The sequence below is a fragment of the Solanum lycopersicum genome, chromosome 12 (assembly GCF_036512215.1).
Source record: "Solanum lycopersicum chromosome 12, SLM_r2.1".
Classification (NCBI taxonomy): Eukaryota; Viridiplantae; Streptophyta; class Magnoliopsida; order Solanales; family Solanaceae; genus Solanum; species Solanum lycopersicum.
This window is the reverse complement of record NC_090811.1, coordinates 55,165,618-55,237,706: the sequence shown is the minus strand read 5'-3', so window position 1 is coordinate 55,237,706 and position 72,089 is coordinate 55,165,618. Positions and strand designations below refer to the sequence as shown.

Below are 72,089 nucleotides of genomic sequence, written 5' to 3'. Positions count from 1 at the left end.
AACCTTTAGGTCGAGGGATTGAATCCTTGTGTTAGCATTCTTTTTTTCTTTTTTTTCAGTTTTTCTTTTTTAATTTCAGTTCCATTTTTCATTTTTATTTGTAAAACATACGAAAGTGTGGGTTTAAACCCAAAAAAATTTAAAGTGTCCGCCAATAAAATTATATACTGCTACTTTCTTGAATTTTTTTGTTAGCTTATATACACGTATATACTTTTATTTTTCGAACCCCTGAACGAAAATCCTTGATTTGCCACTGTCTTGAACTCCTGGTACTTATGCCACTGATAGGACTAAAATGGTAGTTGACTGTTGATTCTCACGTTGAAGTCATCTTTTGCCATCATATGAACGTTTAGCATTTTCCTTGGAGCAACACCTTTTTATAGATGTGTATCTTCTTTTTCTGGTTTACATCTTTTGCTTTTATTGCTCGGACTCTTCAAAATTGTTGATGGGTGCGTATCGGATTCTCCAAAAGCGGTTACTTTTGCAGAGTCCACATGAATGCGTCAATATTTTTGGAGAGTTCGAGCCACATAGTCTTTGTCAAACTTGCAGTTTTATCTGATCATTATTTACTAGGAAATTTCTGTAGGACATACCCTTTATATGTTGTAGCTTGTCATATAAGATTGGTCCACTTTAATAGTTAAAATTGTTGGGAAAGACAAGGCACTAACAAAGAATGCCTGACAGGATAACAGCGGAAGAATACCCAAGTCTATACTTTCCCTTTTCGATTTGAACCAAGAGAAAACGAACAACCACAAGAAATATGATAGTAAGGTAGCAAGTAATTCAACCAAACAAATATAACAAGACAATAATAAACCAATCACACAAGACACAAAGATTTACGTGGAAAACCCTTCGATGTGAAGAGTAAAAAACCACGGGACCAAAAGCTCCACTATAATCACCAAGAGTTACAATATTGTTCTCCAAAATTGGCCACAAAACAAAGTGCCAAACAACGAGCAACAACAAAATAAGATTGCACCAAATCTAGAGAATTAAAGGAGCAAAATCACCAATTTCGCAGCTATTGTTAACGACAGCAAAACTGAAGCTGCAGACCACCAAATCCAACTCCGTCAGTTCCTAATCAAACATTGAGATGAAGATAATATGCTGTCCAAAAATCAGCTCAATCGGACAAGAAACGAAGCGGGAATCGCAATTTGAAGTTGGTTGTTATGGCTGGATTTTTGACTGCGAATTTCTCTCTTTTTCTCTCTTTTGGCTGCTGAAAAACTCTCTAAAAAAATCTGAAAATAAGACCTAAAATAGGCTTATATTTGCCTCATAAGAATGGGCTTATGGACAAAAATGGGTTGGTCCAAATTGGGCTTTTATTTATCCACATAGGAAGGGAAAAAAGACCTATAACCCAACAATTCTCCCCCTCACGACTATGTGGAGGAAACCGCCATCCCGGCGACCATGCAACAATCTTCAAACTTCCCTCTTGGCAAAGCTTTAGTCATCATATCACAACCATTGTCATTTGTATGAATCTTTTCAAGCTCAAGCAACTTAGAATCCAACTCGAATCCAATGGTATCTCACATCAATGTGTTTAGACCGACCATGGAACGTAGAATTCTTGCCAAGATATATAGCACTTTGACTGTCACAATAAAGCACATACCTCTCCTGAGCACAACCAAGTTCCCCCAAGAATCTCTTCATCCAAAGAAATTCTTTACAAGCTTCAACGACAGCAATAAGCTCAGCTTCTGTAGTAGATAGAGCAACACATTTTTGCAACCTAGATTGCCAAGACACAACTCCCCCTGCAAAAGTAACCAAGTACCCTGAAGTAGACTTGAGAGTATCAACATCACCAGCCATGTCTGAATCAGTATAACCACAAAGAATAGGCTTCCCTGTACCAAAACACAAACTCAGACTAGAAGTGCCACAAAGATATCTCATAACCCACTTCACAGCATTCCAATGTTCTCTTCCCGGATTAGAAAGAAAACGACTAACAACTCCAACAGCGTGAGCAATATCCGGTCTTGTACAAACCATCGCATACATCAAAATACCAACAGCTGAAGCATAAGGAACTTTCTTCATATCTTCCTTCTCATCATCACTAGAAGGACACATTTTCGTGCTCAATTTGAAGTGCATAGCTAAAGGTGTACTGACAACCTTAGCTTTGTCCATGCTGAATCTGCGAAGTACTTTCTGAATGTACTTCTCTTGTGATAATACCAATTTCTTGGCCTTTCTATCACGGACAATCTGCATGCCAAGAATCTGCCTTGCTGGTCCTAAGTCTTTCATAGCAAAAGACTTACTCAACTCTTGCTTCAACTTCTGAATCCTCCAAGTATTATGACCAACAACAAGCATGTCATCAACATAAAGCAACTCAATAAGAAAGTCACCATCAAAGAACTTTTGCACAAAAACACAATGGTCTGAAGAAGTCTTCTTGAAGCCCTGCTGACTCATAAAAGAACCAAACTTCCTGTACGACTGCCTGGGAGCTTGTTTCAAACCATACAAGATCTTCTTCAATTTCCAAACATAATTCTCTTTACCCTTGACTTCAAAACCTTCCGGTTGCTCCATATAAATTTCTTCATCTAAGTCACCATGGAGGAAAGTAGTTTTAACATCCATTTGTTCAACCTCTAAATCTAGACTTGCAGCCAAGCCTAGAACCACACGAATGGATGACATCTTCACAACTGGAGAGAATATCTCATCAAAATCAACTCCCTTTTTCTGATTAAATCCCTTGACAACTAATCTAGCTTTGTATCGTGGAACTGGATTACCATCTTCATGTTTCACCAGAAAAACCCACCTGTTTTTCAAAGCTTTTCTGTCTTTAGGTAACTTAACCAAATCAAAGGTATGATTATCATGCAAAAATAAGATTTAATCTCATCTTCCATAGCATCAAACCACCTTTCTTTTTCTTCACTTTCCATGGCCTCATCAAGACTCTCAGGTTCTGCCCCGTCAGTCAAGAGTACATACTCATTGGGAGAATAACGAGATGAAGGAATTCTCTCTCTACTAGATCGTCTGAGAGAACTCTCTGGAGCATCTATAATTGGTTGTTGGACAACCACATCATCTTGCACTGGAGAATCAACAACATCATGCCGGTCATTCTGAACATGATCACCATCTTCATTATCAACTTGATTTTCATCATTATGAAGATTTTCTTCCGGTGCAATAGTCAAAGGAACTGGATCAACATCAACTAAGCTCTCACTAGTCTGAAAATCAGCCTTGTCAGCTTTGTCAAAATCTTCAATTGTTTGGTCTTCAAAGAACACAACATCACGGCTTCTAACAAGTTTCTTCTCAACAGGATCATAGAAACGATAGCCAAATTCATCTTGACCATAACCAATGAAGATACAGTGCCTAGTTTTAACATCCAACTTTGACCTTTCATCCTTAGGAACATGTACAAATGCTTTACACCCAAAGACTCTAAGATGATCATAAGAAACATTCTTACCAGTCCAAACTCTGTCAAGGACATCACCATCTAAAGCAACAACAGGAGATAAATTGATAACATAAGCAGCAGTATTAAGTGCTTCTGCCCAAAAGGAATCTGACAGCTTAGCATCTGAAAGCATACATCTAACCCTCTCAACTAGAGTTCTGTTCATCCTCTCTGCTAAACCATTTAACTGAGGAGTCTTTGGAGGAGTTTTCTGATGCCTAATACCCTGCTCTCTGCAATATCTATCAAAAGGACCAATATACTCACCACCATTATCTGAGCGGATGCATTTCAATGTCTTCCCTGTTTGTCTTTCAACCAAGGCCTGAAAACCCTTGAACACATCAAGTACTTGATACTTGGACTTCAAAGGAAATACCCAGAGTTTGCGAGAATGACCATCAATAAAAGTCACAAAGTAAAGTGCACCACTATGAGATCTTACCTTAAAAGGACCACACAAATCAGAATGTACAAACTCCAGCAAATTGAGCTTTCTTGAAGGCGGATGACTCTGAAAAGAAACTTTTTTCTTTTTACCGGCTAAGCAATGAACACATTTCTTCAACTTTGCTTGTTTCACTCCAGAAAGCAAATTTTTCTTAGCCAAACTATCAATCCCGTTCTCGCTCATATGACTCAGCCTTCTATGCCATAACTCTGATGAAGTATCATTCTCCACCAAATTTACTGAGTCTCTGGATATGGAGCCCTGAAATACATACAAGTTAGACAACTTGTCACCGCGGGCCACAACCATCAAACCTCTAGTAAGCTTCCACTGGCCAACACCAAATGTATTAACATAACCCTCATCATCAAGATATCCCACAGAAATCAAATTCAAGCGAACATCTGGAGCATGCTTGACATTATTAAGAACTAGTTTGGAACCATTGTTACTTTCCAAACAAACTGTCCCAATGCCAATAACTTCAACTTCATGATTATTGCCCATTTTCAATGTTCCAAAATTACCTGGAGTATTAGAAGAAAATAATTCCTTCTTTGGCGTGACATGAGAAGTAGCACCAGAATCCACAAACCAGCTAGACTCATCACGAACAAGATTAATGGCATTTTCATCACAAGAAACAAGAAGATCATTATTAGCAACAACAGCAACACAATTTTCATTATCGCCTTCTCTCTTTTGTTGTCTCATATCTCTCTTGTGCTTGTAACAATATTTCATGATATGCCCATTCTTGTGGCAATAGGCACATGTAGTATTCTTGTATTTAGACTTTGACTTGCTTCTACTTTTACCTCTATCATTTTGACCTCTGGACTTGGTTCTTCCCCTATCTTCAGTAACCAAAACATCGGAGTGTGAAGCTGAAGAAGATGAGGCTTGAGATCTTCTTCTCATTTCTTCATTCAAGACACCACTCTTAGTATATTCCATGGTTACAACAACACTGGAGCAGAATTAGTCAAAGAAATACGAAGAGTTTCCCAAGAGTCTGGCAGAGTATTAAGAAGCCAAAGTCCCTGTATCTCATCATCAAACTTTACACCCATTCCGGACAGCTGGTCAAGAACACCCTGAAAATCAATATGATCAGAAATAGGAGTGCCCTCTTTATACCTGATATTCATTAATTGTTTCAATAGGAACAACTTGCTGTTGCCAGTCTTCGAAACATAAAGTGTCTCGAGCTTGCCCCACAAACTTTTGGCATGTGTCTCATTCACAATATGATTTCTATCATTATCTTCAACCCATTTTCTAATATAGCCACAAACCTGCAGATGCTCAAATTCCCATTCTTCATCATTCAAAGACTGAGGCTTATTACAAGCAAACACAGGTAAATGCATCTTCTTGACAAATAGAAGATCTTTCATCTTGCCTTTCCAAATATGATAGTTACTACCAGTTAAACACACTTTTTTGCTCATATTTGCCTCCATCATTCAAAATGACAATCAAAAATAACCAATGCTCTGATACCACTTTGTTGGGAAAGACAAGGCACTAACAAAGAATGCCTGACAGGATAACAGCGGAAGAATACCCAAGTCTATACTTTCCCTTTTCGATTTGAACCAAGAGAAAACAAACAACCACAATCAATATGATAGTAATGCAGCAAGTAATTCAACCAAATAAATATAACAAGACAATAATAAACCAATCACACAAGACACCAAGATTTACGTGGAAAACCCTTCGATGTGAAGAGTAAAAAACCACGGGACCAAAAGCTCCACTATAATCACCAAGAGTTACAATATTGTTCTCCAAAATTATCCACAAAACAAAGTGCCAAACAACGAGCAACAACAAAATAAGATTGCACCATATCTAGAGAATTAAAGGAGTAAAATCACCAATTTCGCAGCTACTGTTCACGACAGCAAAACTGAAGCTGCAGACCACCAAATCCAACTCTGTCAGTTCCTAATCAATCATTGAGATGAAGATAATATGCTGTCCAAAAATCAGCTCAATCGGACAAGAAACGAAGCGGGAATCTTAATTTGAAGTTGGTTGTTATGGCTGGATTTTTGACTGCGAATTTCTCTCTTTTTCTCTCTTTTGGCTGCTGAAAAACTCTCTCTAAAAAAATCTGAAAATAAGACCTAAAATAGGCTTATATTTGCCTCATAAGAATGGACTTATGGACAAAAATAGTTTGGTCCAAATTGGGCTTTTATTTATCCAAATAGGAAGGGAAAAAAGACCTATAACCCAACAAAAATTGTATCTATTTAATTTGTTGTTGACTTGAATTGCCCATTTTAGTCCTACAATTCCCAATATATTCGTTGAAGATTGCCTGCAGGATCAGCTGAATTCGTGGAATGAAGAGATGGATTCTCTGAGTAAGTGTGTATACAACCTTCAATTAAAACTTGCAAACCTTGAAAACATGGAAGAAGAGGTTACATGGTAAAGGGAAGAGTTGGAAATGTCAAATGCTGAACGGTTATATTTGTTGCAGCGGTTGGAAAACAAAGAGTTAAAGATAGAGGGTTCCGCTATGTGCATAGAGACACTAGAGGATTCAGTAGCACCCGTAGGTCTAGACCACCAGTTCGAAATAGAGAGTGTGAAGCTTGATTTGATAGCCATGGAGCAGAATTATTTCAAAGCTATGAAATCCCAGGATGAAAAATGGCTCAAGATAGTAATTTGATGTACGAGCTTATTTTATGACCTCCAACTTCAAATTTATGATACAGAGAAAGTTATCGGAAGTTTAGAAAAGGAAAATGTAAATCTTAGGGAACAACTCCAGACGTCTGAATTGAATGCCAGACCATTTTCTGAAAAAGTAGTGGAGCTATATCGCGGTTTGATACCGAACAATGATGACAGCTCTTCAAGTAAAGAAGATGACAGTGCTTATAGGTATACTCAGATCTTAGTATGATTCAGATGATTGGGTTGCTGGAAGAAGAACGCAAACGTCGTGCATGTGTTAAACAATGCACTGTTTTATTTTCATCTGTGACTTAGTATGTCCCGTTAGGAGGATCCTTTGATGAGGTCCTGATTGATTTTCATGTGTTAAAAAGGGTGAAAAAGAAAGGACGAAATCCTTCACGGAAGAAGATCAAAGTAAATCTATCACCGACTCACCATTATCAGACATGTCATTGAAGCATAAAGACAGGTCAAACTTCTATTTTTTCATTGAAGAAGATCAAAGTAAATCTACCAGCGTTTGCTGGAAAATTTGTTTTATTAAGAGATCAAACTATGAAGCACTGCCAAAGGATTGTGATCAATAGGTGTATGATCACCTTATCAAATGGTGTTATGGTTGAAAAGTTCAGTTTGCTTCATTGTGTTTGGACAAGTTTACATGCATAAGAATGCACTTTCAATTTGCAGATGGAATGAAGACTTTTAATGCTTGACGAGTCGATGTTGACATTCATGTTCTAGAGACTTGCTCGTTCTAGATGAAGTGCTGGCTTATCGGGACTGCACAGTTTAGTTGGATTATGATGCTTTTACATACAGATTCATGCTCTACAGATTTATAATTTTTTAGCTGAACCATGGAAGTGTTATTTATTTGAACTTTTGCTCGAAATTATTGAGCGTTCGAGTCCATTGTGGACAGTTTTTAATCAGTGTTGTCCCGGAAGGTGCTTGCGATTTTTACTGAAGGGGTGTGCCGCGTCTGAATTGTTCATTTTTTGAGTGGGATTTTGTATTATAGAACCACGTTACTTTATAAACAAAAATCTGTTTCCTTGTAAACATATGAATATCGTGAGTTCATCTATAAACCATAAAGACCATATTGTTACGATAAAAAAAGGAAAAAGAACTTAAGTCTAGAAGGTAAAAACAATAGAAAGAAGGCTTAAGTTTTCTTGATTTCAATTATTTTTTCTCACAGTATAGTTTTATTGCATATGGTGTATTTATAAATAAGAAAGTGTGATAATCAAAAGTACATAATAAGCAAAATATTTCACACCAAACTATGTTCCTATGTGACTCACTAACCACCACTCATTTCAAATTAAGACTAACATAACTACTATAAAATATCTCCAACCTACTAGTTTCTAGGCAATTCTTACTTTTCTAACATATCTAATACAAAATATCTCCACCCTAGGTTTTCAAGCCAAAGAATAACATCTATTAATCACCCCCTTTTCCTTCTTGATCATCATTTTTCGCTCGTTGAACCTGCTTTTGAACTTTCTTCAGTTCTTCCCAATCAAATATCATGTCAAGGCCATCAGACTTCTTGATCTATCAATGTACGTCTATTGTAAGATTGATATTCATGGATGATATTCTTTATCACTTTTTTTTTACAAAAGAAAAAAGTTTATTTCTTCATTAATATGCAACATTGAATTTTTCAAGTGGCTGATAAACCCAATTACGCCTGTTTTAAGAAAGTGTAAATTATTATTAGCAATATAATAACCCAACTAAAGAGTTGGATCATTCCAATAGGAAATGGGATTCTAGTTTCACCTAGGGTGTAATTGATCTTGGGTATGTTGCGATCTTTCTTGCATACCACTTGAATAGATCCGTGTTTAGGATTGGCCACCAAACGAACAACATGATAGGTTAAGAGACATGATGAAAAAGAAATGTTCCACAATTAAGTCTGTCTATCTCCCTCAACGATTTAGTTGTATAGTTAGTTGAGGTAGGTGGTTAAAGGTCGACAAATCATGATCATAATATCAACCTTGTAAATCAGTAATTTGATCACCATAAGAAATCGATGAAGGAGATGCCAGTACATGCAACCTTAGCATATTGCAACCTTGAAGTTGTCCTCTTTAATGTTTAAACACTAAAATTTTAAGTTGTCCGTTGTTAGTTAACTTTAAATTTAAATTATTTGCAATCGTAGTATATATAAACAACAAGTTTCTTGAGAACACTTTCTTTAATTTTTTTGAACTGAATATAAATTGATCGTATGAATTTTAGGTTCTATAATATGGCTTTTTTACAATCACTATATACGTGTGTGACCACATACACTTGTGTGTGTAACAGAAAGAAACAATAATCAATCACTAGCTATTTGAAAGTAAAATAAATAAAGGATTTGAAAGTAAGCATCACAGTTTGTTAACACAATTATCAAATTAGACGATTGTCTCATTGTTTTTTTTTTTTTAAAAAAAGAGATTTGTTTTTATATATCAAATAAGTTTTAGACATGTGTTAACATGAATGATGGTATTGTAATCGGGTAACTCACATTGCTTCACAAGTTCATGACAATCGGTAAGCTAGGCTATTGATATTAATGGCAATCTTTCATCTACCACTAAATTTCATATAGGTTTTCTCAAACCGCAATATGTATTTAATTCCAAACAACCTATAATCTCAATATAGATAATCTATTTCTAGATTCAACAATTAAATGAAAGAATTCAACTAATTATTAACTGAAAGTTCTCACCCTTATTTCATCTTTCAAGCAAACCAAGATATTCAAAGATGAATAGATCTTGTAACCTCCAAACATTAATTAAAACATGAAGAAATAACTGAACTCATATCATGTAAAACATTATTGAAACAATAAATCAATGCTCAATCACATACTACAATTCATCTATCACACGCCCTTAAAAATTACGAATTTAGCTATTCATAGTTTAAGGAACAATAAATTACTATTATTACAATTAAATCAACCATATTCTCAATATTCCACGGTCAAGTTGACAATCCGAAAGTACAAATTAAGTTGTTTTCACCAAAAGATAGATACTTGATGTTGGGAAAGACAAGGCACTAACAAAAATGCCTGACAGGATAACAGCGGAACATTACCCAAGTCTATACTTTCCCTTCTCGATTTGAACCAAGAGAAGACAAACAACCACAAGCAATATGATAGTAAGGCAGCAAGTAATTCAATCAAAGAAATATAACAAGGCAATAATAAACAAATCACACAAGACACAAAAATTTACGTGGAAAACCCTTCGATGTGAAGAGTAAAAAACCACGGGACCAAAAGCTCCACTATAATAACCAAGAGTTACAATGTTGTTCTCCAAAATTGGCCACAAAACAAGTGCCAAACAACGAGCAACAACAAAATAAGATTGCACCAAATCTAGAGAATTAAAGGAGCAAAATCACCAATTTCGCAGCTACTATTCACGACAGCAAAACTGAAGCTGCAGGCCACCAAATCAAACTCTGTCAGTTCCTAATCAAATATTGAGATGAAGATAATATGCTGTCCAAAAATCAGCTCAATCGGACAAGAAACGAAGCGGGAATCGCAATTTGAAGTTAGCTGTTAGGGCTGAATTTTGACTGCGAAAATCTGCTCTTTTTCTCTCTTTTTGGCTGCTAAAAAACTCTCTGTGTATTTGAAAATAAGACCTAAATAGGCTTATATTTGCCTCATAAGAATGGGCCTATGGGCAAAAATGGGTTGGTCCAAATTGGGCTTTTATTTATCCACATAGGAAGGGAAAAAAGACCCATAATCCAACAATTCTCCCCCTCACGAGTTTGTGGAGGAGACCGCCATCCCAGCGACCATGCAACAATCTTCAAACTTCCCTCTTGTCAAAGCTTTAGTCATCATATCGGAACCATTGTCATTTGTATGAATCTTTTCAAGCTCAAGCAACTTCGAATCCAACACATCTTGAATCCAATGGTATCTCACATCAATGTGTTTAGACCGACCATGGAACGTAGAATTCTTGCCAAGATGTGTAGCACTTTGACTGTCACAATAAAGCACATACCTCTCTTGAGCACAACCAAGTTCCCCCAAGAATCTCTTCATCCAAAGCAATTATTTACAAGCTTCAACGATAGCAATAAGCTCAGCTTCTGTAGTAGATAGAGCAACACATTTTTGCAACCTAGATTGCCAAGACACAGCTCCCCCTGCAAAAGTAACCAAGTACCCTGAAGTAGACTTGCGAGTATCAACATCACCAGCCATGTCTGAATCAGTATAACCACAAAGAATAGGCTTCCCTGTACCAAAACACAAACTCAGACTAGAAGTGCCACAGAGATATCTCATAACCCACTTCACAGCATTCCAATGTTCTCTTCCTGGATTAGAAAGAAAACGGCTAACAACTCCAACAGCGTGAGCAATATCCGGTCTTGTACAAACCATCGCATACATCAAACTAACAACAGCTGAAGCATAAGGAACTTTCTTCATATCTTCCTTCTCATCATCACTAGAAGGACACTGTTTCGTGCTCAATTTGAAGTGCATAGCTAAAGGTGTACTGACAACCTTAGCTTTATCCATGTTGAATCTGCGAAGTACTTTCTGAATGTACTTCTCTTGTGATAATACCAATTTCTTGGCCTTTCTATCACGGACAATCTGCATGCCAAGAATCTGCCTTGCTGGTCCTAAGTCTTTCATAGCAAAAGACTTACTCAACTCTTGCTTCAACTTCTGAATCATGCAAGTATTATGACCAACAACAAGCATGCCATCAACATAAAGCAACACAATAATAAAGTCACCATCAGAGAACTTTTGCACAAAAACACAATGGTCTGAAGAAGTCTTCTTGAAGCCCTGCTGTCTCATAAAAGAACCAAACTTCCTGTACCACTGCCTGGGAGCTTGTTTCAAACTATACAAGCTCTTCTTCAATTTGAAAACATAATTCTCTTTACCCTTGACTTCAAAACCTTCCGGTTGCTCCATATAAATTTCTTCATCTAAGTCACCATGGAGAAAAGCAGTTTTAACATCCATTTGTTCAACCTCTAAATCTAGACTTGCAGCCAAGCCTAGAACCACACGAATGGATGACATCTTCACAACTGGAGAGAATATCTCATCAAAATCAACTCCTTTTTTTTTATTAAATCCCTTGACAACTAATCTAGCTTTGTACCATGGAACTGGATTACCATCTTCATGTTTCACCCGAAAAACCCACTTGTTTTTCAAAGCTTTTCTGTCTTTAGGTAACTTAACCAAATCAAAGGTATGATTATCATGCAAAGATAAGATTTAATATCATCTTCCATAGCATCAAACCACCTTTCTTTTTCTTCACTTTCCATGGCCTCATCAAGACTCTCAGGTTCTGCCCCGTCAGTCAAGAGTACATACTCATTGGGAGAATAACGAGATGAAGGAATTCTCTCTCGACTAGATCGTCTGAGAGAACTCTCTGGAGCATCTATAATTGGTTGTTGGACAACCACATCTTCTTGCACTGGAGCATCAACAACATCATGCCGGTCATTCTGAACATGATCACCATCTTCATTATCAACTTGATTTTCATCATTATGAAGATTTTCTTCCGGTGCAATAGTCAAAGGAACTGGATCAACATCAACTAAGCTCTCACTAGCCTGAAAATCAGCCTTGTCAGCTTTGTCAAAATCTTCAATTGTTTGGTGTTCAAAGAACACAACATCACGGCTTCTAACAAGTTTCTTCTCAACAGGATCATAGAAACGATAGCCAAATTCATCTTGACCATAACCAATGAAGATACACTGCCTAGTTTTAACATCCAACTTTGACCTTTCATCCTTAGGAACATGTACAAAGGCTTTACACCCAAAGACTCTAAGATGATCATAAGAAACATTCTTACCAGTCCAAACTCTGTCAGGGACATCACCATCTAAAGCAACAACATGAGATAAATTGATAACATAAGTAGCAGTATTAAGTGCTTCTGCCCAAAAGGAATCTGACAGCTTAGCATCTGAAAGCATACATCTAACCCTCTCAACTAGAGTTCTGTTCATCCTCTCTGCTAAACCATTTAACTGAGGAGTCTTTGGAGGAGTTTTCTGATGCCTAATACCCTGCTTTCTGCAATATCTATCAAAAGGACCAATATACTCACCACCATTATCTGAGCGGATGCATTTCAATGTCTTCCCTGTCTGTCTTTCAACCAAGGCCTGAAAACCCTTGAACACATCAAGTACTTGATCCTTGGACTTCAAAGGAAATACCCAGAGTTTGCGAGAATGATCATCTATAAATGTCACAAAGTAAAGTGCACCACCATGAGATCTTACCTTAAAAGGACCACACAAATCAGAATGTACCAACTCCAGCAAATCGAGCTTTCTTGAAGGCGGATGACTCTGAAAAGAAACTCTTTTCTGTTTACCGGCTAAGCAATGAACACATTTCTTCAACTTTGCTTGTTTCACTCCAGAAAGCAAATTTTTCTTAGCCAAACTATCAATCCCGTTCTCGCTCATATGACTCAGCCTTCTATGCCATAACTCTAATGAAGTATCATTCTCCACCAAATTTACTGAGTCTCTGGATATGGAGCCCTGAAAAACATACAAGTTAGACAACTTGTCACCACGGGCCACAACCATCAAAGCTCTAGTAAGCTTCCACTGGCCAGCACCAAGTGTATTAACATAACCCTCATCATCAAGATATCCCACAGAAATTAAATTCAAGCGAACATCTGGAGCATGCTTGACATTATTAAGAACTAGTTTAGAACCATTGTTACTTTCCAAACAAACTGTCCCAATGCCAATAACTTCAACTTCATGATTATTGCCCATTTTCAACGTTCCAAAATTACCTGGAGTATAAGAAGAAAATAATTCCTTCTTTGGCGTGACATGAGAAGTAGCACCAGAATCCACAAACTAGCTAGACTCATCACGAACAAGATTAATATCATTTGCATCACAAGAACCAAGAAGATCATCATTAGCAACAACAGCAACACAATTTTCATTATCGCCTTCTCTCTTTTGTTGTTTCATATCTCTCTTGTGCTTGTAACAATATTTCATTATATGCCCATTCTTGTGGCAATAGTCACATGTAATATTCTTGTATTTAGACTTTGACTTTCTTCTACTTTTACCTCTATCATTCTGACCTCTGGACTTGTTTCTCCCCCTATCTTCAGTAACCAAAACATCGGAGTGTGAAGCTGAAGAAGATGAGGCTTGAGATCTTCTTCTCATTTCTTCATTCAAGACACCACTCTTAGTATATTCCATGGTTACAACACCACTGGGAGCAGAATTAGTCAAAGAAACTCGAAGAGTTTCCCAAGAGTCTGGTAGAGTATTAAGAAGCCAAAGTCCCTGTATCTCATCATCAAACTTTACACCCATTTCGGACAGCTGGTCAAGAACACCCTGAAAATCATTAATATGATCAGAAATAGGAGTGCCCTCTTTATACCTGATATTCATTAATTGTTTCAATAGGAACAACTTGTTGTTGCCAGTCTTCGAAGCATAAAGTGTCTCGAGCTTGTCCCACAAACTTTTGGCATGTGTCTCATTCACAATATGATTTCTAACATTATCTTCAACCCATTGTCTAATATAGCCACAAACCTGCAGATTCTCAAATTCCCATTCTTCATCATTCAAAGACTGAGGCTTATTACAAGCAAACACAGGTAAATGCATCTTCTTGACAAATAGAAGATCTTTCATCTTGCCTTTCCAAATATGATAGTTACTACCATTTAAACACACCATTTTGCTCATATTTGCCTCCATCACTCAAAATGACAATCAACAATAACCAATGCTCTGATACCACTTTGTTGGGAAAGACAAGACACTAACAAAAATGCCTGACAGGATAACAGCGGAAGATTACCCAAGTTTATACTTTCCCTTCTCGATTTGAACCAAGAGAAGACAAACAACCACAAGCAATATCATAGTAAGGCAGCAAGTAATTCAATCAAAGAAATATAACAAGGCAATAATAAACAAATCACATAAGACACCAAAATTTACGTGGAAAACCCTTTCGATGTGAAGAGTAAAAAACCACGGGACCAAAAGCTCCACTATAATCACCAAGAGTTACAATATTGTTCTCCAAAATTGGCCACAAAACAAGTGCCAAACAACAAGCAACAACAAAATAAGATTGCACCAAATCTAGAGAATTAAAGGAGCAAAATCACCAATTTCGCAGCTACTATTCACGACAGAAAAACTGAAGCTTCAGGCCACCAAATCCAACTCTGTCAGTTTCTAATAAAAGATTGAGATGAAGATAATATGCTGTCCAAAAATCAGCTCAATCGGATAAGAAACAAAGCGGGAATCGCAATTTGAAGTTAGCTATTAGGGCTGAATTTTGACTGCGAAAATCTGCTCTTTTTCTCTCTTTTTGGCTGCTAAAAAACTCTATGTGTATTTGAAAATAAGACCTAAATAGGCTTATATTTGCCTCATAAGAATGGGCCTGTGGGAAAAAATGGGTTGGTCCAAATTGGGTTTTTATTTATCCACATAGGAAGGGAAAAAAGACCCATAACCCAACACTTGATTCACAAGGAACTCTTTTGGTGTTTCTTGAAGAAAGTTGTTGCATGTGGTAAACACTGCCTTTTCAAGATTCAAATTGTATCCATTTTGGGACACAATATTGGAAAGTTGATACCTTTTGACATAGTCATTTTTGAGATTCAGAGTGCTCCACATTCACGTTTTGGCTCGATTTTTGGTCTATCTTCGCTTATTCTATTTTTGTAGTCAAATTGTACATATTGAATATGTGGTTATATTTTTTATAGCATTGCGGTAATTGAAAGTTGTTCAAAAGAGAAAAGCTTCGATATTGTAATTTTTGAGCGGGCCTGGTCTACATTAAGGTAGTTATGACTTCTTAGTAGTCTTTAGATTGAACTTACGATTGCAAATTCATGTTAATTTCTTGGAATTGCGGTTGTGTACTTGGTGATCATTTCTTAGTTCTATGAAATCATAACTTAGGCCTTATTTCTGATTTTTGGGAGCTTTATATGCCTCATTTTGCATTGTGATCATGCTTTATCTTGTGGTTGTCAATTTGTGAACATTGTTGAATTTGTTATTGGTCTTAGCCTAGGTTCTGGGTAATGTTGCCTTACACTCGCATTTTAGAGTCGATAGGCCTTAGAATTGATCTGACATAACTTCGGATGACTTAGCTTCATATAGACTGATATAGAAGACCTGAATCTGATAATGTGATCATTAGCTAGGAGATAATTTACTCTTATGACCTTTTAATCCATAATTCACCCTAGTGATCGACTTAGACATGTTCATGGGTTACTTCAACATTTATTTAATTGTTTGTGGTCAAGTTGAGGATTTGAAGTAGGAGTGGTTTGTGGGAACTTTGAAGATAGTTCTGATCTATCTTATGGGACGGTGGAGTAAGAGAGGGTAATTGGGGTCCTTTGGTAGCTTTTACCTGGGTTTAGCGCCCAAATATAGCTTCTCATAGCCGATTTTGAGGCCCTCCCATTTTATCTATTTATTCAGGTTCGTGACCCTAAAGATTTCCTTAGTCACGGGTTTAGGCCCTGACTCATCTTTTTCGAGTGTTGTTTAATGTCCAGACAGACCCTTATTTTGTCAGGTTTGAGTCTTTATAAGGTGATTCTATTTGGTTCTTGGGTTGCCTTTATCGCGGTTTGATTATGTGGAAGGCCATGACAGTTCTGGAAGTGTTCTCAAGTTCCTCCAGTAGTACCTTAGCTCTTTTGTGTACCCATGAATTTTATGGGGGTTATTTGGGCTATTTGTTTTAAATTGTGAATGATTGTACTTTATGAGCTTATAGGGGTCTAATAAGGTTTTACTAACTATTTACTCTAGTGTTCCTCTTTCCTTAGCTCGTGTACTCCTTAGTTAGGAATTCCATCATTATCTTCATGCTGTGATTTCTGGTTGTTTTCCTTTTCGCTTTATATTATTGCTTTTACTTTTTAAGCTCAGTTGGACTATGATTTCTACTGGGTACATGTTGCTTTGATACTTATAATACACTCTACATTTTTGCATAATACATATATTGGACTCTAAACTTGACTTCAAATTTTAACTTTGACCTTCAACTTTCATAATGCACAAATAGACACTCTAACTATCTAACTTTTAAATAAATAAACACATGAGTCCTACATGACACAATACATGTAAGACACCACGTAGGACAAAAAATAATGTGTAGGATGACATGTAGGACACGTGTGTTTATTTGTTCAACTTTATAGAAGTTTAAGTGTCTATTTATGCACACACAAAGTTAAAGGGCGTAACGTGATTCAAAGCAAAGTTAAGGGATACAATTATGTATTATGCCCTACATTTTTTATCGTGATAGAAGTCATGGCATCAGTCACCAGTATTGATATCGAGCTGGTTTCAGGAGGATTTGGAGATGAGCGTGATCTTATGGCGTTCTGGATCATACATGTCTCCTTTTGTTTAGTTTTGACCAGTCTTTTGTTTTTTTGATAAGTCTATAAATTTTTGTCCAGGTTTTAGGATTAGTTGAAAGTGAAAAGCCCCATAGTTAAAAGTTGAATTAAAAAAATTCCCTCATCACAAATATTTTGTCCTTATCACAGTTAGCACTTTTCCTCTAATAAATTTTATGTTTTATAAATTAAAACGTTTATCTTTTATCAATTGGATTTCAGTTTCAGTGCACCAAGGGTACTATTTCTATCTACAACAATCGATGTAGAATGTTAGTGTTCAAACCTTCAAAATTACCAGTTTTAGTATCAACCTTTTCATATTATATCATTTATACATTTGTTCTTTTGAAATTCTAGTAGTTAAATACTATATACCCTTCTCATATTTTTTTCACTTTATAAATGTTACAGCACGATGTCAAATTTCTTTATCATTATTCTTACCCTCTTCCTTCAGACTTATACAAGTTTGATTATACTAGTAAAATTACATGCCCGAGAATAAAAAAGTATATTATGTGACATAAAACCTATCATTCATTCGAAATAAAAAACTATATTATGTGACATATAATATTACGTACTGACGAATATTAATAATGTAAAGGAAAATGATAATTATAACATCTTATCATTTATCTTTCAAACAATCATCTTTAATTTATATGTTATAATCTATCTTTTAGCTTCCAGGAAGTGTTACTGTTTGATATTTTTGGGAAATCAAATGAACCAGCGTGAGATATCAAGTTTTCTAGAAAATAACTTATCCTTGGTTAAGGGATGAATAAATTTAAAAGGCTGAAAAAAATGAACAATTATTCTAATTCTAACATGTAGAAAGTTCGACCAGACATTTTGCTTTACACATATCATTGTAAAGTTCCCCATTTAAATGTATAATAAGTAATTATTTAAATGGAAAATTAAAGCAGAATCTATCAATTGGAGAATAATCCAACTTATTATTATATATACTTGAAAGGGAAAAATATTACACAACACTATTCAGTTTGTTTGGGTGTTCTTTAGAAATTAACATTCCAAAGTGATGAAGTTACGTTTGAAATTATAGTTCTATTCAATCGCAGTGTCGAGAAATATATTTATTACATCAAGAAAAGTATTTACAATTTGTAGTAAACTTCAGAATATGTCCATACTTCATATTCAATATGAACAATTCATTTTTTGGTAATTTATCTGTCTTTTGTTATTACAAGAGGCTCAAGTCTAGTAATATTCTTCTATAGGTCATCCAACACATCCTTGAACCCATGTCAAAAGTTCATTAATTCTTGTCTTTTTTTCCTGGTTCATTTCGCACATCAAGGTGCGATAAAGTTTTTAAGGTCTTTATATCCTTACAATGACATATCAAATTTGAATTTTGTCTTCAAGAGATGGTAGTGTGGATCTTTAAGAAATTTTTATATTGTACCTTCAAACACTTTTAGTAGACAAAAGTGTGTGAATACTCAATTAACGTGTGTTATTTAATATGTACTAACAATAACTTATAATAATAATTTTGCACAAACATCAACAAAAGAGTTTAAAACATGTACACAAAAGCTACAATTAATATCACAAGTATAAATCAAATTATTACAAAAATATACCAGGATCTGTAGCAATAGAATGTAACAAAAAGAAAAATCGAGCCTACTAAATGCACAGTGTCCCCTTAAGGAATTTATTTTTTCTCTAGTACTTGAGGTTTAAAGGAATAGATTCTCTCTGGATGGAAAGATTTTATTCACCAGCATATTGATACAAAAACAATTGTTCGAGTGAGTCACTCAAAATAAGCAAAGTACACGAATATTTTATTGAGCAGAAGAAGAAGTTTAGCATTTTCTTTAGGGAAAATGCACAAGTATCCCCTCAACAAATGTCTGAAATCCCAGAGACACACTTATACATATTAATGTCCTATTAGCCCCCTGAACTTATGTTATAAGTAATTTTTTACCCCTTTTCGGCCTACATGGCACTAGCTTGAAAAAAATCAATTAACAATAGGCCCACAAAATAGTGCAATGTAGGCCGAAAAGTGGTAGAAAATTATTAATAAAATAAGTTCAGGGGGATAATAGGACCTTAGTATAGTATAAGTGTGTCTCTAAGATTTCAGGCATAGGTTGAGGGGGTACTTATGCATTATCCCTTTTCTTTATTTTAAAATGAGAGGAAATTCCTCTATTTATAAACAACAAAAGATGTTTGAACAAATGATTATTGGTTAAAACCTTTCATAAAATTCACAATTATTCATAAACGTTGCAAGTATTCATAAAAATCACAACTTTTCATAAAAGTCGTAACTCTTCATAAAAGTCACAACTTTTCATAAAAGTCATAACTTTTTATAGGCAGACCGAGGATTCTCTTTATATATATGTGATTTCATGAGTCTGATTAAATCCAAGCATGTATCTCAATTTATTACATGATAGAAGAGTAATTTTTCATTGTGAATTTAAATTTACTTTTTAACTAAGTTCTTGTTCAACTTTGTAGGTTCAAATTTTCAATTACTCATTATACTCATTTAAATAGAGTATTATATAATCCACTATGTAACTTATTTGTGCTTCGCTTGGTATTGAATTATTTTGTAAATCTTATATACGATCATTTCATGATATTTGCATTTTTGATACATACACTATATTGTGAAGAACATTTTATCTTAAGGCAAAACATTCCTCAGAAATTTTATATATCTTTTTAATTTTATTTGTTACAAAAAATTACGAGTCGTAGAGATTTTAGGTATAAGAAAGATTGGTCAGAAGTAACATTTTTTTCTAAATCCTACGAATTTATACAATACAACATCATATGATAAAGAAGAGATTTAAAGGCCTCGAACAACAACACTGCCAATTAAAATAAAATATCACCTACATACAAGAAGAAAATTAATAAAATTCAAATGGAGGAATTTCGGCCCTTTTCTTATGAACCTTAATCAATATTTTTTTATTAGTATGTCGTATCATGTATATAAAAAAATGAGTCCAAAATTGTTATCATAAAGGTTTCTCCTCATTATCTCAAAACAATCATTACTATTGCTTGGATTTCATATCACTGGCCCCAACTTATTTGGAATTGAACCATAGTTATTGTTATAGTTATAATATACAGTTACAAAGATTTAATGCAATGATCAATCAAGCAATATGTGACATCTAAATGGAACGGTTACAATTGAATATCCTAAACTAAAATTTTGATACATAACATTTAAAATATCAGAGTATAATCTTAGGAGCACTTGAACTCACAAATATCCACAAATAATAATAAAGATGACCTTACTTTCCTAACAATCGAGAAGAAAAAAGCAAGTTTCTTGACATATCTTTTAAAAATATAGTCTGGCAGGCTGTATCCAAGTCAATAATTCACAAATTTAATTGAAAGAAACCAAAGAAACAGTTAGCACTACACCAAAAATGATCTGTAAAGATAATTTAAACTTAATTCCCGCTAAATATTTATTGTTGGTATTTAGAGCATTTTAATATTATTATATTTTAATAGCTTATCACATTTTAACTAAAATACCGTTGAACTTCTCCTTGGTGTTGCCTTGATCATAGATGTCAGAGGTTAATAATGCATATGTTGTTCGGCTTTCTTGCAGTTTTACATTTTGGTATGAATGTTCCAGTGAACATTGGCAAATGGTCGAATTGTAACATTTTCACATTGGTGCATTTGTTACCCCTAAACTTTATTTAATTCTTTAATACTTCATTCTTGTAATCTATATAACTCCTAAGGTCATTATCTTCACTATTACTATACCTATTCATTTGTAGGAAGACTTCTTGAAGTAGAAATAGTGGTGGTCTTCATTTGTTTTGTACATACCACACACAAGAGAAAACGTACAGCGAAACAGTTGGTCAAAAAAAGAGTTCTTATTAGTTGTAGGGAGGTGTTCCTTTTTGTGGAGCTTTAGACTCAACTCTTGTCCAGAATTATTGAGTTATATTTTGTGAATAGGATGTTGTATCCTGGAGGGGACAAGTCAAAAAGGACTACTATTGGACCGGTGAAAACATTTGTTGCAATGGGTTTGGATATCCTTAAAGAGAGTGAAATATTCGGGCCTCATCCTGAAGAGATTTTTATTTCTTCATTTCATTTTCAGTTGTAATCTTTTAATTTTTGTTATCTTTTAAGTTTTTTACTAATAACTTCATGGATATTAAACATGGCTACAATTGAAAAAACCGCGGATGTCAAGATGGGAGACCTCAACAAGCCATTTCGGTTAAATGGTAACTATTTAAAGCGATGGAAGGGTAAATCACTTTTCTAATTAAGTCTTCTCAATGTTTCTTATGTGTTAAAGTAGACAAAACCTCTATGAATGATGATGAAACTATTTCTCATATAGAGAAAGTGGAAAAGTATGATGATCATTCCTATAAGTGTCGGTATTATATTCTTAATTGTCTATTTGTTAATTTTTATAATTATGAATCTAGCGCAAAATTCTAAAAGTATTGTAGAGTAAGTATGGTACCAAAGAGACAGGAGCCGAAAATATGCGGCTAGTAGATTTTTTCGTTTTCAAATAGTTGATAGTAAATCGGTGGTAGACCAAGCTCAATATTCTATCATGATTATTGGAAAGCTGAGGTACGAAGAGGTTAAAATTGGATATTAACTTATTGTTTGTGGTATAGTATATAAACTTCCACATTTTTGGAAGGAATTTCAAAAATCTATGCGCCACAAACAAAAGGAAACCTCCCTTGAAATTTTGATAATGAAAATCCGCATGGAAGAAGAAAGCAAGGGGTCAAGATTCACTTTTACAAGCAAAAGAGAACAACATCACAACGAAGGTAAATTTAATTACTTCAAATAATTTACTCCTGAAACTCACATAAATACATCTTTGAAGCCTAAGAAGAAAAAATTCAAGAAAAATAATGGTAGACCTACCAACAAAAATAATGGTGAAAATAAACAAGAACAAAATCACCAAGTTCAAGAAAAAGGAACATGATTTGTTTGTGACAAGAGTGGGCATATTGCTTGATTTTCCAGATCCTTGAAACATGGTCCTCAGGGAAACGTTACCGGATAACCTTTGTGGTCGTGATTACCGACATTAACTTGGTTGAGAATGTTTATACACGGTTTAAAAAATTGGAAAAGTGTGAAGCATTTAATAAAGCCAAGATCTTTAAAAGACCTCACTTCCTACTTTAAATAAAAACTGATTTGTTAGAATTAGTTCATATTGAAATTCGTGAACTTATGGAATTTTAACTCGTGGAGGTAATAAGTATTTTATCACTTTCATTGATGATTTTTCTAAGTTTACATATATTTACTTGATGAAAAGTAAAAGTGATTCTCTTGAAAACATTAAAATTTATCTCCATGAAGATGAAAACCAATTTGATAGAAAAATAAAAAGAATTAGAAGTGATAGAGACCGTGAATATGAGTCAAATGAGTTTAATTGTTTTGTCAAATAATTGGGAATAATTCATGAAACAACCCTTCCTTACTCTCCTTCATCTAATGGAGTAGCAAAAAAGGAAAAATATAACTTTGGTTGAATTGGGTAATGTCATGCTTATTGAGTCACATGCTCCTTTATATTTTTGGAGTGCTTGTTATGCGTCGAATCGTGTGCCTCAGAAAAATTCTAAATTGATCTTTTAAATTGTGAAAAATGTTACAAGCCAAGTTTGGGATATCTAATAGTTTGGGGTTGTCTATGGATCCCAAGATCACAAAGTTGGGTAAGAAAGATACCGCTTGTGGTTTTCTTGGTTATGTTTCAAATAGTACAGCCTATATATTTTTTAATCTTGAAAATAATATTGCGATAGAATTGAGTGATGTTACTTTTCATGTAATTAAATTTCCATTTGATTTTTAAAATAGTGGGGGTCAAAGTATTGAACAAAATATTTTTTCACTACCATATTATTCTACTTCCACTTGTAAAAATAAAGGAGTTGATAATTTTGAGTTAAGAAGAAGTAAAAGAGCTAGAATAGAAAAAGATCTTGGTCTTTATTTTTATGTGTTTAATGTTGAAGATGACCCTCTAACTTTGAAAGAAGCATTATTTTCACATGATTCTATTTATGGAAAGAGCCTGTAAATGATGAAATGAAATCACTAATTTCTGATAAAATATTAAAACTAGTTGATTTACCAGTGAGTTGTAAAAAAATTGGTTGCAAATGGATCTTAAGGAAAAAGGTTAAATCGGATTATTCTGTTGATAAATACAAGGCTAGGCTAGTTGCAAAAAGTTTTAAACAACTAGAAGGCCTAAATTTTTTTGGTACTTTTTCTCCAGTAGAAAGAGTTACATCCATAAGACTTAATTGATATATCTGTAATTTTTTATTTGTAAATTCATCAAATGAATTTAAAAACTATTTTTTAAATGGAGAACTAAATAGGAAATTTATATGGAACAATCCGAGTCTTTTTTTGAAGCAGGCTAAGAAAGAAAAGTATGTAAACTTTCTAAATCCCTAATTGGCTTGAAGGAGACACAAAAGCAATGACATGAAAAACTTGATTCCTGCATGATTGAAAATTGTTTTAAGACAAATAAGTGTGATAAATGCATATATCATAAATCTTGAAATAATGTGATCATTAGTCTATATGTTGATGATTTGTTGATATTTTTCTCTAACATGAATGTCATTGATGAAACTAAAAATATTTTTAGAAGCCATTTTGATATGAAAGATCTCTGTGAGACAACTTTTATTCTTGGAATAAAAATAACAAGAACATGTGATGAAATTTTCCTTGACCAGTCACATTATGTTGAGAAAATTTTGAAAAATATAACTTTCATGATTTCAAGCATGTTAATACTTGTTTTGTTTCTAGTATTCACTTATTTCCTGTTGAAAGTGAAAATGATGTAATAAATCAAATGGAATATGCTAGCATAATCTGAAGTTTGAGATATTTGACTGATTGCAATATGCCCGATATTGCATATGGAGTAGGAGTACTTGACAGATTTACAAGCAGGCTAGGTAGTGAACATTACTTGTCATGCTATAACAAGAGTTATGAGATATTAAATTGGAATGAAAAATTGTGGTTTGTTCTATAAAAAAAATCCTGATGTACTTGAAGGCTCTTGTGGTGCAGATTTGAACAGTTTATCAGGTGATTCCTGTTCTACCACTGGTTATGTCTTTACTTAGGTGGTGATGCTACTTTCTGGAGATAAAAAATCAAACTAAAGTAATTTTTAATTATGTTTTAGCCCTTACGTGGCAGTATAAGTATATGGGGAATACATTTGTAATCCATCGAATCTTGAAGCAAGAATCACTCAAGTTGTAAAGCTTTCTTCCAGGTTATACACAACATTTTTCAAAACTTCTCAAATCTTTCTAAGTCTTTATTTGCATTCTCTTGATGTTAGTCTGAAAGGCTTGCTTGAGATTACAAGATCTTTCAAGAGTAGTAAGTAAGTTGTCAAGCGCCGCACAGAGCTTAAACGGAAATTCTATGTCTGTGACACTAGTCTCACATATTAAGCCAATGAGATTTAGTATGAGTTACGCTTGATAGAGTGTCAATACACATATGTCAAGACTTATTATGTAATATATGGGAATTAAGAATTTCCATGACTATGAACTTAACTCACGACTTATGTAATCTATAGAAATTAATTCTTACCGCGAGTGGATATGAATTTGAGAATGAAAGCTTCAACACTAGTTGAGTTCGCCTTTCCACATGGGTTCCTCCTACCTTAGTTGAGTCCGGGTTCCCATGGTATGTATCTAATGAGATGGGTTTCTAGTAACAATCTGCTTATCCCATAAAACGTGTCTATATATGTCTTTAGCTAGTGGATCCACCTAAGCTTAGAGTATGGTTCTACCTTAGGCAAGTATAGCAACCCCATTTCGGTGTGGGGCAGACACCGGTTTCTATGTTAACTCACATTTCCCAATATCATAAGAATATGAAATATGAACTATAATTATTAAAGATTTTTTACTTAGTATGGGATGGGTTGTGGGATCCTATTCATAAATTGCACACGTATGCTTTGATGGTACTTATGGTAAGGTTATGTTACTAAGTAATGCCTTAATTAATGAACATGTTTATGACTATTTCCCTTCTATTTTCTTCAAAATGATTTTTTAAATTAGTAAATGGAATGAATTCGATAAAAATTTCTTTTTTTAGCATATTCTTATTATTTTTATGTATGACTGTCATACTTAGTGCATTTTTTAACTAAGGCAACAATCATTTGGTTCAAGCTTGGATTCGACTAGTCTCCTTGTTTGTAAAGAGTCCTCATGATTCGAGGATGCGGAATTTCACTCAAGAATTGTAATAGATGGCGACATGAAAAAAGTCTAGAATTTGTCTTTCTTTTGTAACAATTTGTGGACTTTAATGTGTTCTTACTCTATACTTCTTTATGCTAAGTGACTTAAATGATTCCTTTTGGGGTACTATGTTCTTTGTTACGTCTAGGGGGTAACCTTGGGTCGTGCCACATAAGTCATGTGTGAACTCTTAGCATCTTGTTGTGAGTAGTCAAATTGTCGAAGTGAGTCATTTAATGGTTTTTCCATGCAAACTTATCTTATAGAGTTGTTATCGATAATTGTGTTGAGTGCCATCTATGGTGAGGCTTGCTTGAAAAGTGTTCATGATGATACCTAAAACTTGTCTCGATGGTCCGATTGACTAGCATTGGTGAATGAAAGAATTGTTCTTAGTCATAAATTTGTGAGAGTGAGCCGAATTGCTATACTTTATGACTACTTCATCAGTGTGTAAGACTAGATTGGCTCCATTTGGGCCTAAACTTTTCTTTGAATGAGACATGAACGCATGACCTGGTTGTCTAGATCTAAACCTTCCTGAACCATTGGTCTGTTTTAATTGAAATCTTAGGCTAAAGGATGTGGTAAGAATGACGGAAAACATAAAGCAATAAATTGTAAATTCGTCCTTCAAGTCATGTGTAAAAAAATGATGGAACCCTTCTATATAAAAAAGTGAGAAAAATCGAAAAAAGAAGAAAAAAAGAAATGATAGATTTGTATCCATTGTGCACTGTTGTGGAAATAAAAGGGGTATCTAATGAACTATAACAAAAATATAACTGTTGTGTGCTATTAAGACGCCAAGAATGAGTTTTGAAAATTAAAAGAATGAAAGCAAATTAAAAGAAGAAAAATTTGAGTTATGCTTCGAGAAGGTAAATTTTACTAATCCAAAATGATCATATCCGTGTACTCAGCCCAATTACAAGCCTTGTATGACCTTTAAGGTCTTGCATGAGCCGAGTAATGTGTTGGTTGAAAAATACAAGCAAGTCTATGGGTGAAATAATGCATGTTTTCTCATTGATAGTGTGAGATTTGATTTGATTATAATCCTAATTAGCTTTGTGAGAGAATAGAATCATTTTTGATGTAAGGGAACTTGAATACTCTTGTTGAGCAATACCATGTGTTGTTATTTGAGGCTCTTCTTTGTAATTGGTGACCATTCTCAGAGGTATAGTGAAAGCATAAGCCATGTTCTCATTATAATCCCTTAAGATACCTCCTCTGCCAATATTTCTCGGATTATTCAGGGCACTCCCATCGTTGTTCAGTTTGAGTATATTGGGTCTGTTCGACTAGATGATTCTAACTTTAGTCTTATGTTTGCACGTCTGAATCATAGATATCAACTCCACCCAATTATTAGGCCAATGAATATAGGGAAACCTGGTTATGAGAATATGGTTTATGTTTTTAAGGATCATAAACTTTACTCTGGCTATGTTGGATTGTTTGCTTGCATATTTATGTGAGCACCTATTTTCCATAAACTCCAACAAATACAAATAGGAAGTTAAGGGATGAGGAGTTATGGACATCATTCTTGGGCTTCAGTCCCCACCAATTTTAACAGATGACTTTTAAAAGAATGGGTAAGACCTAGTAGACTGGATAACAATCTCGATATGTAATTGGCAAAAATATGATCAATATTTCCAGCCCAGGTCTGATACAACAGGAGTGGATATCTTGTTTCTCAAAGCCCTCCAAACCAGAAAAGAAACCTTGAAAGGGACCTGTTTGTGCAAAATGAAATTGTTCCCCTCATTGTCACTTAGGTTCATCTGGAATCTCTTATTGGTAAATAACTCTAGTGCTCCAAACATTAGGAATAATAAGGGAGGAACCCTTTGCCTTACCATAGCCTCAGTTCAGTTTCCCTCCACTATCACCTATCATATTGTCACACCATAAAAGTCTATTTCTAGAGTTTATTTACTCGGTATTGTGAGCTTTCATTTGGGCCTTTTTTTTCATCACTCTCTTTATGCACTTGCAAGTAGTTTTGAGAGGATAGTTGCCATTGTATAATTGGGATAGAATGAATCATACGCTTCACCAGAATTATTTTACCACCTAAGCTATTAATTCTTGAGTGTCACCCACTAATTTCTTCACCACTTTTGTAATCACTCTCATAAGCATTAATCGTATTAAAATTTATTACCGCCTTGTTCCCTTCGTTAGGTTTCTTTATGACATAAGTAATTTCCTTTGAAAACTTACTATTCTCAGCTATACTCCTCCCTTTTACAAATCAAGACTAATTTGGAGATATAAGGTTAGGTCATATACGAGCCAATATGACGCAAAGGATCTTGGAGATGATCTTGTTGGTATCGTTACTTAAACTGATAGGGCAAAATTTATTGAGATTATTGGGGTGCTCAATTTAGGAAAATATACTATCTAGCAAAGCTTGATACATGAACCTAGGAATGATTTAAACACTGAAGAAGGCCTGAACTACAACGAGTATATCTTCTTTAACAATTTTCCAACAGAACTGATAGAATTTTCCTCCAAAACGATCAGGTTAGAGTTGGATTGGGATTTATGGACTGCACCACATGCTGTACCTCTTCCATTGTAAGTAACTCTCGTAAAACTTTATTTTCCTTAGGTATAGTATGTCTTATGTAGTCCTATTTTGTTTAGAAAATTTTCTGGAAAGAGTAACATGCTTAGGAGATAGTACTTGATGAGCAGTGACATTTTGAATTTCCTCTTGGATTTCAATATGAAGAGTAGATCCAAAAGCCTTAATAAGATCGGCAATTGATTCTTTTTTTTTTGCATCATCTTGCTCACCAAAAGTCTGTATATCGTGGTCATAATCATCCTCAAAATTAAGGTCCCCATATTCATCCTTCTCCTCAATATTAACCATGCTTATACATATTTCCTTATGTTTCACCTTGTGAGGTTGCTTCTATTGCATTTTTTCCATGTTAAATTAATTCCATTAATTGTAATTTTGTTGTTTTCTAATAATTGCATCCCTTTTATTGTTTCTCATTCTATCCCTTGAATTATTATATGGAGGTTTCATCTGAGAACAATTATCATCTTTTCTTCTTTAGTATGCATCTGAGAATTAATATCTTGCTTTGGGTCTGAAGTATCTCTTCTCATTTGTTTCCTCTAAATTACTGAACTCTTGAGTGCCCAGTAATCATTTTTGGAGTGCCTGGAGAATTCTGAACCTGACTAGTCTCATCTATTTTATCCTGAAAAGTATCCTGGTAGCAGGGGATCTAAGGTCACAACTAGGGTTACTATGTATATTCTCAAGCATATCATGAGTCAGTTGCCCCCATTTGGACACCCCTTCCTGCAAGTTAGTGTGTTTCTCCTTTGCTCCCCCATCCTTCCCTCCTTAAACTTCATCAGTCACAGCGAATAGTAAATTTTCATGAGGGTGTATTGGGATTGGGAGTATTGAGTCAATACATGTGGGTTGGATAGTGGGGGTGTTTGGGATTTAGGGTGGGGTAAAACATTACTAGGATCATTTCCATTTTGCTCCTCATGTGTTAGGTTGTATTCTATAATTCAGTATTGTTTCTCTTCTTGTGAGTTGTTTTCATCTTTGCCAGTCTTATCAATATAATTATTATAAGTAATGATAGTATTTTTACCTCTCTTACTCTAACTGTGTGGATGTTATTTTGTGGCTTTTCTCTTGAGATGAATGAGGCATATCATCATCATAATGATTGGTTTTTTGTTCTTCCTTTTTTTCGAGTCAGCCATTGATTTTCTTGAGTTTTGATTTTCATTACTGTGTTGGTTTATGTTACTTTAGTGCTGGTTTATTCCCTATTGTTCTTTATAGCTTAATCCATGTATTCCTTCTTTTCCTGATCAGTTTTGTGTTTACTTTTTGTTTTTAATTTTCAAGATCATTCCTTCTTTTGTACTCCTCATTGATTTTTTGATGGTACAAACATGGATTTGGTGTCGTTAGTGCTTGCAATAAATATAAATATTCGGAAAACTCTGATATTGTATAGTTTGGCATTTTCCCATGTGGGGATGTCTTTACATAGATAGTTCAATTTGAACCTTTACCTTAGTCACATTGTCCCTAGTTTTTTGGATAGAGGTTTTATCAATATACAACACTTCCCCAATAGGTTTCAAAAGAGCACTCACAAAATCATTGTTGTCGAAATGCCATGGTATCTAGGTCTGAAGGTTCGATTCCAAGTTTGGATCCTCATCAACTGACCTTCTATGGTTATCTTCTTTTTAGTAAACATTGAGATATAATCTAACTCATTAGCCAAGTCAATATGAAGATGTCTTGCATTAAAGGGATATATCATCACACATCTACATAATTGAGTTTCAAGGATGAAATTTTTCATGATCAACTATACCGTAGGCAATGTATTATTTAACCTTCCTATTACAGTATAGTTTACATCTAGAAGCTAGCACAATTATAAAGTTATCTTTTTTGAATATACTAACATATAAACCTTATTTGGTAGTGATAGTTAGAGGGGTGAGATTCATAGGATTTTCATTTTTGGCTTGGTTATGTCTAAGTGTGGTTGCAAAAGATTGGATGACAGTGTAGAGAGATGATTCATGTCTAAGGTTATTTTTGGGGTTATTTTGCTGGTATTAAGGGTTTTGAATGGAGTGATCATTCTCTACCACAACATTTTGTTTGCATGTTCTATTACTGCTGGAGGATGAACCTTCGTCTCAAAAGTTGGTTACTCGGGGGAAATTACCCTTAGGAACAAAGTTATTCCTGTCATCATTTTTTTTATTATTGAGGTTGTGTTCCTGCTATTTTCTTTTGTCTCTATGATCAATGAAGGTACCATTTCCTTAGTGTTTTGAGTTTTGACATGTTCTAAGTGAAATGCAACATTTCTAATTTTCTCATTTGCATTAATTTGAAAGTGAGCTTCATTAGTGATGAGAATTTGTCTAAAATTGCAACTAGGTAGCTTACCTTCCTATGGAATCTCCTTTTGTTATTTTGTTTCCTCTTATTCGTTCCTCATGATGTGTTGATCTGCCAGAGTTGTTTGTTGCACTATATCCTCTTGCCTTTGATCCTTTTCTTGACCCTTTGATTTGCCCTTATGAATTTGGTTGGGAGTTGGCAACATAATAGTTGGATTAACTCTAAAAGGGAACTTTGATATGCTTGATCTCTCTACTTGATGCATGGTGTGTTGTTCTTCTAGTTGGTTTTGCATCCTACTCATACTCTACCCATTTTGTATCATTTTGTTTCTCTTTTTCTTGTTATTTAAAAGATTTTTGTCTTCTTGTGAGTCTATAATGCTTTTTGGTATTGTAGACCCACGTCCCTCTTTCATGTCTATTTGGAGAAAAGGTTGGTACCTTTTAAGTTTCACAAAAGCTCCGGTGACTTTATCTGGGTACTTTCCATCATTAATTCCTTTATCTTAAATATTGAATATGGTTGTGAGATGATCCTCTAGATGAGGCGATACTCCCCCGGTCACTCGTACTATATTGGCAGCTTAAGCCATTTTGAGTGAACTACATGGTTGGGCGGCCATGATATATGAGCTCCACTTCAAGGTTGAAACACCTTCGGGTCACTCTTGCTAGCTGAGTTGAAATTGGATTTTCTAGTTGCATGTCCCAAATTGATTTCTACTATTGCTTTTTAGGCTTGGAGTTGACTGGATTTTATTGTTACTTTTGTTGGAAGCCCATCTTTCACTTTGTGGCTATCTGATTTCTATAAACTTTGCTATTCTTTGTACCTATCGGGTTAATGGTGCATCTTGGGGTCTTATTTAAATTTCCGCATGAGTGTACCGTCTAGTCTTATGGGGGTCCAATTAGGTTTAGTTAGTTATACTTGAATTAAATTTTGATATGATTTATGTGCTTGCTTTCATATCTGATTTAACCTATATTTGTGTCAAGATTTTATCTTTTCTTATTACCTTTACCCTTCTTACTTAGTCGGCGTATGATGCCTACTAGGTACCTTTATTTTGGTACTCATACTACTGTTTGCATATGTTTCATGATGCAAGTCCTAGTACCAACAACCGGCGGTGATTGTGTGTCTCATCTTTAACAATTTTTGAGATATGAAGTGTGATTGAGCACTTGGCGTCATGGATCATTCTGTCTTCTTGAATATATATGTTTACATAGTATTTTTCCTTATGAGACTGCTTGTTTCGTCTACTTTTGGAACTTGTATTTTCTTATTAGACGGCTCTGTAGTCATGACTTCCATCTTCTGCAACAGATTCTCTTGTATATAGATTTTAGTTCTGCCCTTATACTCATTACTTGTCATTCTGAGTACGAGTTTACTTATTTACATGTAGGTTCAATAGGTTCCATCATGAGTAGAAGAATCGGATTGTGATATCCATTTAGCGTAAGAAGGTAACATTCCCATGACTATTCTCACTTAACCCAATAACATTAGTATTTTAAATTTAGAACTAATACCAAATTGAAGCTTAAAAGATCTTTGTATTGGTTTAGCTAAACTTATTACTCCTTTTCCGTTTTGGTAAAAAATACTTAATAAGTGTTCTAAGAAAATTTATGTACATTTGTGGGAAAATATTTTTTTGAAATATAAATTTATTTATTTATATTTAAATATATATTCGGCCATAAAATTTGTTCAGATTATCAAAATATATTCTTCAAATATTTTAAAATTTCCAACTATTTTTTACAACTCACTTATAGAATTTCTTTTTTTTTCTCAACTTTAATATATTTCCATAAATTGCATCAAAAATCACAATTTTAAATTCAAAATTTATAGACAATTCATATCTTAAAGACCATTATATTGAATTTTAGCTAAACGTATTACTTATTTTCCCCTTGTGATAAAATAAATTTATATCACAATTAAAGAACATTATATATACTTGTGAAAATATTTTTTTCCTATAATCAAAATCCCTAAATCCATTCTGTCACAACAACAATAAGAAGAAACATTTTTTCTTGGTAGAAGAAGAAGAAGGAGGAGGAGGTATAGTTTTAGTAATCGTAGATGAATCAAAGAGGTTAATTTTTTGTATTAGTATATTAAATAATTGAATCTGTCAATTTTTGATTGTTTTTCAATCTTTTTCGTGAAGAATCAATTTGTAAGTTGTTATTCCTTTTTGGTTATAATATAACACATGGATATGTATGTTCTTGCTATTTTTTTTTATTATGTTAGTTGTTACTAGTAAGAATCACACATGTGTATTTACGTTATTGCTATTTCTTAATTATTTTTATAATTGTTAGTTAATAATAACACTTGGGTATCTACTTTGTCCTCTTTTTAATTGGATATTTGTTCTTTGCTTGCTTGGTGTTTCATTAGAAAAAAGGAGTAGAAAGTGAAGGATCAATTTCAATGAATATAGATGATAACAAAGGTTAGTACTTTTTGTTATTAATTCTACAATGTAGATGATAAAAAAGGTTAGTACTTTGGTAATCTAGTTTTTTCTTTTGTTATTTTTTATTGTATGTATATATATTATTGTTTTCTTTTGCTTAGATAACTTCGTTTATTCTTCCAAAACCATAACTTCAATTTAAGAACAAAATGCAATTATTTATACCTTTTTATACTATCTAAGCCAAATATCATATGTGTAGCATCAATAAATATTCTATAAAAATAGGAGAAAAAACTCACATTAGTAATGCTTAGGTTTCGTAGATTATTTCTCCGTTTTTCCAAAAGGAAAACCTACAGATGAGCATTGTTATTAAGCTAGTACTTTTCCCTTTATTTTTTATTTAGTATCTCACATGTTTAGTGTGAAGAGCTAAAAAAAAAAGGGCACCAATGTGTTACCTTTGTAGTCATTTTTTTAAAAGGGCGATTTTCGAATCATCTTGTATATTTGGATAGAGTCTATGAGATACATTAATATAATTCAAGATAGGAAGGACAGATTAACTTAGAAACAACAAAGTAAAAGATAGAAGAAATACACAAGTAAAGAAATCAATTGACAATAATAGTTATAAAAGTCTAAAACCTTCTATTAAATAACCAAAACAAGCATTAATGTCAAAATACTAAGTGATTTCTTTCTATCAATTCTAGCAATGTTGGGATAGAGTTGTCAGGTACCTATTGTTTGTGGGTGTCAAACTATAAGCAAGTTTTCCCGAAAACAATCATGAATATAAAAAATGGTTTCATTAATGTCAAAATACCAAGTAGGCAATATCTTATGGTTTCACGAAACATAAACTAAAAGTGATCATCTGTTTAAATAAATTACTTTCATTTGGTTTAAGTATCCAAGTCACACACTTATGAGGTTCAATAAAGTTGAAAAGAAAGAATGTCCAATTAGTTTAAAAAACACCATTTTAGCTCCTATCAATATAAGATGCACTCTCAACACAAGCCTGAGTATTCTCATATGTATATAAATAGTAAAAAAATGATGTCATACAAAAATAACTTCATTCAAGGTTTCTTCATATGCATATAAATATTAAAAGAAGAGTTCACACAAAAATAACTTCATTCAAAGTTTCTTCACATGAAAGACCACTATTAATTTCAACATCACAATCCAACATATAAAAAAAATCAACTATTAGAGCATGTAAAGAAAGAAAGAAATATTATTGAACAATTATTACCTTCTTTGTCAACACTATCACGATCCAGATTATTCTGTCTGACACCCTTTGATGGAAGGATTAATTACTAGCCCTATTATACACATCAAACTCATAGCGACAAGAAAAAAACTGAAAAGAAGTTAAAAATAATTGAAGAATTGAATTCTCATAAACTCAATCACTTAAAAATATATGTTGCAGAAAACAACTCCCAGAATATGAATTCATAGTACCAAACTCTGAATAGTCAAGAATGGGGAAGTTAGAAGCATAAATAATACAGTTGTCCAAGTGTTTATGTTCAAAAAGATGGACAAACAAAAGCAGAAGAATCCATGGTATCCATTAATAGAAGCTCGCTCTTGAATTTGAATTCTCATGCATCTCTCAACTAATGTCTCATATCAGCTTCCTGAATATGACATATACTCAACATGAAAATACAACACTAAAGAATATGAGGTTTACCCTATTTAAAAGGCGTTGGCTTGTTCTTTGTCTAAACAATATTGATTAATAAAACTCTAAATCAATACTGGACAATAAATATATGAATTATAAAAAAATCATAAACCCTAGGCTAATTCATGATCATTCTACCCAACAAGGGTCTTTCATCAAAAACACAAAGAATTTGGTCGTAGAAATGCAAAACTTTGATCTATCTTGTCTACTTATCTCCAAAACTGAGATGAAATTTATGAAATCCGAATTCACATGATCGTAAGCGTTCTCAAGGTTAAATTTAAGCTTTCCTTATTCGGTAATCACAATCTCTATGGTTATATTCAACTCCCATAAACTTTTCATCGATTACTATGTCTTTCCTCATCTCAAGGTTCCTAGGTGTCCATCATAAACATTTTCTTGATTGAACCTCGACCTTGATTTCTTTAAGGAAAAAGCCAATTGATTAGTCATTAAAGATACATCCACAATCTTACCACAAAACTGTTTACACGATACCAACTTCCATATATGTGATGTAAACTGAGAACCCCTATCTGAGATGATACATGCAATAACATGAAACCTTGAAGCCTATCTGAGATGATAGACAAGGCAACCCCATGAAACAAGACTAAGTAATCAGACTTAGTGATTTTCCAATATCACCCAAATGGAGTAATGTGGTTTAAGAGTATGAGGTAACCCCGTAACGAAGTTCATGTTTATCATTTCCCACTTCCATGTAGGAATGCTAATCTCTTGAGTCAGACCTCCTAGTTTATAATGTTATACTTCAACATGTTGACAGTTGGGACTCTTAGCCACAAAATCTGTGATGTCTCTCTTCTTGTCGTTCAACCAAAAGATTTCTCATAGTTCACGGTACATTTTAGTGGCACGGAAATAAATAGAATACTTGTAATTATGGTAATTTTTAAGGATTTATTCCTTAAATCACCCAGGAACAAATAATCAACCATGGTAATGAAGCACACCATGTCCCCCTTGGAAGAAAAATTCAACTCTTTGCTAATGAACTACACCTTTCAACTGATGTAATATAGGATCACTATCCTGTTTTTCTTAACCTCTACTACCAATGAAGATTCTTACCCATTCTGAACTACCACACTACCATCTGATGTGTCCACAAGGAAAACTCCTAAGAGAGCAAGCAAGTAAAAATCTTTCGCTAATCTGTTCTTCTCTTCCTCAACATGTGCTGCACTTTCATGGATAGTCCGGTGAAGGAGTCAATCACTACATTGGCCTTCTTTGGATGGTAGAGCATATTTATGTCAAAGTCTTTGAGATATTTAAGCCATCTCGTCTAATGAAAATTTAACTCTTTCTGGGTGAACACATACTGGAGACTCTTATGATTATGAACACATCAACACGAACATCATGCAAGTAGTATCACCAAATCTATAGGGAAAACACTACGACTGCAAACTCAAGGTCATGATACGGGTAGTTATTCTCATCAACCTTAAGTTATCTATAAGCATAAGTTACGACCCTACCTTTATGCATCAACACACAACCTAGGACAACCCCAAATGCATTGGAATAAAAAAGCATAAATGTCTGACCCATCGAATAGAGTCAAGAAAGGAGTTGTAGTCAACTTGGCCTTCACCTTCTTATGAATCAAATTTTTTCAATGGGAAAGCTACTTTTGCACTGTTTTTTGACCACAACAACTTGACCTTCTTATGAATCAACTTTTTTCAATGGGGAAGTTGTGGATGAAAATCTTTTAACAAATCTGCGATAGTAACCAGCCAAACCCAAGAAACTTCAAATAGTAGGTGTAGAGGTGGGTCCAGGTTAGTGTTTTATTACCTCAACTTTTGGATAATCCAGTCACATCCCTTCGTTGGATACCACATAAATAAGGAAAGTGACAGACTGTAACAAAAGTTCACATTTTCTAAACTTAGAGAATATCTGAAAATCTTTGAGGGTTTGAAAAAAAGATCTTAGATGAGTCGTATGCTCTTCCCCGGTCCATGAATTAATAAAAATATCATAAATAAGAACAATGGAGAATATTTCCAAATATTATTCGACAACTTATTCATTTATTTCATGAAAGGTGTAGGATCATTTATTAGTCCAAATTGCATAACTACAAATTCGTAATCACCATACCGAGTTTTGAAGGTTTAATTAGGGACGTAACTATCTCTACCTCTAAGCTGATGATAATCAGATTGAGGTCTATCTTTGAAAAGAAACTAGCACCTTGAAGTTGGTCGAACTAGTTATCAATCCTCGGATGGAATAGTAATTCTTGATAGTAAATTATTTCAATTAACGATAGTGAATGCATATCCCGAGAGAATAGTCTTTATTACACACGAAAACCACAAGAAAAAACCCATATCAAGATGTCAGGTCAGATGAAGCACTTATCTAGAAGGACTTTCAATTGATCTTTCAATTCCTTATGCTCGGGTTTAGCCATTCTATAATGAGTAACAAAAGTAGGATGGATATCTCAAAAAAGATCTATTTGGAAGTCAATTTAAAGCTTTTGGGAGGAACTCCAAAAAGATCTTCTTGAAACACTTCCTGAATCTCATTGACCACTCGGACTGACTCAAGAGTTGGAGTTTCGAAGTTTAAATCCTTAACTATGGTTTTATATATACCTTTTGGAAATCATTTTCCTGGCCTTAAGGAATGAGCTAAATCGACCTATCGACAATTGAGTTACTACCTTTCCACTCTAAGATGGGCTCACTTGGAAACTGAAACCGAACGATCCAAAATTCACAATCAACTAAGGCATAATAGGAATGTAACCAATCTATGCATAAAATAATCAATCTACCATTTCAATCTCTATAAGGTGTGTTGAGGTGAATTTCTAGGAAATTGTGGTAGGGCAATTTTTATATACCTATGTAGCTATCATTGAGTCACCAATTGGGGTGGAGACTAATAAGGGTTCAGAGAGATTTTCTAGAAAAACAACAAATTTTACTTCTATATAGGGAGTTTCAAAAGGAAGTTTAGGCCCTGGATCTAACAATGCATAAATATATAAATGAAAGACTTGTAACGTACCAGTGACCACATAATGAAAATCTTTCAGGTCTTGACGAGCCTAAAGAGTATGCAACCAATTTTGGTGTTGACCACCACCTGTAACACATGAAGTACCCTTTGCAGAATGAGCCGACCACCTTTTCCTTGCTTGGCAGAAGGGAAATCCTTCAACCTATGGTCAGACTGATTGAATCCAAAGCACCCCTATCTTCCAGCAAGACATTCACCAGGATGGTTTTTTCTACACATTGAAAAAATTTTAAAAGTCGAGCTAGAACAATCCCCTAAGACATAGATTTTGATTCCCTGGATTTATGATCATCAAACCCTGAGACAGAGTGCTATATTATTAAATTGCTTGGGTTGTAGACTTTCTCTAAAATTGTGAAGGATTTCCACCGCCCGATCACTGTTAAGTGTATTCATAATTTCTTGTCTAAGAGTTTTTGATGTCCTTAGACATTTCCAAAGCTTATCTCCCTTAGCCTGCGGACCATGAGACATTAATCTTGAGGTATCCATATCCCCTAACAATATATTATCCCTACACTTTCTCTTTATAAGATTGGATACACTAAACAAGAACTTGCTCATCTATGCTCTTGATTCAGCAACCATATGTGGAGAATACTTGGAGAGGTGGGTGAACTTCAACTCATATTCTTTGACTAACATTGAAACCTTCTTCAGTTTCATGAATTCTTAGGCCTTAGACTCTCTCAAGAAGAACCTGTCCAGAAAAAAAATAGTCCCTAATCACAGGATTTGTATTCTCACCTCTATTTTTATTCCACAATGTGAATCAGATTTGAGACACATCCTTGAGTTCATAAGATTCTAGCTCAACACTCTCAGCATCAGTCACTTGCATTACTTTGTGAATCTTCTTAATCTCATCAATGAAGTTTTGTGGGTCTTCACCAACCTTCAGCTCTAGAACTCTAGAAAATTCATATGAATAAAGTCTTGAACCCTTACTGCAGTAAATCAACCAGTAGTATTTGTAGGAAATGGAGCATGTTGATTTTTATGGTTGTCTGGGATTTGATACAAAATATTGATTAAACTATGAAACTTTGTATTCCTAACCTCATTGTTCTAGACTAGAAGAATCATGTTAGCTTGCGAGGAGCATGATTTGAAACACATAACGTCATATTAGAAAAGAGAAGTTAACTCACACTTCACACATGATAAGAACAACAATAAAATCAAAGATTTTCATAGAACACCTAGTAGCCTCACTCTCATAGGTGTGGCATGCTTCACACTCATGAAAGAGACCCTACTTAGTGCAAATTTCAGACATCCAAGAACCTTTGAACCTGGTACTCTAACACCAAGTTTCGCGCCTCGAGGCTACTCCTTAGAGGTAACATGGTACTATGGACCATAAGTGACCCAAGCTAACTCTGAGTGTTGTATGTAACAAATAAATTAAAATATAACTAATTGAATCACATATTATGCGAAATCTAAAATTAGTGGACATCCAGAAAGGGGAAAAATCCTAGTTGTCTGAATTTTATAGTATAATAAATCTAGTGATGACTGAAACAACATTTTAAAACTCGAGTTGAATATACTACTATGTCTGAAAATGCTTTAGTTTAATTGAGTTGCTTTAGTTGATATCCTTTTCACCAACTCATTTTTTTTGTGTGTGTGTTGGAGTACTCTCTCTCCAACTCTTCTTGATACCCTTCCCATTAATTCTTTTTCATTTTACTTTTTCTAGCTTTTAATTTAGAAAAGAGTTTTTTTTTTCTTATGTTTGGTTGCATTTCTTTAAATCTGCAATATTTTTGTAAGTCTTTGTCATTGGCATGTTTTTCACACATATATCATTCATCTAGACTTTGTCAACATTATTATTGGCCCGATTGCCATATATGGGTCAGAACCGCTCACCAACAGCAAAAACACTAGGATCTTCTACCAAGATCCTTGAAGCTCTGATATCAAACTGATGAAAATATTTTATTTATAAACTCTTGTTAAACTAGGACTAGGAACTACTCTAACTAACTAATTCTAATTAAACATATAAAAAGTAAATACCATAAATAACATATCCTAATCAATATAGGATTCATAGCCAATCTTTGAATTAAAAATCGTAACAAGTTTTTTTTTAGGGGGGGGGGGGGGAATAGAACTACCTTGAGTATGTGATTGTGGGTGGGGATATATCATAGATTGATATGAAGTTTAGCAATAGCATCGATTTTAAGTTGACAATGAAAAAGTTTAGATTCTGGAAGGATATGTGGTGTGATGATGATGTTGTGAGAATTCCTTTACGTACATTCTGGGAAGTGAAGGGGGTATTGGACTTATGTAGTCGTTAATTCTTGTAAGTGTGAATTCAGAACTTCAAACTACAAAAGATTACAATCTTATGTAACCTAAGATATTGTAAACTCTAATTCCTATACTTGACACAAACCCCCATGACTTATGTTGCCTATAGTCTTCATGTTCCCCAACCAAAAGATCAAAAATACACTAGACAATTCTAATTTATTAAAAATGACAACTTAACAAAAGACCCAAGCAAAATAAAATAAACTCTTATGTTTTATTCTTCGAAGCAACTAAAATCGTCAATCAAGAACTCTCTCAACACGTAATTGTTCTACATTCATTATGTGTGCTTCCCCTTCCTTGTAGAATTTGGAATCATTACACAATACGGTTAATGCACAAATTAACACACGTTATTCAGTTAATTTAGAATTATTGATCTTGCATGGAAAAACTTCTTTCATTATTAAAAATAGTTTGAGGAGCTAGTTCTCGTAGGTGATCGATGTTTCTTTGTCAATCTTAAAAATCATTCTTAACTCAATAGAGGGATTGTTCATTGTGAATTTTGAGTTCTACAACTTATTTTAAAAGAGAGGATACATGTAAGTTTAAATTTCTAGTGAACAAACGGAAATTTATTTGTTCATATGATTCGCATTAAGGAGGTGTCTAAGCATACAAATAAATGAAGATAACTATGTTACTAGTTCTTAATATGAAAATGTTGACAAGAGTTAGAGAACTGCAGTCACAAATTAGTTGTGGTACTGCCATATGGTGGATGGCACTGAACCTCTTTGGTATATTGTAACTGATACCTGCTACGTTTGTAAAAGAAAATTTGGAAATATGACTAGACGACATAGCCATGATGAGGCATGGCTTGAAATTGGGAATGAACACTACATATTTAGAACTTGATAACATAACACCATTAGTACTATATTTTTATTTAATTTAACATAGAGGTTGAAAAAGATATTTATAAAATAACAGATCATGTTTCATCCTAGCAATATAATGATATACCTTTAGACTGATCAGTTGTTAGCTTGATGTCTTTATATTGACATATTTCTGCCAAGTAGATGTTAACAAAGTTCTCTTGAACAAAACTTAATCAGGCCATTCTACTCTACATGAGCCTGTAGCTAAACTATGACCCCTTTGTTAATTGAAGACTTTCTAACTCGTATCATATGGTATCTAGACTCACATAGATGCGGTCACAGATTCTAATGTCAAAGATCCGGGATTTGAAAGAATCCGGCCTTCTGGTCGACAACTGGATGCTGAAAAATTGTCTCATTTTTCAGGCAAGGAGGCTATTGGCGATTTAAAGAAAACATCACCAAGTTTGGATGTTCTCAAGACAAGGAAAAGAAGTGCTGCTAATTTAGAGGATCGATTTGCAAAGAGATGTAAATTTTTTGCCCGCGGTCGATGCACCAAAGGGAACTCCTGTAGGTTTTTTCACACAAAGCAGCCTGTAACTAGCCATGAGACAAGCAAAATTCCACATGACAAAGGTAACCTTCAACTATATATCTGTTAGCGTATTGGGATAACGTGCCTTATGCGTTCCTTGTTCTCTATAGGTTTGGAAGAGAAGTCACTGCTAGATTGTTCTTCTCAGTCAGGAGAAAATCTAAGAATCAGAGGTGGCGAAGATAGCCTCCATCCAAATTCCCATTTGGGATACATCTCTAAGTCTCCAGCATTTCCTTCTTCAATAACCGGATATTATTGGAAGAATCATTTATCACAGGACACGTGGTACTCATCTGATTACACAACTACTGATGATTGGGAGCCATCTGTACCTTTTAACCCTACATTCATGCTTAGTCAAATGGTCAGATATCATAAAAGTGTTCTATATGACGGTATTTGTAATAGTATTTATCAAAGTGATGTAGGAGATGGATCCTTCCCTGTATTAATCAAGCATATGCAGGCAAATGCTGATCCAGCTTCAACAGGAAGCAATAAAGTTAAAATTTTTGGTCATAGTGATATGTTGCCTGAGAAAGATTTGCCTCGTCATGGTAAAGCAGTAGCTCATCAAGAAAACATGAATACCTCTTCAAATGAAGACAAGCATTTAGAATCTGAAATTGATGTTGACAACAAATCTGTGAACACAAAGTTGGTCGTTTTGAAGAATTTTCATGTTGCTCTTGTGGAATTTGTTGAAGAACTATTAAGGCCAACTTGGAATTTAGGTCTCCTAAGTAAGGTTGCTTACAAGAAAATAGTAAAGAAGACAGTTAATATAGTTGAAAACTCTTTGCATCCAAATCAGATTCCGAATACGGCTAAATCAACAGAAGAGTACTTTAATTTATCAGTCACAAAACTATCCAACACCATTGAGGTGAGGCATAAGAAGTTTGTTTGCCCATGTGAATTCCATTGTCCCTAATTTAACAAGTAAATTTTCTTTGCAGAGGTACGTGGAAAAATATGGAAAGATTAAATGAGCTTTGTGCAGAATCAGGTGTATGTGGAAACTATTATATTAGCTAAGAAAAGCATATTACCAACAAAGCACAATTTTGTGCTATTGCTAGGGGTTAGAATGAAGACTTGGAAACTGTTTACTTTGTGTGATATCTTTATGGGTTGAAAAAACTTTTATATTGTATTTACTGAGTTATAACTTCAACTTAAGTAACATAGTGTATGTAACTTCTAATTGGTCTTATAGCAAAGACACTTTGTAAAAAATTTTGGCGGTTCAGGATGTTAGAGAGTGTTTGTGTTATATATATAGACCAAAATCGATGAGAAGGTTGGAAAGTATAAGAACATGATAAAGTCCCCCCCCCCCTCTTTTTCAAATAATAAATAATTAGTCCATATCTCTTCTCAGACAACTTTTTGGATCGAGATTGGTTGGGTCGGTCCACATGGGCGACCCACGACCGAAAACTTGTATCTCCCACTACACACATGGTGGACAAGAACCAAGTCAGTAGGACATCAACTAGACGAACAATTCATACGACAAGTAGTTTGTGTGACATGTGGGCATCAAGAACTTAACTCTAAAGTTTCACAGGCCCACATAGAAATCCAATGACATGTGAAAAGAATTCACAACTTATATGAGAATAATATTGCTCACAATTTCCATACTTCATTTACTACTTCAATAATTACAAATTTGATCCTTCATCCTATTAAAGAGGTGAACGAGAGTGCATGTTTAACTTTAAAACACACAATTACACTCAAGTGTAATAGTTGGCTTATGTATACAACTAAAATTATTCATTTTAATGATCTTCAATTTGTTTCAAAACAACTGCTTTCCTTGACATCCACTTCATTCCCACATAAGTCATGTCTATTAGTAACATACAAAGTAGCAATAATGACCGGAACTTCAAGAAACAGATAAATGTCAAAGGGTATTCCAATGAAAAGTTAATTCTTATTTAGTGGGTCACATACAATGAAAAAAGCAGGGAACCATTCTTTCACTAACATCATGCAGACATTGGTCTAAGCACCACTACATGTTTAACACCAGTTTCTCTCTTTGGTGATCCTCAAACATATTTTCTTAGAGAGACTCTTTTCTAGTTCATAACATGGTAATAAAAATCATCTCTTCACGTTCTCTTAGAAGCGATTTCTCGTGTGTGAGAAAATCAATTTCGAGACTTGTTCAACACTCTTTATTCTAAAACATTAACACATGCATGAGATATAAATATAAATTCAATAGTCTTACTTAGATGAAAAATTACAACAACAAAATTGTTTCATAATACATGAATATTAGTAAACTTAGAACCTTTATTTGTTTCTCAAAAAAAGTCTCCATATATTCCCTTTGTAAATGGATTGGGTATCGTTTTATGAGTAGGAATGTATAGTAAATTTACCTCTTCGCTTACTTCTATGTCTCTCACAAAGTTTTACTTGATGTCAATGTGCTTGGTCATGCTATGATACTTAGGATACTTCATGTATGTGATAATCGTTTGAATGTCACAATATAAAATCATGTACCCATGAATTCTTTGCAATATTAAAATTCTTAATGAATATTTTTAATCAAACAAATTCTTTTATTGTAGACGTTAAATCACGAATTCAGATTCCATTATTAAAAGAGCGGTGCAAGTTTGTTTTTACTTTTCCTTGAAATAACACCACCATTATGTAAGAAAGGATAACTGGCAGTTGATTTTATATCACACCAATTACCGCCCAATCAACATTCGTATAACCTCTTGTAAATAAATAAAATCCACTATAACATAGTAAATGATTTGTATTTCCTTTCCAGTATCATTATATTCTCTTTACTGCTTTCTAATTATTTTTCAATGGATTGGATTGGTACCTAAAATAACATATGTCTTGAAAGTATAAATCATACCATACATGAAACTCTTGACAACACTAGAATATGGAACTCGGTAAATGTCTTCCTTTTATTTCGGAATCCCGACTTTGTCCTTTTACCTCTAGATTAAAAAAAACCTAATCCCTCCCTATCAATATTCTCTTCTTTTACATCAGAGGGGGAATTTTTTTTGAGGTTGGAAAAAAAAAGTTTCATTAAAGTTACATTGAAAAATCTTCCCAAAGTCAAAAAATCATTCAAAAGTATACTTTAGGGATAATATTGCTTTTCTCTTTTCCGTTTGTTGTGGGTTGCGAAAGCTTGTCAAATTTTGTGAGATCGTATTTCGGTGTGAGAGAATCCTCTCTAGCTCATCCACTTTGAGTTCGCTGCTGCGAAAGAGTTAAATGATTCTCTTTTACATTTTAGCTCTTCTTTGTTCATTTTTGAATCATGAATGTAGTGAGTTTTTTTTTCGAGCGAAACAATGAGCTGCTATTCTAAAGTCATTTATTAGTTTCTATAAAGCTTGAGTCTCCATTTAGTTTTGCTTGAGTTGTCTACTGTTCTTTGGCTTCAACTCGAGTATTAACGGTTGCTTGGTTCTGTTTCTCCTTTATTTTTCATGTCTTGGACTAATGTTCACTTTTATTTGATTCAGAAAACTAGTGTTATTTCGCCTGTTTCCATATAGTTAAGTTAGTTTTGTATGAGTCCGTTAAGTATTTTGGTTATCTTACACTCTGTTTGATAGTTGTTTTCTTTCTTATCGATACCTTGTTGGAGTTTCTTCTACCTGTTATTGTTGTTGTTGTTGCTTATAGTTTTGTTTTAGGATGTGTTTGAAGCTGAGTATTTTGTCATATTTAAGAGGACTACACGTTGGATTCGACCGAATCACTCCCTCTAAACTCCTAAATTTATAGTGTAATAAGCTAATATCCCGAAGCTCCTATAGGTAGAGTTCTTCTTATTTATTTGCATTGATTTCCTCGTGTGTGCAATCCATTGATTTCTTCTTTTAAGTTCAATTGCTAGTGGTTTGGTTATGTGTTTTATGGTCTTCGTATTGGTTCACTAAAATGACGAATGAGTTTATATCCTAGTTCATTAATGTACAAAATGAAACTTCAGAACATGTGAAAGATGGAACCATTTTGTATCTAATTAAATTGTCTAGAAAGATGGAACCATTTTGTATCTAACTAATTTATTTTCCTTCTCTGTTTTGTACTTGTCCAATATTGATTTTCATCTTGTGATAGGTGATAGTCTTGATTAAAAGTTTTTTTTAGTTTACATATCATATGACTTTTGATCTAAAGCTTGATACTTGGTCACTCACTTCTTCTTTGTCTTATTTCATTAAATATGAGTTCTTTGTTGAAGCATAAATGCCTAGTTCTTGCTTAGCAATTTGGAGTTAGAGGCTAAGTCCATGTTCATTTAACTTTTAACCAAGTGTTTTATGATTGTCTTTGTTATTATCTAAAGTTATTTTCTTCCATGACTCACTTCCTTCACCTAGTCAAGAAGTCCAACTATGTTTTCTCGAAAGTCATAAAAAATGAAACAAAAAATGAAGAAATAACTAGTTTGAAGATTTGCATCCCTCCATTATTTACTGTGAAATTTTTGATGTAAATTTTTTCATCCGGATCCTGTTCAAAGATTGTTTGTTATTTACAGTCGATTCCTAAAAAATGTGTGAAATGTATTAAAAAGAAAGGTGATATTTGTCTCCTCCTTCCACTAATCTCTGTTTGATTTGTTCACAAGCATGTTTGGCCAGCTTATGAGATTGTTTGGAAGAGTTCATCATCTATCTTCGTCGTTAGCGTAAAATTATAGCCTAAGTTCAGGTCATCTAAGCACCTACTAATTGTTCAATACTTTGGGGCCTGGTAATTAATTTTTCAGCATGTATTTGTTAGTTAAAATCACACTGACTCTCCTATCTTTGTCTAGAATTGAATATATATTTCATGGTTGTTAGTTTGCTTTCTATTTCAATGGCCTATATGGTGGTTTTGCTTAACAACTCTTTTGCAACTATTGTATTTATTCATGCATAACATTGTTAAATTTTGTCAAATAGTGTCGGTCAGACCAAAGCATGTGATTTTTTTATTTGCTAATCTTGCGGTATTTTCCTTTTAATTTTTTGATAATTTTGTTGGTTAATAATTGTGCATTCCCTGGAATATGTACATATATATATATATACACACACACACACACAAATATGTGTGCTAATTGTTTAATGTTGTAGTTTCTTTGTGAACTTTGTCATTGTTGATTTGGCTCCTTTGTTCTCTCCCTTTAAAGTCGCTTGTTTCTGTCTAATTTGGATTTCTTAAGTGGATTTTATCTTTCAGTTCCGTGTTTTTCAGTTATAACTCATTTATATTATTTCCTAGTATGCTAATTTCTCGTCATTTTTTGCATGTAAAATCCACCCGAGTTCGCCAAGAACTCATTTTCTTTGTTACGTTCTGAGTTGGCCACAGAGGTCCAAATTTCCTCTGTTGAATTTGGAAATGAAGGTTAAGTTTTTCGATTTTGAACAAATGAACTACATGTCAATGATACACTAGTTGGTACAAAAAAAATGAATACACCGATATATAATAAAATGAATATATTGTTATTAAACCAAAACTGAATACGTCGAATAGCACTATACTTGTATTCCCGAATCCACTTTTTATCTTTGATATATTACTTATATAGATCTAGATATAGTTGTCTTTGTAAATCGACATTTTGACTTGTGCTTATATAATACTCTAAGTATCTATGTATATGAAAATTGATACATTTCAATGCTGTTGTTAAGCAAAAATATGAATACATTATACAAGCGAGCAAAAAAGATACAATCAAATTGTATAAGTATGAATACAATAGACAAACGAGCAAAAAAATATAATTTGTGGGTATCAAACTGTATAAGTACGAGATATATATGTACTAAGAAGTACTTGATGGATACAAGATCACAAAGATCGCTCCTACATTTATGTTAAGTATCTTAAATTTGAATGAATTTGGGGTGGGGGGAGAGATAAAATATGTGATGTATGAATATTGATAAAAGAAAAAAACGATAATGGTAAACTTGGAAAAGGATCAATAATATGTCTGCCATAATTATTTAGGCATTCAATTATAATTACTTTCATATTTAATATTTATTCATTATATTAAATATATAAAAAAAAATTATTTGCATAGAATTAACTTTGCTATTTATAGTCTAATTATATCCATATGACATAACAAAATTAAACATAGCTATTTTATTTTGAATATATATGGATGTTTGCCATAATATAAAGTTTTTCCTATTAATTATTATCTTGTTAGTTTATGACAGGTAAAATCAAAATGGGCCTAAGGCCCTAAAACGAAATGGGTCCAAATACCAGTCTAGGCGGACAGAATTAGATTTGGATCCAACGCTCTCTCTCTCTCTCTCTCTCTCTTTACTTTACCGTTTACTTGCTGATTGATACTTGTTATTAAAGGCGCTTCATTTCATTTTTAACAAAATAACCAAATCGATCGTTTCTAAATACACTTAAAAATTAAATTTTACAAGTCAAAGTCTCAATTAAATAGTAAAATCAACACTTCACTTTTCAAAAAACTCTAGATAATATTTCTTATCGCAAAATTAAGTTAAGTTTTAGCCAAACAAGTTAGTCGTTGGATAATCGCGAGTTAGCAAATATTTTAGGTGTCTTAAACACCTTCCTCAAATATAAATAGAAATCCCCGACCCCCCTTAAAAAAATTTCAACCGATTTCCTGTTTTAATCGATTGAAAAACAATTTTCTTGATTTTTCTTTAAAATAAAGTGGTGACTCTCAAAAAGTCAAAAATTTATGAAAATATGTTTTTTCGAAAAAGTAAAACACTTGGTCTCTTATGGTGTCATTATTGGATGGTTTTAGGCCCTATCTTAAAGCTAGATGGATAAGGAGGTACCCTACTAATGATGGTTAGTGGAAGGTTAAAGTTGATGAAGCTTCAAAGGATAATTCAGGGCCTAGTATTGCAGATTTTTGTATTATAAATAATAATGGAGACTTAGTTGGTGCAAAATATTTGAAAATACTTGATATTTTTAATTTAGCGTTTGAGGCTGATAGGCTTTATAATATTGTTGGTAGAAGGTATATACCAACATTATTGTAGAAACTGATTCATTGACAATGGTATATGTGCTTAATGGTGTCTACCAGGTACCATGGAGAAATGTTATCACACTATGTATGACATTCTGTTTTCATAGCTCTCCAATAGTCGTATTCGCATGCGCAGTTGATATATCATTATTTTGTAAAAGTATTATTTAATTAATAAATTATTATTTATTAATTTAAAGAGTGCTTTAAAATTCAAGGCTTAGGTGATCCGCAATCCCTTAAAATTGTCCGCATAATTCACTTAGAAAGCTTAACTAGGACTTGTACCTATTGGAATCCTAACTCGTTTAAAACATCTGCCTGTTAAACACAAAATGTTGATATGGCAAAAATGGTGCTTTCCACTTTCCTGGAGCGCGTGAAAAAAAAAATCAAAACAGTATTATTTTGATTTTTCTTATCTTCATTTTTTCTTGATTAACACTTGACACTATAATTTACTTATAAGAATTTTTTCTTTTTTTCATTTACACTTTTTTGAAAAAGAAAAGTACTTAGTCATCTTCTTCATAATTTAGTTTACAAAATTTTCTCCATTTTAGCCCCAGCATTGTTTTTCTTTCTTCCAAATCAGAAGATAAATGAAAATCAATTATGAAGAAATCATACGATTCAGTTTTGAAAGAAAGACTTTCTTTCGTATGATTTATTCGAATATCATAAATATAATGGAATAAATATAAAGAAAGAAGAGAAAAGATAAATGATTTTTGCGTATAAAAAAGATAGAAGATATTTGTTTATCCCAATTTTCAAACAAATATTTTTACTCAAATTTAAATATAAACCCATAAAATTTATCAAAAATGATATTCAAAAACTTGATCGAATGAATTTTTGAGCTATCAATTTCTTTTGTCATCGATGTAGAAATGAATAACCACCGACAAAATTTTCCTTTTCTTCACTCTTAGTATGAAAATATATTTCTTAAAAAAATTAATTTTTAAGTTATTGGAAAAGAAATTGCATTTTGTGATTTAGAAAGAATGTGTTTTGGGAAGAAGATGAAGATGAAAGAGTGGTGGGTAGGGGTGGGGCTGGGTAGATAGGTTGAAATTTTCATTTTCATTTTTTTTTAAAAAATAGATATAAATTTGTTTGAAATAATATTAAACAATTTTTTTTTTGAAAATAATTTTGGGGGCCAAGTGCCACATTTTATTTATTAATTATCCATTTTGTCATGTCAGTGTATCTCAAACTTTCATATTTTTTATTGATTATCAAAAAATATCTAAAAGGAATGATTTTTGAATAGGTAAAAGTATTCAATAGGTAGTAGGTATTAGTCTTAGTTGAGGTGTCTAAGTGAATTATGCAAACAACTTTAACGAACCGTCAATGGCTTAAGCAAAAATTCAATAAATGTTAATTTTGATTACATCAAAATCATTTTATCATATTTATTAAAAAATTCTATTTAAATACTTATAATATTTAACGTAATTATTAAATATGTATGGAAAAAAAATCTTAAAACATAGTTTAATTTGACGTAATTATTTATTTCATAATTTTTTTAATTATAATTTTACTTTAAAATAAATATTGACAAATAAAATGTTATTAAACTAAAATTTATAAATCCTCACGTAAAAAAAAACTCAAATTAGGCTAAATAGCTATCTATTAGACCCGCAAACTACTTGATCTAAATAAGTGCAGACATGTCAAGGACTTGGGCATTGGTCTTGACATCGATAATAGCAAAACAGTGCAACACAAGTTCAAGGTTCTTGGGTGTTGGCAAGGCATCTTGAACGTGCATGGCTTACGTGCGGGATAAGATCATTGGCAATGCAGCGTGTTGGATTGACAAGGCAAGGTTGTGAAGACTTCACAATGGCAAGAACAAAGGCAGTTCGCCCGAATTGCTGGAATAAAACTAAGTGTTGGAAGGACAACTAAAATATTCTAAGTGTTGAAAGCTGGCCGAAATATTCTATGTGTTGAAATGTAGCCTGAAATATTCTAAGTGTTAGAATATTAGTATTTCGTGTAGATAAGAATGTAATTTGAATTAAATTCTATCTGTTAGAAATATAGCTGTTGGAAAACTTAGTTTGAACCCTGTGATGACAAGTGTCAGACAGGTGTCACTTATAACTGCCATGTGTAGAATTTTTATTAAAGGTGGAAATTCGTCTAAGGCTTACACAGAGTTTTTTTAGCGTTAGACTAATTCGTGAAGTCTTCCTTTGTATTAATAACAGATTAATAAAGGTTGGTACAGGTTCCTGTAAAGTCTGCTTGCTGTTTAACTTTACTGTTTAAGTATTTTTATACTTAGTCAATTTCGTGGGTGTAAAGTAGGCTGAGTGTTAAAGACATTTGTAAGACTGCTTAGAGTGGTGTTCGGTAAAAATTAATCGACCGTCTTTCAATTGGTATCATAGCACAGTTGAAGGATGGTGAAAAACGTAGAACTGTGGGATCTGGCACGAAAAATTGAATCCTTCATTGGGTTTACTGACGATATTTTCGTTTGTGGATTTATTTACACAAGTCATTGATTTAAGAGTTGACGCTGAGAAAGTTCAGGGGGGAGATTGGTGTATATCGATAGAATGTTGATAATCATATCACTGAAATCTTGGATTTTCGTACCACAACTACGCAAAAACTTGAGGGACTGCAGAAGGAAAATGAGAACCTTCGTGCAGAGCTCATTGTATTGTGTCGGGTTGTGGCTACGTTAAGTTCAAATCATGTTGAATCATCTAAGGTTAAGATTCCAGAACCAAAGGCCTTTAGTGGCGTAAGAAGTGCTAAAGAACTGGATAATTTCATTTGGGACATGGAACAATATTTTACTACTGCAAGGGTGCCTGATTCTTACAAGTTAAATATTACCACAATGTACTTGACGAGTGATGCTAAACTTTGGTGGAGGACTCGAAATGCAGATGATGTAAGTACTGGTCATCCTAGAATTGATACATAGGATAATTTAATAAAATAAATGTGCGATCAATTTCTTCCTAGCAACGCATCCTGGCTTGCAAGGGATAAATTGAAAAGACTAAGGCAGACGGGTTCGGTGAGGGAATACATTAAAGAATTTACCTCTGTGATGTTAGACATACAAAATATGTCTGATGAGTATAAACTACACAACTTCATTTCCGGTATGCAAGCTGGCTCAAAACGAACTCAGGAGCCAGAATGTTAAAGATCTGCCCGGTGCAATTGCTGCTGCAGATTCGTTGGTTGATTTCCAGACGACTCGTCCTTTGATAGATGTTCCCTCCACTTCAAAAACTAAGAAAAAGAATAAGAAGAAAGGGGAATGGAAAAAGGATAATCATAAGGACAATACAAATGACAAAGCAAAGGCACAAATGAGGGATGGAAAAGACAAGCCAAAGAACAAAGATAGTAATTCTAAGGGCTGTTGGACTTGTGGTAGTCCTCATTTGGCCAAATCTTGTCCAAACCGGGAAAAAGTGAATCGTTTCCTCGCTGGAAATATGAATCAAAGGGAGGAGGATGAGGAAATCGTGGCTGCAATGGCAAATCCATTGGGATTGTCCTTCAATCATATTACAGGGATTAATAATGTTGGAGAAATGTCTAGTACTTTGAATCCTCATGCTTCCCTAATTCATATAAAAATGAAAGTGAAAGAACAACGTGTGATGGCAATGGTTAATACAGGGGCCACTCATACGTTTGTAGATGTGAAGATTGCTATAAAATTGGGGCTAAAGTTGTCTAAAAGCCATGCCATTATGGGTATGGCTTATAGTGTGTCTATGTCGACTGGAAGTTGGGTAGGAAAACATAACTTGATGGTGATGCCGCTTGGTGAATTTGAAATCATACTTGGGATTGATTTTCTAAGAAAATTCCAGTTTGTTCAGTTTCATCACTTAGATGGAGTGATGGTTATGAATGGAAGCAATGCTGGATTTCTCAAAGGAGTTCATCCATTTGGGAACATTAATAAAGTTGCAAATAAGAAAGACAAGGGAATGTTTTTGTCTGTTATGTCAATCGACAAAGGGCTGAAGAAAGGTGATGACACTATACTTGCTGCCTTGGTCGAAGTGAAACCTGATGTGAAAATGGAAGTGCCTGATTGTATTGCTGAATTGCTCAAACAGTATGTTTATTTTATGCCGCCTGAATTACCAAAGAAATTACCACCGACGAGGGATATTGATCATAAAATTGAGTTGCTGCCTGGTACGATTGCTCCTTCATAGGCTCCTTATCGTATGTCTCCTAAGGAATTGGTCGAATTACGCAAACAATTGAATGAGTTGTTGGATGCTGGATTGATTCAGCCATCTAAGGCCCCATATGGTGCTCCTGTTTTTTTTCAAAAGAAACAGGATGGGACAATGTGAATGTGTGTAAACTACAGGGAGCTGAACAAAGCAACTATAAAGAGCAAGTATCTGGTTCCGTTGGTGCAGCATTTGATGGACAGGTTGAGTAAGGCATGCTGGTTCACAAAACTTGATCTCAGGGCAGGTTATTTGCAGGTTAGAAAAGCAGACGGTGATGAACCAAAAACAACATGTGTAACTAGATATGGTTCATATGAATTCCTTGTAATGCCATTTGGGCTGACTAATGCTCCGGTAACAGTTTGCAACTTAATGAATAATGTACTGTTTGACTCTCTTGATGAGTTTGGTGTTGTCTATCTAGATGATATTGTCATTTATAGTCGAACATTGGAGGAACATGTTAATCACTTAAGTTTGGTTCTGTCTCAGTTGAGAAAATACACACTTTATGTCAAGATGGAAAAGTGTGAATTTGCTCAACAAGAGATAAAATTCTTGGGGCATCTTGTTAGTAAAAACCAAGTTCGAATGGATCCTAAGAAAGTGCAAGCCATTGTTGATTGGCAGGCACCTCTTCATGTGAAGGATTTGAGGTCCTTTATTGGCTTGGCTAACTATTACAAAAAATTCATTGTCGGTTACTCAAAAAGGGCAGCGGCTTTGACAGATTTGTTGAAGAAGGATACAAAGTGGGTTTGGTCTGAACGATGTGATGAAGCATTTCAGAATTTAAAGAATGCTATCGCATCTGAACCTATACTTAAATTGCCTGATTTTGAGTTACCATTTGAAGTTCACACTGATGCGTTAGACAAAACAATTGGTGGCGTTTTATTAGTGCAAGAAGGTCATCCAGTGGACTTTGAAAGTAGGAAATTGAATGATGCTGAACAGAGATACTCAAGACATGAAAAAAAATGGTTGTGGTGGTACACTTTTTGCGGGTTTGGAGAGTTTATCTTCTAGGTACTCGATTTGTGGTAAGAACTAATAATGTAGCAAATACATTCTTCAAAACATGGAAAAAGTTGAGTCTTAAACAAGCACGGTGGCAAGAATTCCTTGCAGAATATGATTTCATGTGGGAACATAAACCAGGAAAACACAACGAAGTTACTGGTGCACTGAATAGAAAAGAAGTGTTTATTGCAGTATATTCAATTTCAAAACTTGAAACTGATTTCCATGATAGAATCAGGTTGTGTGCTGCAAATGATTCATTGTATGTTAAATGAATGAGTCAAGTGCAAAATGGCACAATGAAATGGTATTGGATCGAGGACGATATACTCTATTTTAAAGGGGGGAGAATCGTCGTACCAAATCAGGGCGGGTTGCGTAAAGAACTAATGAAAGAGGAGCATGATTATGCTTGGGCTGGACATCCTGGTGTTGAAAGGATGTTAGCCTTACTGTCTCGTGTTTATTTTTGGCCGAAAATGGAAGACGATATAGAGGCATATGTCAAGACTTTTTATGTTTGTCAAGTGGACAAGACTGAACGTAAGAAGAAAGCAGGTTTGATGCAACCTTTGCCTGTTCCTGGAAGGCCATGGCTATCAGTAAGCATGGATTTCATTTCTGGATTCCCTAAAGTAGATGGCAAAGCATCTATCATGGTGGTAATTGACAGGTTTTCAAAATATTCTGTTTTTGTTGCTGCTCCTCAACTATGTTCATCTGAAGTTGCTGCTGATTTGTTCTACAAATATGTGATTAAGTATTTTGGTATTCCAGCTGACATTGTGAGTGATAGAGATACAAGGTTCGCTGGTGGATTTTGGACAGCATTGTTCAATATGATGGGAACTGAATTAAAATTTTCTACTGCAAATCATCCACAAAAAGATGGACAGACGGAAACAATTAATCACTTGTTGGAAGAATACTTGAGGCACTATGTGTCAGCAACTCAACGGAATTGGGTAACATTGTTACACACTGCACAATTTTGTTATAATCTGCACAAGTCGTCTGCAACAGAAATGAGCCCTTTTGAAATCGTTTTGGGCAGACAACCTATGATACCACTAGATATTGCCAAATCTAAAAATCAGGGAAAGTGTCCAGCTGCATACAAGGTTGCAAGGGACAGACTTGAAATGTTATCTGAGGCACGGGATAGCTCGCGCAAGGCTCAGCGGTGCATGAAGAAGTATGTTGATCAACATCGTCGCTCAGTTGAGTTCAATGTAGGTGACAAGGTGTTACTGAAACTTACCCCACAAATCTGGAAATAGATTGTAAGTAAGACCAGACATCAAGGTTTGATTCCTAAGCATGATGGTCCATTCGAAGTGGCGAAATGAATGGGCGAAGTTGCTTATAGGTTAAAGCTGCCAGAAAGGTTGAAAATTCATCCCACTTTCCATATGAGTTTCTTGAAACCTTACTTTGCAGATACAGATGATCCGGACAGAAACAGGTCAAAGAGGGTTCCTCCATCAGTACCTACACAGTATGATGCTGAAATTGAGAAGATCCTTGATCACCGGGTTTTGGACACAAATAAGAAGAATACTAAGACTGAATTCTTGGTTCACTTGAAAGGCAAGAGTGCAACTGATGCAGTTTGGGAGAAGGCAAAAGACTTATGGAAGTTTGATGCTCAAATCGAGGACTATATTAAAACATTCTTGATGAAGACATCAAGTTCAAGTGGTGCGGGTGGTCTGTTAGACCCGTAAACTACTTGATCTAACTATGTGCAGACATGTCAAGGACTTGGGCATTGGTCTTGACATGGATAATGGCAAAACAGTGCAACACAAGTTCAAGGTGCTTGGGTGTTGGCAAGGCTGCTTGAACGTGCATGGCTTACGTGCAGGATAAGGGCATTGGCAATGCAGCGTGTTGGCTTGACAAGGCAAGGCTGTGAAGACTTCACAATGGCAAGAACAAAGGCAGTTCACCCGAATCGCTGGAATAAAACTAAGTGTTGGAAGGACAACTAAAATATTCTAAGTGTTGAAAGCTGGCTGAAATATTCTAAGTGTTGAAATGTAGCCAGAAAAATTCTAAGTGTTAAAATATTAGTATTTCGTGTAGATAAGAATGTAATTTGAATTAGATTCTATCTGTTAGAAATATAGTTGTTGGAAAACTTAGTTTGAACTTTGTGATGACAAGTGTCGGACAGGTGTCACTTGTAACTGCCGCATGTAACTGCCATGTGCAGAATTTTTATTAAAGGTGGAAATTCGTCTAAGGCTTAGACAGAGTTTTTTTAGCCTTAGACTAATTCGTGAAGCCTTCCTTTGTATTAATTACATATTAATAAAGGTTGGGACAGGTTCCTGTAATGTCTGCTTGCTGTTTAACTTTTCTGTTTAAGTATTTTTATACTTAGTCAATTTCGTGGGTGTAAAGTAGGCTGAGTGTTACAGAAGTTTGTAAGAGTGTTGTTCGGTAAAAATAAATCGGCCCTCTTTCAAGCTATCCATCACTATAATAAGGAATTATGGAAACATGAATTTTAATAAAATACTAAAAATTATCGTTAATACAAAAAATAAAATAACCAATGAAAAAAAAATTAAAATTAAAATATGATTAAAACTGTAAAGAAAAATAAAAAGTATGATCTGTTCTATGTAATTAACGTTTTGATTTTTTTTAATTTTATATTTTAAATAGTAAATATTCTTTTAAAAAAGTTAGTTACCTATATTTTATGAACTATTAGTAACATTCCATAACACAAAATTAAATGACAAAATTTAAATAAATTTTGAAGTGATGCCCACATATTTAAAATAACGATAATTGAAGAGAATGACAAACTAGTAAAGGTAATTAAATGGAGTAACTTATCTTTCATTTATTCCCTTTAATAAGCAAACTATCGGTAAATTTGCTATATATGGCCCATAGAATTGTATAAAATATCTGCCTAAAATTAAAACAGTCATTTTTCTTTTTCCTCATCATATTCTACATTTTTTTTCCTTTTCTTCAATTCCTCCCAAATATTCTCCACAAATTTCTTTAGCACGTCGTTGAAATTTTCAAAAGTATTTCAAACTTTCAGATACCGCAAAAAACTCATCTAATTTTGGCAATTTTTGTTAATGTTTTTCAATTTTTTCAAACTACCTTTTTACTCCACTTCATAACTCATTCAGATTTTTGTGAATCAACATGGATGTGTTGCTTTATTTAATAGTATACTCAATTTTGAGTTTAATCACATTCGTATCAATCCTTAGTTGCATTGTAATGACATTATAAAACTCATTATATGATGAATTTTTTTTTAAAATCACCCCCTCAATTGTATAATCGACGTAACAATTGTTATTGTCCCATTTAGCAGAATGCATAACCAAAATAGCCAAGGAAGCCATTTTCAGAAGTTCCATATAAAAAATTAAATTATATAAAATACATTTGTAAGCTTAAGAATTTCTACAACAAACAGAACATATACTTATAAAATTCTAGCAACTTTAGTTTTTAACTTATACACATTTTTAAATTAAATCAAAAGTCTTTATATAAACAAAATTAAAGCTTTATACAATTATACAATTCACCAAAAATACTAAATATGTATATATGTATAACTGACGAATTTGTATAAACTTACAACAGTTCTATAAAATTATAACAATTCACCAAAAAACACTAAATAGGTATATGTATATAATTGACATATTCGAATAAACACACAAGAGTTTCATACACTTATAAAATTCACCAAAAAACACTAAATAGGTATATGTATATAATTCGTATAAACATTCAACAATTTCATATACTTGTACAATTCTACAAAAACCCACTAAATTGGTATATGTATATAATTAACAGTTCGAATTAATATACAACAGCCTCATACACTTATACAATTCACCCAAAAATAACTAAATAGGTATATGCATATAATTCGTATAAACATTCATATGTTTCATATACTCATACATATTATGAATATCCAAAAAAAATAGGATGAAGATGCACTTTATAAAACAAAAACATATTAGTTTCATACATAAACTCAACGAATCTCAGATCACATATATAATTCTAAACACAAAAAGTACTATGAAATAAGCGAATCTCATATCAGAAATTAAAAATAATCAATAAATTTATCACAATTTTTTCTAAATTTCAAAATTAACTATTCAAATCTATTTTGGACAAAATATACACATCTCAATATGCATTCAACTGAATTGATGAAAGTGAAAAAGGAAAGCTGATTTTGAAAAAAATTGTCGACAAAAACAAAAATAAAATCAGATTATGTTTTCATCATGAAATTACCCCCTGTTTCTATCTCTGAAATCAAATTTATCACGCTTGTTTGATACCTTCAATAGCTTGATCGATTTTTGAACTGACTACAATGGAGCTATTTCCATTTAAGAATACGAAGAAGGGATGAAACTGAAGCAGAGTTAGCATGAATTCTGGGATCTTTTTCCTTATTTATCTAACACATTATATTTCCTTTTTTTAATTAAAAAAAAAAGAAAAAAAACATTTGATATGTATAAATGACGTCTAAGATTATACAGAAAAAGACATCCATGGCAAACTCAAATTTTGCTATGAAACGCAATTTTAAAAAGTTTTTCATGGCCTAAAATTAAGAATTTTATATTTTCTATTTATAAAATTTGCCCTTTAAAATATTTAACCGTTATTTATATTATTTTTATTTGAATATTTAGGACTCTTTTTTTTCTTCTACCATTATTTTTTAAACTAATTAAAATTTGAAGATTTAAAACAAATACCATAAATTCATAATTTTTATTATTAAAGTAATTTACAATTCATTTATTCTAAATATAACTTTTTTTTTGGTAAATCTTTATATTATGGTAAAAAATTAGGTGTTCACATATACTACGAGAAAAACTGTCACACTTAAGATTCCAATAGATCATAGCTCAAACCCTCAACCCATAGATACATATATACACCTCACAAAATTAAGCATATCATATTTCGCCGTTCATATTTTGTCACAAGTAGTTGACCCTCTCATGAGACCCAAAGTCAAACTGTTAGCATGTAAGAATGTGACAATTCAATTTTCAATTTTTTTACCGGGACGTGACTATAGATACCAGTTAGAGTGATGGAACGTGGAAGCTTATCCCAGTTAGTATGCCAAAACGTGGCAATCTGATCCAAGTTAGAGCGAAGAAATGTGGCAGTTGATCCCAATCACACATCGCAATAACACATCAAGATCACACATTCAAATCATGATTTTATAATATCGATATTCACATATCTCTTTTCAACATCTAAGTTCATTGTTGCAAATGCATACATATAAAAGTATCACCACGAAGCACAACACGTTTATATCACACCATTGCATACATCACCTAGTCATATCCGTAATTACATATGGGTTCCCTCGATTTCTCCTTACGGAATTACACAAGTTTAAAACCTAGTTTGGCATCACATAGTTTTGTTACTAGTTTTCTTTACCTTGACTACAACTCCTTGTCACCATTATACCATAACCTAACATGAAATCCAAGGATGCAAAATAAGAAACTCGATCGATTACCGTCTAAACACAACACTAACCCCATAAGCATTGAATTATAGAACCTTTCCACGGCATGTTACTAGGTGCACAAAGGTCTAAACATACCTTACATTGTTAAATTCAAATATTATATGATATACATGGATTTAAAACTATTCAACATAGAAACCTAACCTATTGGGCGACAAACAATTTTTGCGGTGTTTTGATTTTGTTTCAAATTTTTCCGGACTCGCTATGGTGAATTTGACAAAGATTTCACAAGATTATGCCATCCCTTGCTGGAAAGCTCCCTCTCCTTCTTTTCCCAACTTGAAATAGCTTTTATGGCATTTTTGGATAATTCACGACCTATTAGGGTCTTTTTAGAAAGACGAAAAAATAAGAATTTGTCGTAAACTCAAATTCTGCCTTGCCAATTCTGCTGCAGTGGGGTAAGTCGTTGTTTTAGCGACGCTGTGCCCACAGCACCAGTCATTATGTAGCGGGACAAAGTTCAAAATTTTCGCGCGTCCTTACCATTTTCTAAACAACGACGATTCGGGGCAATACACAAAGTTATATAATTTTCTTTTTAAAAAATAAAAATCAATTGGAGAATAATGTCCCCTAAAGGCCTAAATGAGACTTTGTATGAAAACTAAATTGTTGAATTTTTAGTGATTTTTTAAGAGTTTCTTCCGTGAAATAGTTGTCCCTTTTTAAAAATTTTTGAGAACCTTTTGGTCATTAACACAATGTTTTCGTCCTCAAAATTTTCTGGTGTTGTGCCTGTAAGAACCAGGTTCTTGTCTTTTCTTTTGCCTCCAATTTTCTTTTCTTGTTTTTTGTTGAGTTCATAGGTCATGAGATTTTCAATGAGTTCATCCATAGCTGATTAATCTAGATCACGTGCTTCAGTAATGACTTCTACTTTGCTTTCCCAAGTTTTTGGAAGAACACTCAAAAGTTTTCTGACTGCTTTCCCATTGGGAATTATTTCACCTAGTGAGTATATTTCATTAATGATAGCAGTGAACCTGGTGTGCATATCTTGGATTGTTTCACATTCTGCCATTCGAAACAGTTCGTATTGTCTGTTCAAGTTATCTATTTTAGACTTCTTTACCTGAGTTGTTCCTTCATGCGTAGTTTGCAAAGTTTTCCATATTGCTTTTGCGTCTTGACATGATGATATTCGATTGTATTCATCTGGACCTATTCCACATATCAAGATCTTTTTTTTGCTTTAGCAATGTTCTGAATTGCAAGTTTATCTGCAACATTCCATTCTTTCCTATCCTTTAATACTTGAATGGTTCCATCATGCGGTTCTTCCACCATCTATAATATTTTTCATTAAACAGTGGTGGTGGAGTTTGAGAAGCTCCTTCCTTTGGTGTAGGTGGTGCAGTCGTTGATCCTTTTCAAGATGTTAGTGTTTTAATGAAAGACCTGCTCTAATACCAATTGTAGAAACCTTACTTTGATACAAGAATCGGGTTCTTGTAATTCTGTCGCAACACAACAAAACAAATATTTATCGTGGAAACCTTCCTAACTCAAGGAAGGGAAAAAAACACCAAAGTTTTATATTAATTCAATATTTACAACCCAGTAAATCAATGAATTTAAATTTACACTTCTACCTTTTTCGATTAACTATAATCGAAAACTCTCCACTCACTAAGAAGTAAAACTTGCTTCTTGTTCACAGAATCTCTCAACTCTTTTTAACTCTAACCACCCAAGAAGTCAAACCCATTTCTTGTTTACAATTCTCACAACCTCTCTCCCAAGAAGTCAACCCACTTCTTGTTACAATTCTCTCAAGACTCTACTACGAGGAAGTCAAACCCACTTCTTGTTACACAATCTAGGAATTATTACAACCTAGTAATAAACCTAGAACAAATCAATAGTTTAAAGTGTAACAAATTTCGTGAACTTGGTCCTTACGTTGCTGTGACGAAGACCTGCATTTTTTCTCCAGTAAATACTTCTCTCAAGATGATATATTTTATGAATATGTAATAGCTATCGTTCTGGCTTTAGTGGAAAAATTCTCTCAATTTTTGTTGTTACAAAGAGACTTTTTTCCTTCAACTTCTTGATCTTTTCATAGAGTTTGATTTGCCTTCAACTTCTACAAGGAAAGGAATTACAAATCCTTTTCCTTCTTGAATTTGTCTATATTTACTTTTTATCCTTATTTGACTTGAATTGAAACTTCTTTATTTGCTTCCTTTTTTTTGACTTGAATTGCTACTTTGTTATTTCTTTCCTTCTTTATTTCTTTCTATATTTGTTTCCTTCTTTTCCTTCTTTATTTCTGCACTTTTTCTTCTTTGCCGCAATCTCTCATAATTGTACAGTTCATCTGCAGATAGAGTATACATACGACAACAAGTAGTGAACCATGCCTTCACTTTATCAATTATCAAAACTACTTTATATGTTCTCCTACTTCCCAACAGTCTTGTTATTTGTACAAAATAGTTTTCTGCTTTGGTAGTTACGTACTCACCAATCAACCTTCTAAAATTATGCATTTCAAAATGCTCAGGATAGGATCTTTGCAGAAACTCTACTAGGTTGAATTGTATTGAATACCATTTTTTGTTTTTTCAACATGTTGATGCATAGGAGACTCAAATTGTTTCACCTATGGATGTAAGAGGCTCATCAGCTGAAAACAATGTTAATCACCAATCAAATGCTTAATGTTTCTTTGTGTACTACTTTAAGTGCTTTTCATATCTTTGAATTTGTAATGGTTGTCTAGCGTTGTGTTTATTATGCTTAAGTTTGATGTTCGGTACTTAAATTTGTGATTTTTGCTATTATAGATATCTAATGGTAAATCTTTTTATGCTTTACATAGAGATTGTTCAGTGGATTATTCATGCTCTTCAAGTCTTCCTGTTTTTGTGGTGAGGAAGAACTTACTACCTGACAAGTGAAAACATTGTTGATACTGTTCTCTTAGTTATAGAGATCGGGATTACCTATAAATCGCAACTCTGCCAAGTACAAGGGCTGCTATTTTGCTGGATTTCTGTGTAGCTATTATGAGAAAACTTGTTCTACCATGCTCAATATAAAAAAAATTTTATCATTTTTAATGCTTACAGAGTTATAGGTATAAGGTTTTTCTAGTAGTAGGAGAACTTATTCAATGTCAATATCTTGTGCCCGTTGCCCAATTTGATTGGGATCAAGGCATGCGATTTTGAGAGTAGTCTGCGTGAAGCATGAGCTGCATATTTAGAATGTAATGTCATGTTAGAGCACTTTACTAGCTCTAATCAAATTGATACTATAATTGATTATTTTTGCAAGTTTGTATTTTGTCCTTTAATGCTTGATCCCGCAAACACAATCTCTTCCTTGCTTCACACACCTTGAGCAGTAGGTTGAAAAAAAATAGACAAAAAAATAGGGACAAGAGCTATGTATATATTATTGACACAGAAAAAGAGTAGTTTGCACATCAACACACAACCAAATCTTAGTTCTGTGCACATGTATGTCAAATGGAACCCGCCCACCAATTCCAACATTATGGTTAATACCTATAGTGGTTGCGATACAGTCTCAGGCTTATCTACCTTAGGAGGTGTTTTTAGAAATAGTATCGGAGAGTGGATTCTCGGATTTACAGAAATTTGTCCTACTTCGAAGCCTCGTGAGACGGAAATATGGGCTCTATTGCTAGGACTCACCTTAGCTCTGCGATATGAGATATTACATGTGGAAATTAACATTGACTCACTACAGTTGTTGCACCTAATTAACTCATCACTGTTTCATGACTCTCCTTCGTCAATTGATTGCAGGTTCCTCCTCTGCAGCATAGGTGATCCACGTGTTAGTCATGTTTACAGGGAGCAAAACAAACTAGTGGATGCTTTTGCCGTTGTCGCCATAACTACTTCTTTTGTGGATAATAACACTGCTGTTTTGGAACTATCCAGCATCCTTGACGGATATTTTGCTTGTTGACAAGAATGGGGAGTTGTATAGTAGAAGAGAGCAAGTTGCGTCACACTCCAGTAGATTAATGTTTAATACTAGTTTGCCTAGGTACAAACATCATCTACTAGTTCAATTGTTTCTGCAGATGATACTATTAATATACATAAAATAAGTGGTTTCTTTTCCTTATTCTCAGTTTCATAATAACATAAAATACTTTCTCTAATGTGGTGTTAACTGTCTAATAACCATATTTAGAGCTGTCAATATGGGCTAGCCCATCCCATCCGGGCTAACACATACAGATTTTGACATTTTACAGGCCAGGCCAGGCTAGTCCATTTTTGATGTGGGCCAGAAAATGGTCGGCCCAACCCACGAGTATGTGGGCCATGGGTTTGCCATGGGTTTGCCGGGCTATCCCATTTTGTAAGAAAAATATATATTTTTATAATTATGAAATTATATTATAAATTATAATTTAAAAATATTATCATAAATATCAATAAAATAATATTACAGCATGCTAATGTTTTTACTTATTAATCAAATCCACATATAAAATTAGCTTTATAATATTTATTAAGTTTTTTTTCAAGTAAAAGTATAAATATATAAATAGAAATAGGACAACTTTCCCATATAGCAAACTTCATATTTGTATATTATTACAAAGTTTGCATAATTGCGCTCCATAGCAAACATATATATGTATAATTTGCTATACATATACAATTAAAGCGAATTGTATAAAATGAGAAAAAGAGAAATAATATACAATTTGAATTTGTATAAAACGAGAAAGAGAGAAAGACAAAAGAGACTTGGACAGGGGAATATTTGTATTGTATAATTATAAGTGTGTAAGAAGATTATATACAATTTGAATTTGTATAAAATGAGAAAGAGAGAAAGGAAAAAGATACTTGGGCAGGGAATATGCAATTGAATCGAATTTTATATAACGAGAAAGAGAGAAATTATATAAAATTTGAATTTGTATAAAACGAGAAAGAGAGAAAGGGCAAAAGAAACTGGGCAGTGGAGTATTTTTATTGTATAATTATAACTGTATAGGATGAAAATATATGCATTTGCATGTGTATATGAATTTTCTCTCGCTTTATACAAACAAAAAATTACATTTCATTTCTGTTTGTATAATCGTGAGAGACGACGGTGGAGAGCGGGACTAGGGCGAGTGGCGAGCGAGATCTGGGAGAGGGGAACGAAAATATATGTATTTATACAATTTTCTCTTGCTTTATACAAACACAAATGCATTTTATACATTTGTATTTGTATAAAAAGCGAGAGAGGTGAGCGATACTGTACCAAACGAGAGTGGCAAGTGAGATTCCGCCAAAGAGAGTGGCGAAAATAGCTATAGTTTGCTATAGGGTACAATTAAATCAAAGTATATTGATAACATTTAATTTGAATTAATAGTTTGCTATTATATACAATTTTCCCATAGAAATATTAACTTAATTATTTTGAGTTTGGACTCTCTTTAATTTTAAATTTTAATATTATATTATATTTTTTTAATTAATTCTTATTGGCCGACGGGCCGCCCCTACCTATATTTCTCAAGCCCCTCAAATCAACAGACTTATTCAGGCCGGGCTAAAAAGCCCTTTTTTCAAATGGGCTCCAAAAATCTTAGCTCACCCCAATGAGCCTAACCCATATTAACAACTCTAACCATATCAAAGGGTACTGAAAGGCATAATATGTTGCTACTCTACAGTTGCTTTGCTTCTTCAAACTTGAATAATGCTCATTTTTTGAAAAGTCTAGTTAAGTCAATTACATAAATTACTATCTTTTGGTTATTGAAAGCAAAAACAGAGAAACAATTAGTGCCTGTGCTGGGCTCCATTTTCGTTATTGAAAACAAAAATAGAAAAAAAATATAGTTCCTAAGTTGGACTCAACTCGAAACCAATGATGTGGTGGGTAATAGTAGAAGCAGCAACCAACTGAACTAGGTGATGTTTTGGTTAATGAAGTGCACAATTTTATATATAATTCTTACTTAAGGTATCTATAAATATATATAATTTGTTTCGAAAAATTACCAGCTTCACCCTCACCGATCAATGTATGTCTGCCTCTGCATGTAGAGGTGTGCAAAAATTTAACCAACCGATAAATTGAACCAGAAAAAGTGTTACTTGTTTATTACTATTGGGTTATTGGGAACAACTTCTTAATGGTGTTATTAAAAAAAAGATATCAGGTTAACAGTTCGGTATCGATTTTTAATATTGGGTTATTGGTTTAAATCGATAACCCATTTGGAGTTGAGTTTATAGTAATTTACTACTTTAAAATACATACATATTCACAAATATTAATCTCAATATTATAATAATTTATCTTTGTCATTTAGCCATCAATTCATACATCGCTGTGATTTTAAGTTCATTACTTTACATTATACAAATCGTCAAAATCAAAAGTAAGAATTATATTCCTCTTAATTTCTCTTTGGGTTACACATATGTAGTTTTTTTTCATGTTTGTTATTTCTCTTGTTCTTTATTTTTTATGAGTTTATGTAAAGTTACATGATTGTCTTGTCGTGTCTAATTTATTAGAGAAGCCATAAATTTATTTTATAAATATTTTCTTATAGGTTTAAACTAAAAATGAACCGTTAAGGAGCAAAATTGATAAATTGAAAACCGATAAAAAAATATCTTATTAATTCGTTAATTGTCTAGTTTATTTGAAAACCAAAAAGTGATAAACCGAACTGACCGATGCACCCTTATCTGCACGCAGGTGAAGTGAAACACACTGGCAAGCTATTACTCATTAGATGACATTTCCAATGGACACTCTAATTCATCTAAAACAAACATGCTCTTTAGTGTATGGTCTTCATCTTTTGGGGGCAGTTAGCAAATTGGCTTCTATGTTTGATTTAATAATTTTACTAAGTCCACTTAAAATTTTAGTAAAAATTAGGGACATATCATATTCGTTGCTAGTTGAATTGATTATGAGATACTTGTGAGACATGAGAAAAATCGTGTATTGATCAAAATTGAAGTTAAATGTATCTGTTTTTAGTTTTACGTTATTATACTCAACTTTAAGAATTTGTCTCATAAAGTCATTAAATTTTATTTTGAATCAATGAAATCAGTCTATCTTAGATTTTTACATCAATAAAATCACTCAATTAAAGTTATTATTTAAAAAAAATTAACATAACAAAATAAATTATTTTTATGCTATATAAATACAAAGGTCGAACTCCTAAACAAATTCCTAAACTTGTTGGGTTTTTCCCCTTAGGTACCTCAACTACGTCATTTTCCAATTGAATCATTGAACCACCCATAATTTGTTCCTTTTAAATATCGTTAATTGATTTTGATCGGCTATTCTATTGTAAATGTCTTTGATTGTGTTCGTATTGTAATATTTTTAATTAAAGAATGACGACAAACTTTGTTAGTCTCATTTGTATTCTAATGTGTTCAAATGACTTGAAATAAAACATAATTATTCTCGAACATTTTCACTGTTATTTGGATAGTGAGTTCTGGAACAACATATGTATCTTCTATCAATGCCCTTCAAAAGTTTGATTCCACATCAGCCAACAGTGTTTGTTTCAAAGGAACAAACTTTTGGCGGTTCAATAATTCAATAGGAAAATGACATAGTTGAGGTACCTCAGGGAAAAAACCGAACAAGTTTAGGGATTTGTTTATATATTTGACATATTATAAATCTCACAAATAAGTAAAATTAAAGAAAACTCATTAAAAAAAGTTCATGAAAAAACTTAATTAGTGAAATAATATTATAATTTTTATGCATTTACGATTTAAATGAATAATGCTTTAGCACCTGGTGCAACGGCTCCTGGTGCAACAGCAAGCACCAGTTTAACTTGGGGGGGTGGTGATTTAGTGACAGTGGGTGGCAAGGTGGCTTTGTTGCCTATTCCATTAGAAGAAGCAATGTCACTCGATCATTATCAAACTGACTGCAATCTTTTTCTGTCCGTGAAGATCCCACCAGAGCGCCCTCTACTTCTAATAGGCCATGAACTAGATCAGAATCATTCTCAACGAGTCCATAAGAATAACAATATTTTCAGAAGACATTTTTTTTCATTATATATATATATATATATATATATATATATATATATATATATATATATATTGCAATAATTAAAATTGCAGTCATTAAGCCAATTATTTGTAAGGACATTTTTACGGGTCCTTTTTTTTTTGGTTAGAAAAACATCCATTATGATATATTTTTAATTTTTTGAATATATAGTAACACCATATATAGTTTTTACTAATTAAGTTTTTTCTGAATTTTTTTTGATGAGTTTTCTTCAATCTTTTTTATTTGTAGAGTTCATATTAATAGCATAAAAACAAATTATTTTGCTATGTTAATTTGTTTAAATAATAAATTTATTTGAGTAATTTTATTGATATAAAATTTTAGGTTGAATGATTTTAGTGATACAAAATAAAATTCAATGTCTTTACTAGATAATTTCTCAAAGTTGAGTGATCTTTTCAGTGATTAACTCAAGGATTTTATATGACAATATTCTTCTTTGGCCCTCGAGCTAAAAAATATCACAATAATCATTTTGGAGAACTTAATAATATTTTATTTTTATTTTTATCTTATAACTCAAATATATAACTCAATATATGATTTGATTGTAGTTTTTTATATATATATATATATATATATATATATATATATATATACATATATATATATATATATATATAAAACTAAAGTTAAAAAAGAATTACAAGAGTTATATGTAAAAGCAGATATATTACTAAAAGACATAAAAACTACAAGCTTTAAAAAGGAAATAACTAATAAATTAGATTATATATTTTTCTTAGCTAGAATATTAGAACAAAAATTAATAAAACATCTTAGATCAAGAAATATTTTAATAAAAAATACTTTATGAGAAATCTTCCATTTGTTCAAAGCATAAGATTTAATAATTGGATAAAACACAGAGATATAGAAGAAAAGAAAAGATTACAAAGGATAAAAAATTCTATAGAAGCTTACATATATATATATACGAAAACGAATTTTTTATACCAAACGCTCTTTACTTCAAAAAAACTATAGACAACAAAGAAGATATAAGTGCTTTAATGTGGGAACTACAAGGACTAGAGAACACTATATATGAATATAATAAAAGAATAAAATTTTCTACGATGGTATAATCCAACTACTTTAGGATAAGATACCAATAGTAAAAATAGCTTCATTAAAAAACATAGAATACTTAGACTTACAAATCAATATAGAAAAAAGATTTCGAAGATTAAAAGCAGACAATCTAATTAAGTGTAACTTTGAAAACGGAAATCATAGCTTACATACAGAAGATGCTCAATATAATACTTTAATAGATTTGATAATCAATCTTAGTGAAAAAATAAAAGAATCAAACAATAGAATTATAAAAATATTAAGTGAATAAGAAACTCAAAATAAACAAAAACAACTCTTTAGTAAGATAAAAAATAATTTAGATTATCTTAAGGAACAAGGAATAGATTTAAGTAGAAAAATAAACGAGTTAAAGAATAAATCTAAAGAAGAAATTAGTAATACATTAATAATAAAAGTACAAGAAATAAAGACAGAATTAGCATCAATAAAAGAAATAGTTCTTTCATTATAGATTTAGTAGAATTTGAAACATATAAAGAAGCGATAAAACTAATAGAAAAAAGAATAGTCCTTCCAATAGATGATAAAGAATTTAGTCCACCTTCAAAATCAGATCAAATTATTATACAACAAAGTAATATAATAATAGCACTTTTATTACAACTAAGTAAGAAGATAGAGGAAAACTTTAAAGAAAAATTTAAAAAATAAAGATATAGATACAACCGGAATAGAAGAATTAATAGAAAAACTAAATAAAATAGAAATTACTCCTCAAAAAGAAAAAATAATTAAAAAACAGAAAAAATGAATATTTTTCCAACTAGATCAAGAAACAAAGGACAAGAAAGACCAAGACCAAGTTACTCCCAGAATACGATAAGCAATAATTTTTTGTCAAGAATATTAAATAGAAAGACAAAGGAAGAAAATAATCAACAATTAGAAGAAATAATAGATACAGATAAAGATATACAAATATTCCAACAAAATCAACTAAATTTATTAAATCCAAAAGTTTTATATAATACAAACTCAAAATCTCAATTATATAGACATTATTGAGAAGAACAATTATCAGTATTAGGAAAAAACTCTGTATATCTTCCACTTATGAACTCTGAATCTGTAAAAGAAATAAAATATGTTAAAAAAGACTTAATGCATATAGGATTAATAGTTATAGGAATTAAAGGATTAACTAGAAAAAATTTAGGAACAAAGACATTAATTACGATATATGATAATAGATGGTTAGACATAAAAAGGCAATTATAGGATTAACAGAAGTAGATATGACTAATAATGGAGGAATTTTCTACATAAGTCCAGATTTTATGATAAATTTAAATGAATTTGGAGACCAAATAAGAATAGGAATACAAACTAAAGGATATGAAGAATTGCATAGCGGAAGGAATTTAATAATGTGTGTAGAATTTTTAGGAAAAATGACAGATATTAGTAACACTAGATTTAAATTACAAATAAAAGATGTAGTAGAAGTAATGGGAAATAAAGGTATAAAATTAATAAAACCTGTAAAAATAAATCCTGAAGAATATGCAGGATTAGAATGAAAATTAGGAGATTTTAAAGAAAAAGAAGCATTAATGCAAGATGCTCATTTAATATATACAAATTCTAAGGGAGAACCTTCAATTAGATTTACACATTATAATTACGAAGCTCAAAAAGACTTTGAAGAAGAAAGTGTTGTAGAAGAAATGCTTTTAGAAGGAATGAATATAGAAATAATATTAGAAGAAGATTTTGCATTAGATTTGCATATAGAAAAAGCTAAAGAAATAAGTAAAGATAATGAGAATACACTATTTACATGTAAAGAATGTAAATTAGAAGACTTAAATTTAGAACAAACAATATCTCATTTTAAAATATGTGAACAAAGAACTGAATAACAATGGATATAGATTAGAAAAAAGTTTACAAGATAAGTTAGAAAAAAGTAATAATATAATGACACAAATACAAGACAATGATAGTGAAATATCTGAGTTAGAATCTATACGAAGTCAAAAAGAATTAATGGAAACAACAAGTTCTAGTAGTCCATTCCAAAGAACAAATGAACAGGGATATACTGCAGATAATAGCACAGGAAATATACCACGTAGAAGAGTATATAGACAAGGAGATACTCCAATAACAGAAGTTAAACTAATGGGAAAAAGAATGCCTATAGAAGAACCAATAATACTCCAAGAAGGAGGAAGTAAAGGAAAAATTTTAAATATAGCAGCACATGATCCACAAAGATGGAATTCAGTAATAGACTTATGGAAAGGAATAGTAGTAGCAGATTTTATAAAAAAATATACAGAGACTGATGCATGATGCTGAAACCATGTATAAATACTTAGAAACATTCCTAGGAGAATCAACTAAAGCTCTATGGGAAGCTTATAAAGTAGAATTCCCATCAGAATTTCAGTATTTAGTATCGTTAGGACCAAACCCATATAATTTTACAAATAAAATACATACATTAATAACAGGGCAAGACCCAAATAGTGGATTAGTAGCTTTACAACGAAATGCAGTAGTAAAACTAGAACAATTAAGTAAAAGTAATTGGTATTATATAAAGAAATTTTTAAATGATTATTTCTATTATTGTACAATTAGTGGAAATGTCTTTGACCAAGACTTAGGTAAAAAATTATTTAACAAACTACCAGGAGCCTTAGGAAGAGAAATAGAAGAAAGATGGACTAAAAGAGAAGGAGTAGCACAAAACCCTCAAGCAAAATGGTCAATAGAACATAGAATACAACATATAATGGAAATATTATAAGAAAAATGTACTAATTTACAAATACAAAAACAATTAAAACAAAATGAAATGAATTTCTGTAAAGATATAATATACACAACCCACAATTATGATAAAAATCAATATAAAAAGAAAAAGTATAAGAAATATAACCCACAAAACAATAGGAAATATAATAAAAAGGATATTTTCTTAGAAAATCTTTAGTTAAGAAGTCATATTTGAATAGGGATAGACATATTAGAAAATATAGAACAGATAGAAACTACAAAAATAAATTAGAATGCTTTACGTGTGGAAGTATAGAAAATTTAGCAAATACTTGTCCTAAAAGATATAATGCTAAGACTAGAAATGCTCAATTGGTAGAAGAATTTAACGAAGCATTATTAAATGTAGATGAATATATGTCAGATAATGAAAGTATTTACTCTATAGTAAGTATTGATATAGATGAAAATAACAAAGAAGAAGATTCTTCTAATTCAGAAGGAGAAGAATTAATTGATGAAATAGGAATAGAAAACTTAAACATAAATGACTTAAAATTAAATTTTATGAATATAATAGAATGTGAACATAATTTTGAAAAAGATACACGATTAGATAGTAATCCATGTAATTGGTGTAAATGGTATCCAAGTAAATACAAAAGAGCTAAAAGTAATAAATGTT

General features: G+C 32.9%; 2 protein-coding genes across 2 annotated transcripts; both read left to right on the top strand.

Moving 5' to 3' along the window:
* Nucleotides 1-17,102: 17,102 nt before the first annotated feature.
* On the top strand, nt 17,103-51,575 carry LOC138340446 (uncharacterized). The gene is made up of 4 exons (XM_069292170.1): nt 17,103-17,189; nt 41,261-41,579; nt 41,649-42,427; nt 51,198-51,575. Exons 1-4 carry the CDS (start codon nt 17,103-17,105, stop codon nt 51,573-51,575), a joined length of 1,563 nt encoding a protein of 520 aa, XP_069148271.1.
* A 154-nt stretch (nt 51,576-51,729) lies between these two features.
* On the top strand, nt 51,730-52,839 carry LOC138340444 (uncharacterized). The gene has a single exon (XM_069292169.1). The coding sequence runs from the start codon at nt 51,730-51,732 to the stop codon at nt 52,837-52,839; it is 1,110 nt and encodes a 369-aa protein (XP_069148270.1).
* Nucleotides 52,840-72,089: the final 19,250 nt, after the last annotated feature.

Coding starts and splice junctions, on each gene's coding strand:
- LOC138340444 (XM_069292169.1), top strand. CDS start 51,730: ATGAGTATAAACTACACAACTTCATTTCCGGTATGCAAGCTGGCTCAA.
- LOC138340446 (XM_069292170.1), top strand. CDS start 17,103: ATGGCATCAGTCACCAGTATTGATATCGAGCTGGTTTCAGGAGGATTT. Junction 17,190..41,260: donor TGGCGTTCTGGATCATACAT/GTCTCCTTTTGT, acceptor TATGGTATCTAG/ACTCACATAGATGCGGTCAC. Junction 41,580..41,648: donor CAAAATTCCACATGACAAAG/GTAACCTTCAAC, acceptor TGTTCTCTATAG/GTTTGGAAGAGAAGTCACTG.